The 62,836-nt window shown below is 47.0% G+C and overlaps 1 protein-coding gene across 1 annotated transcript; it reads right to left on the reverse strand.

Moving 5' to 3' along the window:
• Positions 1-20,543: 20,543 nt before the first annotated feature.
• Positions 20,544-45,077, reverse strand: LOC144106228 (isoamyl acetate-hydrolyzing esterase 1 homolog). Its single transcript, XM_077638970.1, has 6 exons — positions 44,861-45,077; positions 41,962-42,017; positions 34,966-35,185; positions 29,483-29,570; positions 22,964-23,079; positions 20,544-20,869 (listed from the first exon to the last, which is right to left on the reverse strand). Exons 1-6 carry the CDS (start codon positions 44,987-44,989, stop codon positions 20,681-20,683), a joined length of 798 nt encoding a protein of 265 aa, XP_077495096.1. The 5' UTR covers positions 44,990-45,077; the 3' UTR covers positions 20,544-20,680.
• Between the last annotated feature and the right edge of the window lie 17,759 nt (positions 45,078-62,836).

Genomic DNA, 62,836 nt, shown 5'->3' on the forward strand with positions numbered 1-62,836 from the left:
CAAATGCTCGGCGAAAAAAAAGATCCTGAAAACGTGCGCGCAACAGGCCGAGTTATCTGCAACGGATGCACAGCGTGCTGAGATATGTGGGCGCGATGCACAACGTAAGGTGCTTGACGTAGTGAACTGCGAAGAATTTTGTGCACCAAAGAAAGGCTGGTAATGCGGCGTCAAAGTAAGAGGCTTTCAAGGCTGTCCTTCAGAGCTGGAACGCTGATGAAATAAGGGTACGGGGCATGATGCACGAAATGGACGGCGTGGCTTTGAATTGATTCGAGCACATTTGGTAGGTGTATCTGAGGTGGGTTCCAGATGGGACTGGCGTACTGTGGTTTTGATCTGATATGTGTTTTATATGCCAGAAATTTCACGCGTTCGAGTTGCTTCTGTTTTAAGCAAGTTGTATATTTGTGTCGTCTGCTTTGTCTCTGCCTGTTCATGTGTTGTTTACTTCAAAAAGATACCAGAAAGGTAAAATTTTACTGTAGCTCTAAACTGTTGTGATGCCTTAAATGTTTCCCCGCGCTGGCTGCTCACGCTCACCGAGCCCGTAACAAAATGGCACCAATGTGCGGCTATGTGATATTGCAAATCGTCGAGGTTAATTTGGAACCCTCCACTGTAGCAGCCCTCATACCTCAAGTCAGTTTTTGACATTAACCCTAGATACCATACCATGCTTGACATATTGCCTCAATTAGCCCTATTCCTGAACAAATTATATTTTATTTTCAGCATCGTTTCTTGGATGCACGTAAATTACCAAAGAGGCACCTTTTTGGCGCCGATGAATACCATCTGTCAACTGGTGAAGGAGAGGAGGAGCTGGCTGAGATCCTCGTCAGAAGCCTGGAAAATGTGTATGGACCAGGCATCCTTGCTCCTTTCTCAAGGGTGCCAACCAGGAACATTATTAATGCGTGCCATCACTGCGGTACAAAGGGCCATGTGAATGGGGACTGCTACGAGTACTGCAGGCCGCAGGACCTGCACTACTATCTGCAGTGCTCATAGCAGTGGGTACTGTAGTGACAGTGAGACCTATTTCTGATGTGCTTCTGAGCTACATCTGCTCCTTGGAATCTGTTGACATTAGCTGGGGTTTTTTGACATGCACTGACACCGCACAGCTTACAGGCTTTCTTGCATTTAATCTTCAAGACTTGCCACAGCTGCTGTTGAAACTAATCTGGAGCTCTCCACTGTTATTTAGTAAGACTTTCTGACGGGCTAGTTGGTACATATTTATTTCTGGAGGCTGTGCGCTAAAAAGGACGTTCACAGGAAAAAAGAGACAACAGGAAAGAAGCGCCTATTGCGTCGTTCATAGTCTGTATGAAGTTTGGGACATTCAACCCCGCCTGACAAGGATTATTCACATCCACTAATATTGTGCTGGCCTGCTTGGCAAGCTGGAAATCTGTGATGGGAAGAACAATTGGGAAAGTGTGGAATTCTACTTCCCCGCAAGCTATTTTCCTGAGAATGGCAAGCCGTTTTATAAACTTGTGGTGCAGCTACGTCTTCGTTTCTTTGGAATAACGGCACCCCACAACTATGTAGTGCTGCACGTTGACACTAGTCGAACACTTTTCATGCAGCCAAAGCACTTGCAGAACTTTGCAGTGCCCCTTCACCAATGTCGTCGCCTGCAGTACCTGGTTCCATATTTCCCACAAATACAAGCGACCATGTATCATGCAGCTTGCCATTGTTCACAAACTGTCACAAGTAAACTGTTCAGCTCTGAATCGAAGTCATTTAATGTATGCTGCATTTTGCTTTGTAGCAGTAAACTTGCCAGCAGTAAACTTCGAGGAACAGCCAACAACCGGTATCAGACGAGGTAGCAGGCACCTGTCTTGGGACCCATGGAGCTGAGCAATCATGAATGCATTCATCAACGACAAACACAATGGCAATACCAGCTCATTACAAGGTACAACCCAATTGTCTGCTGGTGTGCAATTATGTTTTCACCAAGCTGGGAATTACTGACAGATGTCCAACACACGTGTTGGACAATATGAGTATAGCCACACAGTGGCGAGCCCAGGATACAAGAATTTCTCGAGGTTGAAATGAATCAAGTTCACAAGCATTGCCCTCGTGTTCATTCTGCTGTTGTGCCTTGCATGTCGCTGCCTGGGTGGAGAACGAGGCTGGTATTGCACTTCTGTTTTTAAAGAAGGGAAGGAGGGGTCACTTCAATCATTGTGACATGTTGCGATGTGATGTGTACTGAGTGAACTTGTTGAATGACTGCATGTTTCCAACTGTTGTGTGTGTATTGCAACTGTAGAAACTGCTTGATGAGTAGAAGTGTAATAGTGCGCACGAGTTACCTTTTATACAAAAATTTTAGCTCTACACATTTCTTGACCCAGTTCCTCCCCTCATGTTTTTTTTTTGTAGTGCAGGAGAGTACAATACCACGGTACAAGTAATGCTTATGGAATGTCAATATGGTTAGCGTTGGTTGAATGGTCCTACCTGTTCTGTGTACATGGCAATGTTTGTCCATCGAAAAATATGACACTCAGTGTTTATTCTACATGTTGAGTGTATTTCTGTGACTGCAGTTTCTGAGCTGCTCTGGCTTCTTGGAGAGTGGTATCGCAAACTGGTGCTGAGGAAGCATTTTCTCACATCCAACCATACTTTGCCTATTAGTCAGCCCTGTAACATTCCCACTGCTTCTTCTCATGCGTTTTTGAGTGCTATCTGCAGTAGAATGTAATGCAGCCATTTGCTGTGCACTATAGTTTACACTGACCACGTAGCTCAGAGAGGCTCAGAGAGGTGTTCGTAAAAGCCTTGCACCCGGTCACACAAAAGTGTGCTTATGGTGTGGAATGGTAAGCGCTCTGCGTGTGTGCAAGCCTATAAAGCAGAGAGAAGGCTTCAAAGGGGAAACTCGACGCAATTTACGCCTGAGTGAACAACAAACAAAAAACAGCGCACTACACATACACCAAAATAACACAACAGAAAACACCGCATTCCTATCACACTAATGGTCCTCGCGCGTAAACCACAAAGTCGCACTCATACAGTCTTGCTACCAAATGCGGGTGGTTTGTACGCTATCTCGGACGCGGAGTACGGACATAAACCCAGGTGGTACCTTGTTTCAAGAGACGCCGCTGTTCTATGAGAAGAGTGTTGAGGAGGATCAGGTGAAAGTGTAGCAGCAGCGGCGGCCTTATGCAGCAGGAGCAGCACCAACTGCTGAAGACGATGACGCCGAAGTGCAGCCGAATTGAGCTCCCTCCGCGTGCCGGCGTCACGCGTCGTTCGGCTGCACGCCATCATACGTTCTAACGCTTCAGCCAGTAAATCAATCATTTCCTTTATCGTGCCGGCCTCATACTGATTGGCGCAACAACGGGAGTCGGTGCTGCCACGTCGCCTTAGCTGGATGTCGGCGTTGGAGCATCTTCGTACTGATGACGAGGTCTGGCAGATAGCAACAGCCGCAAGCTAAGTCGTCAATCCGGAGGCGTTGACGCAGGGCCCGCATTCCGAAGACGGGGTCAGCGTCGGGACCCACAGGTCCGGAGCATCAGCCGGTGGGGAGCACGCCAGGTCAGCAGGCCTCGCGATCTAACACCTCCTGCTGCAGCTGATGGCCATGCGCCAACGTCCGCACCTAGAACGTTCCTCCTGTCTACATCGCCATCCCTCCTTTTATACGTCCACTACATTTTCCTTTACTTCCACCTTGTTTTCAGTCTCGTCGTCGTCTTCTCCATCTCTTCCAAAAATGCGACTGCACTCACTTCCCTCTTCTCTTTCTTTCAAAGTGCCATGTGCCAATTAACATGCCTTTCCTTACGTCCTGTGTTTTACTCATCCCTCTTTTCTTTTTCGCTCGTGACACACCCTTACATCTGTGGATTTCAAAACTCTATTAGCAATTCAAAAGTCTAGTAAGGTTTTTTTTGTTGACTTTTGTTGTGCTGCTTTTTATCGGAGAGAGTGGAGGAATGGGCAACCGGAAGGTGGCTAGCAGCATAACACGTTGCCGGCCAGCAGTGGCAAGTGGCGTTTGAAGAGCTGCACTCAAATTTCACATTACCCACTATTGAAATCTTATGTCCATATTTTTTTTCAGACTTCTCAAGCTTCACCATAAATGGAGTACACAATACGCAAGTGTGTAGGGAAAGAAGTTACAGAACTACACATGGCACAGAAAACCATATGTAGTGCAATATAAGGCTTTGGAGAATAGTACACAAGACATTATATTTCTGCTGTTTATAGGAACATTTTAAACATGACTAACAAAATACGATACAGCTCATAATAAACCAGGAAAAGCATAGCAGCACTTTAAGACTGCAGGGTCATGAATCGTTGTGATCAGAAATATCATTCCAGCAACTTATGGCTTGCGGGAGGCCAGTCAAATTAACAGGTGTGGTTCGACCGAGTAAGTGCCTAAAGCCGCGGTCTCTTATAAAGACGACGGGATGCACTATGTGGTTCAGCTAGGGGAAGGTTAGTACGATGCATGACAAAGTAGGATGCCGTTTTGCCATGCAAGCAAGACTGCTGCTGTTCCACTCAGGTATGTGATTGTGTGCAGAGAAGTAGAGTTAAGGGATCGGGCCATTGCATCGTTTATACAAAGCTTATCTTCCTCTGTAATGGCAGGTGTTCCTGGTGTTGGAGCTGTGTGGTGCAACCTGCACCTGCAAGAATGTCTCTTACATGTGAATACCATCTACACAATTTGGAATTTTGGAGGAACATATCTTGGCTCTAATATATGCTCAAGAACGTTTGGAAGTAAAATTTTCATGGCTGGTGACCTGAACCTTGCTCGTATAAACTGGAACACACTGAATACCGGAAGTAGAGAAACAAATTGCGTATAAGATTTTATGCTCACCTTTAGCCTCAAACAGCGTAATGAGTTAATTCTCATATATACAGAAGGTCATTCTCTGCATTCATAGATCCCTGGGAGTCGTCATGCCGCTCCTGGCGCAGTGGTGCAGCGATGCGCCACTGCCCTGTGATGGCGGGTTCCCCCAGTGGTGGGCCTTCTGCGGCCCCACTTGCTCTTCCCGAGCGACCAATCATTCATTTAACTGCCACCTGCCACGGTGGGCAGTCTGCTCACTATCCAGTGGGCAGGTTGTGATGACATCGCATGGTCATGTGGCCCACCTGCCTCCTAGGTTGCTATGTAGGGACCACCTGCTAGAGCCATGTCTGTTTTTTTTGCTCACAATGCTGACACCAGATGTTCTGCAGAAGGGGGCCATTAATGCTATCACTTTAATATAAAGGTAGATAGCAGTAGACAGTCATGTTCATTTGAGTGCATTGTTTGCACAAAAGGTACAAAAAAATGAAAGGGTTAAGACTATAGCTATAGGTAACATTTCAGACTGGCTTCAGATTTATCATGATCAATGGCACATGCAATGGTACCAGGCAGCTGATTCCATTGACGAATGGGGTGGAAGAGAGGTGAATGAAAAAAGTAAATAGATTGAGGAAAGGTACATTCCTCTTTCAGTTGATCAATGCAGGTAAAAACATGACAGGTCGGCGTGATATGGCACCTAGCAAAGGAAGAATGACTGCTATTATTTGTGGAAAAAGGACAGAATGGAAAATATTAGCCATCTTTCGAGCAGAAGTAAGCTCAGATATTTGTTTCATTTTTTTACACTGAGTAATTCTTAGATATAAATTGGGCAGGCTCATTCTACAGGCTCCAGTTTTGTTACCAAGTATCTGTGATGTCTGTTCCAAATCAAGGAGGTATATTCCACTTTGAGCACACTAATGAATTGTATGTTAAAAGCATTGTGTCTGGGTTTGCTAAACAAAGGTTGCATGTAAGGAATCCAGATACTTTCGATGGCTTGTTAAAGGGGTCATGGTACCATTTTTCAGAGTGAAATTGTTTATTGCATGTTGTTTGCTAAGCATCTCTAAACAAGTAGGCAATATATGAGCTGATTTGGTGCAGTAAGTAATTTGTAATTTATTTTTTTAAGTGATCCTGAATCATGCAGGAGTCGGGTAACACTGTCGTACCCTCGATTTGTGATGACATAATCCAATGGTCGCCTGAACTGCGCATAGTGAGGGTAGGGCAGTGGGTTGCATATTTTTCAGGCTAGGGGTGTGGAGTGGGGATGCTGGCGAGAGAATGAGGAGCCCACACCCCACAACAGGGGACAAGGGCAACAAAGGCCTGTGTCCTTCTGTTTTATGCCTAGCTTCTGCCGGATCTTGGAGACTTCACCACAGTGTGCCACGGCGGGACTTGAGTAGGTGCGTGTTGTGCTCCACACCGACCGTGCGCGGCAGTTTTGGAGTTGATAGTGCTATCGATTTATGACAACACTCAGGCTGCATCAATATGGCCGTCACTGCCAGAGGGGAGGGGCTTAGAGCCGATAACTTCTAATTGCAATTTCTAGCTGAAATGTGCGCGTAGGACCGTACGCCTTTTTTTACGTATAATCATTAATTCCGCGGCTAGTGGCTCAAACGTAAAATCATTTGTTGGTAGAACATGTCACGACCCTTTTAATAACCGCGTCTTTTTGACTGTTCCAAGAAAGGTCTGATGTTATGTGAACCCATAAATACTTGATGGTGGTTACAGATTCTATGGGAACATTGCTCAGAGTGTAATGGCACGGCACAGGGCTATAGGGGCTATATTGCAAAATCGACGGGCGTCAAAATCAGACGCAAGCACAGATTTTAAATTTCAGAACCTGCGTCAGGCCTCGAGATATTAAACATGAGAATAGGTTCCGAGAACTCAATTGGCTTTTCCCACTTTGTATATTGAAAATGGGCGGCTTTAGAACATAAGTGATGTAGGCGGAATTCCTGTAACGATGTCACGTGCAATGCCCTTTTATGAACATGTAGTGCGGGAAAGGCAATTTTTACGAAATGGATGTTTTCTATGGTCTATATCACAAATTACGACACTGTTTTAGAAGTGTCTTAAACTGAATTTGCCTGCCATGTTGAAGGTCTTAAATTTGTCAGTATAATCGTGTGCTCTGAAAACAAAAAGTTAAGAAGTTCAGTTTATATCCGTTAATCATTTCGTTGTTTTAATACGTACGTAATATCCGCCTTGCTGTATAATCAACCTGCATAGATGTACGTACCTTTCGTAGCTTCTCAAATAAAAATCTGTTTTCAATAATTTGAAACAACATGTTGTGTGTATGCATATATAATTAGTGCATGTGTGTAGGAAAAGTTTCTACAAAAATACCTGGTGCAGTCATTTCATCCGTTTGCACGATGAGGTGTTCCTGTTTCTTCAAACACTTCTGTCGCCATTTAGGCCTCAAAATAAAAATAAGGTGGCCACTAACTCACTACAACATGGCAGAGTTTCTCTTCTGTGTGTTGCAACAAAGAGTTCAAATAAAGGTAAAAGAATAACTGCAGAGCTGCTTGCTGGTCATCAAAATGACAGCTCAATAGTATATCTGCAAGAAAAACACCTGTGCATATGTGCTCCATTCACACCTGTAATGCAGGCTTACAGTGGTTGCAGTGTGCACAAGTATTCTGGTGAAGTGACCATGTATTTGCGAAGCACGATTCTGTTCTCACAATAATCCCACCCAGTTGTAACGGGAGCAACTTTATGAAAACCGACGACCGAATAATTTATGCTGTTGGTTCTGCGGGACGGCATGTTTGCTGTCTACATGAATTACCGGCTCGCAATTCTCCCTGGGCTTGTGTTTTCATTAAGTTTAAACTCACACTTCTCAGCCGAAATCGGTGAAAAGCGCAGCCGAACTGAAAATTGGGGTACTGTGCTGCTAAGGAAACAGAATTGTGCTCCTGTCTTCTTTGTCCTATTGTGGACATCCAAACCTGGATTTGTGCAAATAAATAATACAACAAAAATACGTGGTCATGTCTTCCTTTATTTGATACTACCAAAAACAGGTTCCTGACAGGGAAATCCTGGCAAGGCAGTCATGTTGTAAGCACTCTGCAAAGAAGCGACTATCATGTATTTGGCACAGATAACTGCACAATGAAACCACAGTTGGGTTAAAATAAAACAGTGTATCCAAAAATGTATAATATATCCAAAGAAAGGGAAAAGCATGAAGCAGTAATATCACATAGCTGCTACAAAACACCATGCAGGACCAAGTATGCAGCCACAAAATTATCATAGCCAAAAGGAGAAAAGAATACAAAGGTAAAACACGATAAAACGGCAGGAAGAAGTTTTGGAATCCTCTGAAACAAGACGGAAACCAACATTCAAAGAAAACACAAGGCTGTAAAAAGTTTTAATCGGTACCAAGACAATTAAAAAACACGAACTGGTTTGACTGAGGCATTCGTTCGTGCCAGAGCCATACCTTGCTGGCCTACAGGGTACCCCTGAATATGCAAATGGAAGAAAAATGTGCTTATAAAAAGGAACAACTTTAAGAGAAAAAAGCTTGGAGATGAAGAAAAAAACAATATGTGATGGCAGGCATTACACATCTGGTTATTACGCAGTTACCGCAAGCTACAGAATTATCCAAAACTGTTCTGCACTAAGATGAAGCAAAAGAAACGAAGCATACATTTAGGGCATTTGCAAAAGTAGTGAGAAATTCTCTCAGTCCGACTTCCACTCAGGCAAAAAGGGAAAGCACGGTTTGTTTTAGTGTTAGGTGTGACGGACCCACCACCACCCGCCGACATGAGAAATGTCTGCGTCGTCACATCATATTACACCTGTTCACACCATGCAAGTGGCAACAGGACTAGCAGCACCTCTCTCGCATCACATCCTGGCCTGTTTGTGCCACTTCCCTAGACTATGAATACATTAGGACCTTTTTGATATGTTGCCAGTTGATACGTTCAAAATCGAACAGCAGAAATGTCTCCTCCTAGAATTACAAATACAACACCATGCGACACGTTTCCCCAGATGCCAAAGTTACAATTCTGACGAATTCTGGTTCATATAATGTTTAATAACTAACCGTAGGTGCGCAAACATTTAAATGAGCCAAACATGGCGGCACGCAACATGAAAAACTAGGATGCAGCAGCAGTCACTTTCTGCGGTGTGGTGTGCGCGATGTTGGCACATGCTATAAAAACCGCGGGCGGTCTAAACTAATCCGAAGCCCTCCAATACGGCGTCCCTCGCAACCCATCGGTAAATTCACGACTTTAAACTGCTTTGATTCAATTACTACTACGATGCGCTTACATACGAGCCGCCGAAGTGCGGAGAAGGCAGCATGAAAAGCAAGGCACTCACTAAGACAGTCAGTTGCCACATCGCTTCCTTGCACTGCACAAGTGCAAGGGGTGCGAAGCATTTGAAGGTGACCAGGAAGAGATTTTGGCTGCTTTTACTACTGACAGACCGAATGCCTAGCGAATTTCGTTCCACACTTGAAACAATGCACATGTGGACTGATTTCTGCGAGCTCGAGAAGCCATTGAAAGCTTATGCAAAGAAACGCCAGTTGACATTTGAGCTGTCAGCTGCCAGAGCGCTTTTTCGCACTGCAAATGTGCAAGGGGCTGAAGCATCTGAGGCATACCGGAAAGAGATTCCTTGGCCGGTGTTACTATCGACAGACCGGATGTCATCAAATATTCGCCTCGATAATGTGGATAACCACCCACAGACATGAGAAATGTCTGCGTCGTCACAGCATATTACACCTATTCACACCCTGCAAGTGGCACAAGCACTAGTAGCACCTCTCGCATCACATCATGGCATTCATTCCACACAAGAGCAACTTGAGCACAAGTGGCGCCAGCACTGGGGGCACCTCTCATTCACGTACCACCCAGGCGAGTTAGTGCCACTTGGCTGCAGACCACAACTGTACACACTGAGCACTGGAAAGCAGGAACACCACTGTAAGCAACTTTTACACTGCAGAGCCCACTAATGCGTTTTCACAAGGCACAGACAGACACGGCGGGGACAGGACAGACTTTTCGTGAACTATACACTCTAAGTTGCAGTCGCCCATTCACACTGCAGCATTCATGGCACACAAAAGCAACTTGAGCACAAGTGGCGCCAGCACTGGGGGCACCTCTCACTGGTGTACCACCCAGGCCAGTTAGTGCCACTGCCTACATAATATCACAGGTCAGCACACTCACTCGCGAGTGCACTCGTATCGCATGCATGTTACACAAGTGTGATAACGTGAGTGTGAGTGGTTGGTCGCGTGTGTGAGCGAGTGACTGTCAGTACGAGTGGTCATGAGTGTGAGTGCAATTGAGTGGATGTGAGTGAGAGCGTGACTGAGCTGCCTTCCATGACGATGAGGTGTGCATAATATAAAGACAGTTACACGCCTAACTTTTTAAAAGGCCCCAGACCAGGTCTGCACACATAATGAACAGCAACGTTTTCAATATGTGGCAGTTTCATGAACTGAGAGTTGAAATGTAAACCTGTACTCAGTTCAAATTCCAGAAACCATACCGAACTCTTAACTGTGTCTAATTATCTGCCGTTTTCTGAACATATCAGTAGGCTCATATTAATGAAAAAACTATTCCATACCTCCAATTACACAAAGCGAATTTAATTTTCAACTGCTGCCTGACTTGACAGCTGTCAAACATATTCCCAGCCTAAGTTTAAATGACGGCTTTGTTTACTGTATTTTTCTTTTCATATATCAGTGCTGGCCACGAAAAGATGATCTACCAAACAAATCCCACACTCCACAAGTGTGCATTTTATAGTGTCCTTCCTCCAATAACGCTTTCCTTATCATGCCCACAGCTTGAAGGTCACTGGTGATCCCCCATAGCTGCTGTGCCCTTCTTTTAGATTTCTATGCATTTGCATACTTGTTACACGAAAACAAATAGTCTAAAATTTAGGGGTGTGTACATAATAGAAAAGATGAATAGTTAGCGAAGCTGCTGCGGTTGCTCATTGGTTATGGCGCTTGGATGCTGACCCAAAAGACATGGATTCAATCCTGGCCGTGGCAGTTGAAATTTGATGGAGACGAAATTCTAGAGGCCTATGTACTGTGCGAAGTCAGTGCATGTTAAAGAACCCCAGGTGGTCTAAATTTCTGGAGCCCTTCACTGCGGCGTCACTCATGGCCCAGGTTGTTTTAGGACACTGAACCCCCATAAACCACAGATAGTGAATATCATTTGCCATTTTATTTGCAAAACACTTTAACTGTTTGAAGGATAAGAACTTCCTAAACGCTCAAACATTACGAACTCACAGCCAAACATTGCAACACATACAAACGACACCTGCCGGTTAGAGTAACTCAAGCTTGACACATCAGTTAGCTTGCTAAATCCTCATAAAAAATCTACAGTCAGCACGTGGTTATTGTTAGCCCTTGTATAAAACAAATATGGGCAAGCAGCAGCTGCACAATAGCCTCAGCATGCAAGGTGGCATTGATTGGAGCTCAGACTGGGGCCACAGGCTCTGAATAACTGACTGGGGCAGCCAGGGGAGCTTCAGGGAGTTTGGTGGTGAGCAGACGAAAGCACGTCAGCCAATTGCTTGTGAATGGTGTGGTTTAACTCTGGGTATAGATTCGTGAGCACACAGTAGCAGCCAGACGTGCCTCGGCAAGCTTCTTCGCCACAGAGCATATATTTCAGTGTAGAAAAGGAAACGACAACAAGCTCTATCACATGAAATAATTGTAACCCTAATTGCTAATTTAAAACTTTCCTTTCATTTTTGTGGCCTCATATCATACAGGGACAGTCTACTATCGGAAAAGAGTATAGATATGTTGGCATATTTTTGCAGATCTCCCCGCTCTGGTGGCTTAGTGGTTAGGGCATTCGATTACCGAGCTGAACGACTCTGGTTTGACCCCAGCCAGAGTGGCTGTATTTCAATAGAGGCAAAACACAATGCACCCGTGTACTCTGCAGTGTGCGTGCATATCAAAGCACTCCAGGTGGTTGAGATTATCCGGAGCCTTCCATTACAGCATCCGTCATAGCCCGACTCGCTATGGGACATTAAATCCATAAACCAAACCGTCGTGTTTCCCTACGAAAACAGCAAGAGGAGAACTTGCAGATTTGGCAGAAATTTGCATTTTAAATGGACAAAGAAACCGTTCCAGAGCGAATGGTTGTGCAGTGCTTCCTTAAAACCTTGTAGCTTTCTAAGCCGTTAAGCAACATCTCGGGTAAATACACTACACTTAACAAACAAGACGGATTGCAAAACAGAATTCTTTTATTTTTGCTTGAAGGTTTAGTTATCTTAACGTTTTTTTCTGTCTTGCAACTATAGTCGGATGCAATTTAAGTCTGCAGTGAAGCTCGCCCCCATTCAGGACCGCCGCACATGACAAAAAGTAGTGACAAAAAAGTAGCCCAGTATTAAACTTTTCTTCCTCCCTAAACAAAAGGCTAATCACAGCTACAAAAAATAGCTCTAGAATTGCGATGCCTGGCTTGCTTATGTAGTCAAGCAATAACAAGCTGATTTCGTCAACCATTGTGACTGGCCAGTGGAGTAATACATTACGCCGTGGACAATGGCCCAGTGTTAGTAACTGCAGTTTTTTAAGTTTTATCCTACTGTAGTAGTTTCTCACATGGTTTAACCATGCTTTCTGAGCATTTCTTTTAATGTATTTAAAAACGTAGACTGCCACTATACTGCTAGTGGCTTGCCTAGCAATGCCAGCACAACAGCCGGCAAAAGTAGTTCCTGGTACCTGCCTTAACGTGATATTTTACTGACAGTACTCTCAAAATCGCCTTAGCATTCTCAACTGTAGTTTTAATAAAAACCTATGGATCTTGGTTAATGTCACACTCAATATTGCTACTGCATGGCACCTAGGCAGTGTGGCAGTGGTTGCATTCATAAAAGGGTTTGCAGACTCCAATCGCTACGAAAAAGTGATGGTTTATGGTTTCTGGGGGTCTAACATGCCAAAGCGACTCAGGCCACGAGGGACGCCGCAGTGGAGGGCTCCAGAAATTTCGACCACCTGGGGTTCTTTAACGTTCACTGACATCGCACAGTACACGAGCCGTCGTGGCGGAGTGGAAGCAGAAGCGTCCCTGTCTCGAACGAGAAAGTGAGACTACTGTATGGAAAAATTAGGTGTTAAATTGTTCTGCTGTGTCCCTGACCTCCGAATCAGATATTTTTGTTTAGTGGAGAAAGTAGCCCTTGATTGCTGCTAAAAAAACGTAATCTGCAAAAGTCAGTACATTGTTCCTTTAAATCAGCTGAACCTCGAGTCATATCAATAAGACGCACACCATAAGATAAAGGGCAAGGGAGAGAGGCAGACCTTGTCTGAAGTGACAAGATCAGCAGTTTAAGGTACAATTTAGGTAGCTTTACATGAGAAAGTAATGCCTTGATAGATATAAATTCCTTACTTCCGGGACAAAGATCAGTGGCTCCGTTACAGCTGGATTAATCTGAGTGTACTAGATACTTAAGGTTTTTTAAGGCTTACTGCATTACAGTAGCAAAATATACTTGTCACAGTAAAGCTTCACTGATGCAATTCCCAGGGGACCACAGGAAAAGCATACACTAGAAACTTAAGGAAAACGTACACCAAAAACACATGATGTAATTGTATTCAGGAGAACTTTACGTAGTCGTGCTTCTCAGAATGTGGATACATGGATCATAATTCGCGATGCGGATAGGTGGACCCTGTTGACATTCAAGCGGTTGTCTCACATGCTCCCCTTGAGAACATGTTCCAGCTGATGTTGAAGCGGTGGCGTTGCTGCGTTTGGGCCAATACCTCGACTGCTTTTCTTGTCGCTTATTGGCAGGAGGTGGTCTAGGCTGAGGTGGTTCCTCCTCTTTGTCGGCACACCCACTGACAACCTGCGCAAGTTTGCCTATGTATTCACGCACCAATGCTCCCACTTTTGGGTCAGTTGTTTTTTTACTGAATTTGCGTGTAAGAGCAGCAAGCTCAATGTCAACACCTGCAAGCACATTTGAGTCTTGTGACTGAATCATGTCACCTTGAATGCTCTCAAATAATGCTGCAGGATCATCCACTGGGAATGAATCATTTGTAGATGTGTCCTCACTGACTGACTCGTGAGCAGGAGGTTCATTCAGTGAGAATGAATGATCATCTACAGATGCCAAAACAGAAGATGGATCTTCAATGATCGAATCATGAACAGTTGCATCCCTTCTCCGCAGCTCCCACTGCACAACTGCATGGATATGGTGGCACATTTTCTTGCACAGATAAAAATATCTACAGCTGCACTGGAACCTGTGGAAACAAGTGTTACATTCAGGGCAGCTAAGCATGCACCCGTGGCACTGTGTGTCCTTCCTGACAACAGTGTTGTTAGGACGTTCTTCAGATTGCGACTGCACAGACCACTTTCCATCAGAAAGTCTGGTCACTCCAGACTTGGAGACCTCCACTCCTGCAGCATGCATCTTGAAGCAGTCTGCTGTGCGATGGTCTGCCCTGCGCTTCACTTGACAGATCAGCTGTTTCATTACCCGGTCAGTGGACAATTTCATCAAAGACACCAGCAGCCTGTCGAACCGCCAGTTCTGAAACCCTCCCAAATAACTTTTCTTGAGCTCGTTATGCATTGACTCAAGATGGTTGTTAGTAGTCAATCCGGTGTCCTGCCTGTAGAAAAGAGCCCACTGTTCTGGGCACTTAGCATATACTCTCTCAAAGTACTGAACAAACTAAATGCACTCAACAAACTCCTTTAAAGTACGGAACTCTGACAGCTCCTTGTGCAAGTCCTCTTCGCTTCTGCTGGTCCACAATGCATTCAACTTCTCCTGCACAACTTCTCGGCTTTGGCTGTCAGTTACCTTGGTCACGTTGCACTTCCAGTTCTGTCTGACGTGCCACACACACAACAGGCGTTTCACAGGGTTCCGCATGACCCTCGCCCATGCATTTGCATATGCTGGTGCATCATCTGACATGAATGCACCCCAGCTAACTCGTCTGCCAAGCCTGTCCCTGATAGCAGCAAAAAATCTTACCATGCCATCCTCAGACACACTACAAGAGAGGAGGAAGGCACATGGAATGCCTGACCCACCATTTCCTATCACCATCAAAGTTGTAAGTTGGTGCTTATAGCGATTTGTGCCATGAGTTGAATCAACACACACTGCTCTTTGACTATGCTTTAGCAGCATGTCTCCCTGGGTAGTGTTCATCACTGCCATCACAAACTCACCAATGCCTTTTTCTGTCAGTTTGTCTGCCTCTGCATACAACAAAGCACCATGATCCTGTAGCTCGACGATCCACTTCTGTGCACTGACATAGTCATCACGATCTTTCTCCACTTCACTGCCAATATTAAACTTCATCTTTATGTTTTCAACCTCTGATGAGGTCAAAAGGTGAAGCCTGTTCAGTGAAGCTCTGGCAGGCGAACGTGCATCTGAAAGAATAACCCTACGAGGGACCTGCAGCTTCAGCTTCCATGCAATGTCTTTCTGGTCAGCAATTTACAAGGGCTCTCACCGTAGCTCTTTCTCATGGCCGTAGTGTTCAGCTTGATAGTCTACTACCACATTTCCATTTTTTGCAATGACATCGATTGTCGCCAAGCAGTTCCTCTCACATTTCACACTACCATGAACCTTTGATTGGCGCTTACCTCTTCCTGTCTTCACATATAACCCTGAGCAATGACAAACCAGATACTTCTTTGTCCCTCCAGATGCCAGATGTTTTGTACCCCCTGACAGAAGAAAGTGGAGAAGCTCAGTCTTTTCCTCATGATCCTTCCAGCTTTCAAAATCTGCGAAAAAGGAACAGGCATCAATATGAGTTAAGCTACAGCAGGCAATCCCTAGAACTGCAAATAAATTACTGCAAATTGATTGCAGCAATGTTACCTCCTGGCACTGAATGATGCTTCATTTTCTTTTCATATGCATGCATTCCTTATTCTGGAAGGCTTATTCTCAGCTGACACATATCCCAAATAATGCAGAAAGGTTTTTCTTGTTGCCGTATTTATTTCCAGCCACCTGAATGTGCTCCCATACCTATCTCGGTTCATTTCGCAACTGTTTAACGATATAAGCCATGTGTATGCACACCTTATAACATGCCACAGCGTAAAACAGAAAGTGCGCGTAAACTGGCCCGAACTGCTACACAAAAAGTCTGAAGTGCTTCAAAAGGCTGTTGTGCGATGAACCAACATTAATTCGATAGAGGCGAAATTCTAGAGGCTCGTGTGCTGCGTAATGTCAGTGCACATGAAAGAATCCCTGGTGGTCGAAATTTCCAGAGCATTTCACTACGGCGTATCTGATAGCCTGAGTCGCTTTGAGACGTTAAACCACATAAACTAAACTAAACACAAAAACAGGCTATTTCATTACGGTAATTTTTCAATTCTGGTTCATTGCAGACAGAAGGCTTGCATGCACTGGCATCAAAAAACGAAATAAGGTGCCTGAAGTTACGGAAAACGGAATGACATGACTGCTGCTACAGTTCTGTTCAAACACAGCACTTCAGCATTGAAGTTCCATCCTTAACAGACCATGCATTCCTTTCTGGAGCAACCCCTGAAATCAAATTTTACCATCATGTTTTAATCGCAATAACACCTGTAGAAACTAGTGAAATTTGAAGGTTATCGCACCTGTTCCACCTAACACGAAGCAATAAATTTTTCCTGTCATGATGGGCACTTGGTGCACAACAAAAGTGATTACAGGATATAGAAAAATTGCAGTGCACACTTAGGCTCCGCCTTAAGAGTGTGACGCAATAGCTGTAATGTGTACCATATGTGCAGAATTCATCGTTCTTGACTTCACATTCATCCGTGGACTTCATACCACACCTGGCACAGTGGTGCAGCAGTTAAGCGATGTGCCACTGACTTGCGATGGCAGGTGCTGTCACAGGTGAGGTGGCGGGCTTTGTGCACCGGTGGGGGTTGCCCTTCCTGAGCAACTTCTCACAATCAATAATATACCCGCCACAGACGCGAGATTTTCTGCTGAACGAGAGCCTTAGCACTGTTGCATTAAACGCTTTGGCTAGCTACGTTCATATCATGGTTGCAACCTTCTTTCGAATAAAAATATCGTGTTAGGTCGGTTAATCCAAGCTGATAAAGCCTAAACAGATCACCTTCAAATCGCAGTAGGCTGTACATATAATATCACAGCCCGTACTGTCGGGGCCAAAATTTGCCCAGGACACGCGATTGTTATCAAAAGCATATAGCTTTGTTATCAGCCAGTTGTTGAAAATCACGCTTGTGGAGATGAAACTACGCCTTGGAATGTATAATGTGTGTTAGTGAAATAAGGCAAACAATAGCACACTTCACACCTATAAGCCGAAATCATCAGTCGTGCGTCCTAGAAAATTTTGCCCTCAGCAGTACAACAGTTTATTGGTGAGTAGTTTGTTTTGAAGCACTTTGCATGTAAAGCAGTTAGGCTTGTTTTAAATAGTTTACGTTAGGTTACAGAACTAAAGTGGCAGTTGTTCTTCCTGGACATAACTCCAAGAGCAGCTAATTCTTTTCAAAATGCCTAGCTCCACCCAGGCGGAACAAAATAGTTCTGCCCATATGTATTAGCGCATAGCATCACAAAACATCCAAATGCAGAGAAAGTTTCCGAGATGCGTTATTTCAACTTGTGTGGCTTCCCTATAGGAGGTATTCACCTGACGTCATCCGTAAGCGGCACTAGCGGCCGGCGCGTCATTTGCCATGTTGGTGGTCGCACGCGCGGCGGCCACAGCATTTACCTCGCTTGTGATGTGTGAAATGTGAGTGTATTTAGCGTCTCGGCGCAGATCATCTCTGTCCGCCCGTAACACTGGGTGACTTAGTGGATACGCCGTTAACTGCGCGAAGCAGAAAAGAGCGCGCACACTGAAAAGGTTACACTTCATGAAAACGTCGACACGTAGGAATGTGCAGGCTCCGGCGTGGTGTGTGACGTACTACAGCACTGCTGTCGTGCGTTGAATTCACCGATAATGAGGCCCGCCTTGTGCGCGGCGTAAGTTTGCCGACATGCCAAGGAATTAAAGCATGCAAATCTATGAGACAGTGAAATTGCTTGACAAGTGGGCGAGCCGATGATCCGTGCTGAGGGTGCCGACGGCCGAAGTGCCATTTTTGGTGAGGTCAGTAGTTAAACATGTTTGTTCGTTTAAATAGTCTAACTTGTCATCTCTGTCTGCTGAAAGTGACATGTTACTACTGAATGTAGCGGAATTGCTGCACATCGCGCTGCTGCGAACCGTCCTATAGATTCCAGGTCTTGTGCACTGGAAGCAATGCTACGTTTCTACAATCAAACCTGCAAAACATTCTTGCTATGTCTGCCATTCGTGCTGCGAGTGCATGACAGTATTTGCTCGACCATTTTGTCGCGTAAATAAAGCAGCTATGACGCAATTCGCCTTTCTGCTGAAGCAATGAGGCTTCGGGAGTTCGTGGACTACAGCCGCTGGCAATACGAGTTTCTGCAGCGTCTGTTTTGGAATATGGGTGATTAATCATGTGCTGTGTTATCCACGATGTGTCCTGCACGAGTAGCTGACTGTTATGAACTGATATTAAAAGCTGCAAGTCGTGTACCTTCTTGCGTGCAATGCACCCGGCCACTTTTGCGGTCGAGTCGCGGCAGGCAGCTCGGTAAAATCACGGTACAGAATTCTGCTGCAAACTTTATGCACAATAAGCGTTCCGCAAAGAAAAGTGGACGTTGACGCATTTAACAACGTGCAAAGATGTTATGGATCACTAACAATTCAGGCCGGATACCTCACGGCGTACCGTGACATTGCGCGAGCTGGCGTGAAACGACCACAAGTATGGCGCGTTTTCCGCGGCGACGCACGCGCCGTCTGGTAGTGCGGCCTCAGTGAATACCTTCTATACTAAAACCCCATGACAAAAAACGGTGCCTGCACAATATGGAGATCTCGTTTATACTTCACCTGTTAAGGAAGAGAACTCAAGCCTGGTGCGCCTCGGCACAAACCCATGGACCTGTTCGCGGTGCCGCAAGTGGCCACCACGGTGTGGAAACGCAACATTACAGCAAACATCACATTCAAACAAAGCACTACAATTGGGAACCAACGAGTCGGCGACATCAGGGTGCTGTTTTCGCACGTGCCGCCTCCGTGCACTTTCAAATGTGAACGCAGCTTTGCACACCGGACACAGATACTTATCTTGTTCAGCGGAGCCCGCAGCAAGGCATTCCGCGCTGCTTGGTTTTCCATCTTGGCGACGGAAACAACAGCCGGGTAAGTGAAAATCTGCTCAGGGAGATCGTTCGGTGACCAGCTAGGATCAATGGCGATGAGCCAAGGCCTTGACAAGGCAATTGAGCATGGTCACGTGGTAAACGCATTTACCACCGCGCCGACGGTAAATGTAATTGAACTATATTCTAAAAAAATACCTTAATGTTGAAATAGGTTGAAATAAGGTTTAAAAGTTTATAATTAGGCACGTTTGTGGAAGCTTATTAGTAAGCAAAACACAACAGGCACAAATTGCAGCGATGGCGTAGAGGTAGAACATCCGCCTCGCGTGCAAGAGGACCGGGGTTCAAATCCTGGTGCCGCGCAATTCTCCACCGGGTAAATAAAAAAAATCCGCGTGTCGATGGAATTGCATAACCAGGCCTGGAGTGCGGCCTGATCTCGGTGACCAGAACCGACAACGCACTCTCTCACCAGAGCAGGATTTGGCCACCCTGGTGTAGTACTTGGCCACAACCTTCTATGATCAAACCAATTAACAGGCACAAAAAAAAACAGGACGGCTAGGGATATCCCCGACCGAGCCGAACCTAGGTATTCTTCAGCAGCCGTGGGGAAAGATGGCTGAGCCTTGCGGGTTCAGCTCGGTTTTTAATACGCCCCGACAGAATCGTATTAAAGCGAGAGCATTACAGTTGTCCTCACACCAAACCACGCCGATGTTCGAGATGAAATTTGCTGATTGGTCAAGAGGGGTCACGTGACCTTGTGACGTCATCACATCTGTCCACTATTACAGGTGGCAACCTGATCACCGGATCCATGGTGAGCAAGCTGCCGACCTTTGCAGGTGGCAATCAATGATTGGTGAAGTCGCGTCACCTTCCGTCATCATTACAACCTGCGCAACGGTTTGGGAGCAGCTTAGTTTCTAGACAGCGACCTACATAGAGAATCGAAATAAAAAGTCTGAAAAGATTATGATATACGCAAATGTCGGCACCGACGCAGTATAGCGGATGCCTGCTACTGCATCTAGAAGTGCTAATATAGCGTTTGATGGAAGGAAAATTGCAAAAAAACGTACCCAAGCACGCATAGAATTTGCAAGAGCAGCAGCGACAAATGTGAAATCGAATGCAGTCGTGTTCCGATGTTCGGTTAACTTAAGCGTCCTCATATCTTTCTTTTTTGTTCCAAAGCAATGGAGTTTGCAGCGTCACTTATTCGCTGGCCACAACATTTCATTCACATGATTCATAGTGAGCCTTTTTCGCTTGTGCCCATCACCGTTTATTACGCATTACTCAAACCGGAGTCCTCGATCCACGTGACCCGATATGACTACGTCCATTCGCAGCAGGCGGCCCTGACGCGGTTTGTCGCCCTGAGAAGTGAAGGCCAGGTCAGCGGCTCGGCTTCCACTCGTTGATGCTCTTGCCGACGTTGCTGCGGTCCAGGTCACGGTAGTCCTTGAAGATGCGCGGCACGTTTCCCACCACCTTTTTGAGCGTGGGAAGCAGCAGCTCCGCGAACTTCTCAGAGCCGGCGCGCGAGAAGTGGACGCCGTCCGAGAGGAGCCTCTTCTTCCAGTTCTGCAGAAACAAGAGAGCACGTGAAACATGCATATCCGAACCCGGAGCGCAGGCAAGCAGCATTTGCGCTACATTTCGCCTTCTCCAAGTACTGATAATGCATTATTCCATGGCGGTGAGGCAAAGGCCGATGTAAGGATTACCTGACTGGGAAGTTGGCGTTACACTTCAGTTGCAACAGGTTTGAAACACAATTTCCCATGCAAAATGCACGAGCGTAAGTTTCGTGCGCAAGTCCACACGTTTATACCTCAACGCAGTATTGCACGGCAGGTCAGCACGGTAACTACATGCGTTTTACCTAAGTCTTTACACGTTTTCTTTTAATAGGCTTTTTTATTTAGAAGAGCACCTCTTTTCTCATAGCATTTCCAGTAGGGTTGTACATCAGAATACAGCAAAGACGTGCTAACTAGCAGGCTGGTAAACTAATACTAAATAGTTAACTTTTAACTATATTACTGCTAAGTTCTTTAATTATTAGTAGGCGTATAGCCCACTGTAATATCCATAACAGCTTTTAGAAATTCTAAACGTGGTTACCCTCGGCTCTGTGGCGCAGCATATTTTGCCTACATCACGCCAAAATACATGCGCTTTCGACAAGCTTGCAGGCAAAGCAACCTCTTTAGTGCACGTAATTCGCAGAAATAGCCAAATTTTGGGGGGCCGCAGCGCCGAGGGTAACAGAGTTTTTGAAATTCTGAAAACTGATATGGATATTTCTTACAATGGGCTTCATGGCTCTCATAGAGCCAAAAGGTTAACCATTCAATATGAGTTAACCAGCCTGCTAGCTAGCACGTCTCAGCTGCATTCTGATGTACTACACCACATACAATGCGATGCCGAAAAAAATGCTCTTCTAATTCAAAAGGCCTAAATTTAAAAACTGTAAAATCTTAGTTTAAACAACCTGCATATTGATCACTGCGAGCAGAAACAATGTTTCTTCACTCTTTCTTAATGCTTGCGTATGCAATTATAGTGAGGAAAGACGCATGCCCCCCCCCCCCAAATAAAATAAGATTGCAAGTGCTGAATAGGATACTAATTCCTAATGAAAACAGATATAGTAACAACTTTCAAGCGTCTGAATTATAGCAAAAATTTTATTATTAATATTCCGAATTCGTGCGCAGTAGAATTCATTTTCGTTTTGCCCTCAAGTTAATTTGTTAAAAGTATTTACTAATAAATAGAGCATGCGACCGATTTTGTAGGTAAGCTACTTTAGCCAGTGGTTGCTTCCACAAAAACTTCAACGCTCAGGATGCAATTATGTGCAGAGTAAGGTAAATCGTAATCATAATTCGAAAGCCAATTAATGAACCAAAGGTCAGTTTCTTGCGTGTTATCATTAATAATTATCCTTCTACTTAGAGCGCAGTGTACCGCGTGGGTCACCTGTCTGAACCACCTTGAAATATAGGCCTGCATTGGCGCAACACAACAATTCTCTTTGTCCGAATCTGTTCCCTTATTATGCTGAGCTCGCTGACTTAGTAGTCCAGATGTGACAACACTTGAGTTGGCAGAGAACTGAACGAAACAGAACTTAAACAGAATCGCGTCATTGTTTCCTGGCTTTTGTATATAATGTTGCACATTACAGTCCAGTGAGCCGTTTACGGAATCACCAGTTAACGCATGCAACGGGGCTACCGTATTACAACGCTAGTGCTACTCGGTCAAAGCGGTTCTGTGAATGCTCGCCTTAGCAATTTTCTTCACTCGTCTTCTGTCTGTTACGCAAGAAGTAAAAGTGGTGCACGGAATGCAAATATAACGTCACGTAGAGATGTGGACCATCTAATAATAATTGCAAATAACCGCGATTACTGCGTCCCTCAAGCCTGATACGCTATTTCGTCTTCCCTTTAGAGTGTGTGACCAACTTGCCCAATCGTGTACGCTTCTTAATCTCATAGCCTGAGTCGCTTTGGGACGTACGTTAAACCCCATAAACCATGAAGCAAATAATCGCTCGAAGGAGACCTAAGTTGTTCTGGTACTCTAGGTGGCACCTTGCCAGATGACTCAAAGTTGTGTAGACAGCTATGGCAGCGCGCGAGAACGCGAAGTGCAGCTCACCCCATTTTGTTGCAGACCGCGGAAGGAGTCGACAACGGCGATGCCACGTCTCTCGCCGAGCTTGACACAGGCTTGGGCGTACTTCTCTATGCTCTTTGCAACGACGGTGGGCCGCCCTGACAAAGAAAAGCGAACGTGTACTCAGCCAGGAGTAAGCACGAAGCACTACCGCTGGGTTAATAAGCATGGGTTTTGTCGGTACCTTAGCCTGAAGCATATCGGATACTTTAAGTCCTGCAAAAACTTAATTTCATTGCTGCTGTTCGAAAACCCAGGGCCTTTGTCCAGGCGTTTTTAGTCTTGGGCATGAAAAATGTGAACGAAGTATTAAATGAAAGAGCACTGGTATGAGCGACGTGAAAGGAAACACCTCCTTTAGAACTCGGAAGCAATAGTTATCATCAAACTTGAAAAGGCGCTGAAGGTGCAGCTTCTCTGGAGATACAATACATGGAACAGAACAAAAGTTCACATGGTGAGTAATCGTTGATCGCATGCTAATAAACTATGCCGTTTCGTCATACTTATTCTTTTATTAATAATATAATATCATCTCGGAAGTTTCTTATTATAAGTACTTAAGACTTTATCCCAGTAATATTCTTGGCTGAACGGAACACACTGATCAGGTAACAATCAGTACACACCGTAAAATTTGCTTAGGCATAAGCTAAAATTCTTATCACCCCCAATTAACTGAAAGAACAAAGATAAAATTAAAAACCACTGAGAACAGCTGTTCGTTTAGGTTACAAGAGCTATGGGCGCACATCAGTAAAATGAGCTGCTGTTAAACAGTCGTGGTTTGAAATCTATAGCCGAAATGAATCCTGTTTATCGATTTAAACTCCTGTGCCGACTAGTGATAGGCCATTTTAATATTCACCTTGATAGAGTAATATTTTTGTCGCGTCAGTTTATGCTACAAGGAAAAGTTTGGAATCACACAATCGCCCGTTTATCATACGTGTTAACTTGTCGAACTATTCGTTTTTTCCAAAGCCAGCGGCGGAGTCTAACAGGCTTTCTAATGCCGAAGTTTAACAGGGGTTTCTCGCATCATTCACCGCAAGCTTCGGTGTTCGTTAATGAGTTCTTTTCGGTTGTATAGCTCTAGTGACTTCAATTTCTTTTTGAAGTCATTACTGATACAGGCTTAGTCCTCTTTATAAATATTCTTACTGAAGATTTGGAATGTGTTCTTGTTTATCTGCCGCAAACCTTCGTGCACCTAGGCTATTCCATCTTTCTTGTGCTGCCTTCCTTGATTCCCTTCTCTTTTTTTTACTTAATCGACCAAACATCACCACACGCAATACCTATTGTCGCATTTCGCGAAACTGAGTGCTATAAATTTTCGTTTTTTCTGTGTATGATATCTGACTGCACCAACTTTTCAACTTGGTCGTAATTTGAGTAGCATAGCTTAATTATTTTTCCGCCACACCTGTTAAAATGTTTTCCTGTGTATGCTTGTTTGGTACATTAACTAAATTGCAACTGTCCTGCTTGTACGGTACCTTGTTGTAGTATTCAGTACAAACTAAACAAAGATAAAAGAACATTGCTGACTTGATTAGGTTTATTTGTTAATTAATATTTTTCGGTCTCTGCTTCATTTTAAAATCTGATTTCTGTTCCGGTCCTGCTTTCTGCGTTCCCAACCATGAAACTTCCTTCGTAGAACTGCATTATCAATAACTGACTAAATAAAATAAAAAAATTCTTTGGTGTCGGTATTTTGCAGCAATAAATATATCACCATTGTCAGTGCTTTCCTGGAATGCCTAGAAGCAGTTTGTTTTTTGCTTGCCTCGACACCTAACGCACCTTTTTTAAACAATTAACGCTTAGGAATTACGATGAAATTCAAGAATAAGTTGTAGGGCGTCAACAGCAATTATCAGGATTGTAATTATTGTAACCTTGATTTATATAAAGGGAGCTGAATATGCGAACATAATAAAGACTTTTCCTTTTCTCTTTCTCCTTTTTCAATGGCATCTTCAACCTCTGCGCAGGAAATCAGGTGTTTCGACCGTTCCATTCCAACTTAAAAATGCCATCGCTGCAAGCACTTATAGTCTCAAAATATTACGAGGCCACGGTAGATTCACTGACCGCTGCTCAGACGTCGCCAAGTCAAACGATTCGACTTCGCTACAAGTGGGTGCGTGCGCCCATATCCTCGGGTGCTTTCCAGCAGTCGCGCACTTGATTAAATGCCTAAAACAGGCGCCCAAGATAAAATTTTTATCAAATTCCGCATTTCATTTCTGCTGCTGTTTGAAGCTCTCAGCGTCTCATAATGGTTTGGGTTTCATTGTTCATAGGAATTAAATTACTGCAAAATATATCTACCCTGGGGAACATTGTTTGTACTTGGTCGTCAGTCTCGCAAAATGAGTCCGCATATTTTTTTTATTTTTTGATGGCAGTGTCTGCCTATCTCCTCGTGGTCGAAACGATAAAACATCCTTCACGATAAAACATCCTTCATAACGAGACCTCCAAAGTCATCGCCATCAGGAGCCTTCTTAAGTGAGATCACCACAAAGACACTGGGTAAACAGTCAAGGGTTTGACAGCATTTCTGTGTTAAGACTCCATGACTAAACCATAAAATGTCGCAGTAGCTCGCCCTGTGAAAAAAGAATTTCAGACATGTTTCAAAGGCGGGCAAGAAAAGATGTGCACTTCAATATCAAATATGTGGCGCTCTCATCGCAAACAAATAAAGACCTGCCAATAGCCAGGGATCATCATCACATTTAGCCTGACAATGCCCCCTGCAGCACAAAAGCCTCTCCCATATCTCTCCAATCTACCTGGCCCTGTGCCAGCTCAGGCCAGTTTATTCCCGCAAACTTCATAACATCTTCCGCCCACCAAAGCGTCTGCCACCTCCTGAAATGCTTGCCTTCTTTTGGAATACAATCCGTTACCTTTAACGGCCATCGAATAGTTTGCCTTCGCATTACATGCCCATGTCCATTTATTTTATTTGATTTCAACTAAGATACCATTAAATTGCATTTGTTCCTTGACCCTCCCTGCTCTCTTCTTGTCTCTTAACACTGCGCCTATTATTTTTCTCCTGCCTCGCTGCGTTGTCCTCAACTTAAGCTGAACTCTTTTCATTATCCTCCATGTCTCTGGTCTGTAGTTGGGTACACGTGAAATACAACGGTTATATCCTTTTCTTCTGAGGGATACTGGTAAACTGCTATTCATTATCTGTGGAACCTGCCCCATGCGCTCCACCCCGTTCTTATTCCACCAGTTCTTTCACTCTCGTGATCCGGATTTGCGGTCACTATCTGTCCTAGTACACGAATTTCCTTCCAACTTCCAGCACCTTGCTGTCAATTGTTAACGGCTGTTTCCTTTCGAGACTGTTGAACATTACTTTGGTTTTCTGCATACTAATTTTTACACGCATTGTTTTGCTCAGCCTGTCTAATTCATTATTCATGCTTTGCAGTTTATCTCCTGAGTCACTCACCAAGGCAATGTCATCACAGAATCGCAGATTACTGACGTACTCAGCATTAGCTCTTACCCCGAACTCTTCCCCGTTCACGTCTCTGAATGCCTCCTGTAAACAAGCGGTGAATAGTACTGGAGAGATCGCATCTCACTGCCTAATACAATTCCTTATTGGGATTTTATTGCTTTATTTTTGTTTGGAGCACTATGGTGGCTCTGCACCCGCTGTAGATACCTTCCAGTATTTTGACGTATAACTCTTCTACGCCCTGATTCCGTAATGCCTGCATGACTACTGAGGATTCGACTGCATCAAACGCTTTCTCGTAATCTATGAAAGCTCTTAAAGGGGTTGGTTCAATAAAACATTTTGCGGGGCGACTTGGTTCATTTTGCTCGAGGGGATGCTTGCAGCGCGACAAAAAACACAAGGGACAGAGACGAACGGGACAAGCGCCCGCACATCCTGCACATTTCTTTATTAGCTGATTAATGGTGTTAATAGGTATTATAGTCGAGCAGCCTTTACAAAAGCTTGCCTGGTCCTTTCGTTGATTTAAGTGCAAGGTTGGCTCGATTATGTTAGCGACTAATTTAGGAAATACCTTGTAGGCAACGGACACTAAGCTGATCGGTTTATAATTTTGAAGTCATTGATGTCCCCTTTTTTGTAGATTAAGATAATATTAGTGTTCTTTCAAGATTCCGGTACGGTCGAGGGCATGAGGCATTGCGTACACAGGGTGGCCAGTTTTTCTGTGACATCCTCCCCACCATCCTAAACAGATCTGCTGTTACTTTGACCCTGACATGGTACTTTCCCACTTCGCATTGCTTTTAATGTTTTCGTCACTGTCTATTTCGTTACCGCCAAAAACGCCAATTGACCATTTGCGGAAAAGCGAACGCCGCCTGTCGTGCAAACAGGGAAGCTCCGGTGGCACTTCTGGTTGGAAAGGGGTTCTCCAGCAAACATGTGCAAGGCAGCGTTCAGCAGTTCACGCGCGCTTGTTTTGTGGTTTTAATGTTGTTTCTTTGCCGGAAACGTGCGTTTGTCAGCGAAAGAGGATGATTGAGGAGGAGAACATCTCATTTCTGTTTTTAGAAAGTGGTTGGAGCGAAGACTTTTCGCGTTGCGGCCTGAAAAACGACCATATGTGGCAATACCTGCACTCTACTGTATACCTCATCGGATTGCCGAATGGCCAAATGAAAATGTGCATGAATGCGCGCCTATGCGCGGGCGACTGTAACGATGCCCTTTCCTAATGCTCACAGACTTTTATGTTCGCGCTTCTTTTACAGGGCAGGAGATTCTGCTAACTCCATGAAGCACCTTTTGCCGCAAGCCACACTTAACAGATTAGTAAACGACTTGTTGTACCATCTCAACCCCGGCTCGTGCTGATACGGCAGAGCGTTGCTTTGCGTGCTAGCGACCCGAATGCGCGGATATACGCGAGGCTGCTCTCTGCCGTGCTCCCGCTGCTCAGATAGCACAGCTTGACATTGTAGCATTTATGGTGAATGATCATACTAGTATTTATATCATTTGGTTTTCACCGAATACGCACGTGCGTCGATGCCAAAACTCTTCTAGAACGACCGAGCTGTGTAGACTCTGCAGCAAGCGCGAAATGTAGCAGGAACACCCATTTCGAAACGTGCTGGATGCGCTCTACTGGCTCCACCAACGGCTTTGTCTTTTGCGTCTTGTATCTCGTCGCTGCTTTTATTACGTCGAAGTCTCGCAGTTGTAAAACGCGTGTTATTTTAGATATGAAAACGTTGCAGTTGCATGGCCGTTGCGTGGCAGTTACAGCTCACATCAGTCGCCGCACTACAGCGCAGGAATGCACGGCCGGCTCATATTTTCCAGCCAAAACCAAATCGCCTACAGAGGGCGCTGGCTGTGCCTTCACCGCGCAGCCAGATTGGGGGCTAAAATCAAGACACGAGTAAACTTTCACAAGTCATGGCTAGGTGGCTTGAACCACCGCCCGATTTAAAGGGTTCAGCCTTATCCATCCATCCATCCATCCATCCATCCATCCATCCATCCATCCGCGCATGCGCTGAAACTTTCCGAAAATGGTCAATTGCTCTCCTCAACTGCCTCTCACACCATTGTCCTAACCACTTCCGCTACTGTATAGATATGTGCAGTACTCCTCGGCTACTGTGACTATCTTATCTACATTGATAATGAGATTGCCATCCTTGTCCGTTAGCGTAAACATTTGATTTTTACGTATGCCTGATTTCCTTTTGGCCGCTTTTAGCCTACATTAGTAGTTTAGAGCATGGTCGATTCTCTCCATATTTTTATCCTTCTGTCGGTTATCTTAAGCTTATTGGTTAACACTGACAGCCCAACCATTTTTTCCTTTCTGTTGAGTTAGAGCCTTTTATCCTTTGGCGTTTCTTAATTGGATCTTTCGTTTCCGAAGAGGGCTCACTGGTGTCTTGTCTACCCATCCTCCCTCCTACTTCTATTAAGCACTCCTTAATGGTATCTGCAAGAGTATGGTTCCTTCTTCAGCCAGACGTATGGCAGCCAAACTGGCAAAGACAACATGCTTTACACAAGACATTTTACTCAGTCATGGCCCTCATCACGACCACAGCTGATGCATTCAACAGCTCACTGTCTGCGCACATACGCTAAGCCATGCACCTGGTATTCTCGCTAATCTTTGCCTTTTCAGTAATATTTCTCGAAGTAAATTCCTTTTAGCATCGTCAGTCCTAACATACGATACTTGAAGATGGCGGATAAGCCTTGTGCGTCTTTTTTTTTCCTGGTTCCCGCTATCACTGACGCTTTTTACTGCCTTTTTTATTTTCCTTGGGACATAAACCACTTATGTCGCCATGGGCAGTCGTAATTTGCCCGTGTCTAGCGTTCTCGAATGATTGAATTACTAAGCCCCGACACTAGTCCTAGCCCTCGAGCGTTCACTGCGGTGTCGTAGCAAACCCCGTATCTTTTCGAAATCGGAGGGGCCATACATGCAAAAACATGATTACCGGAAGGTCCGTGCAGGTGCGCCCACCGACCCTCGTCCACGGGTGGAGGAGTCGCAATGATCACCTTCTTCTCGGGCACGCCGCATGACTGCAAGGAAACGACAGTGGAACACGGTTGTCACATTACATTTACTGTGGTTTCTAATGCGAAAGCATTTGTTGTCTCATGAGTGGCATGTACAGAACCTGTCGGCCGAGCGTGTCCGCACGAACTGTCAATCTTCCATTACAGGGGTAATTATTACAATAGTTGATTAAAGAACTGTGCAGGTTCCATGAGTGGATAATTAAGTCACCAAAATAATTAACGAAATGGGTACTTAATTAACTGATGAAATAGTAATTTACTTGGATTATTCAATTACTTCAGAAATATTTCGGTAATTTATCTGAATGAATTATTTATTTATTAATGGGTTAAATAAAGTAACAACTACATTAAAATCTATTCAAATAATGTCTCCAGATGATAAAATGAGTAATTAATTACATGACCGACTTTATTGATTAGTTCAGTTAGTGTACTGCTTCACACGGTCATCGGTAACTTAATCGAATTGTTGTATTAGTTAATTACTGGATTAAGTAATTAATTAATTAGTGCTGTGGTGCGCTTACTGTACCCTCTAGCAACGGCACCCACGTCTTCCGGTGTGGTAGAGCCGAAATTGAGCGAAAACACGGCTTAGAGGAAAGGTATAAAGAAACGAACACGCAGGAACACATTCGGCAACAGTAAGACAAATGCTTTCACATTAGTGTCCCTAAGCAGACTTATGGGCACCCCTAGAATGTTCCTTTTCTGTTTCAGAACTATACCCGTGTTCTGCGCAGTTTCAAGCACAGGACGAACTAGTGGACAAATTGATTACACATAACCAAATGATTCCCGGCGCACAAGAAAAAGACAAACACTGACCGAAAACACGCCATAAAGCGCAAGCTGCAATGCAGTATAGAAAATTTTGAGGCTCTCCAAATGCGCAGTGATGACGAAAAGCTTGTTAGCACTGCGTCTTTGTAGTTGTCATCCAAAGAGTTGCGTTTGCTAAAGACCAGGATGGAACGCGCACGCACGTGATTCTGCTGCTCTAAAGGTTGTTTTGATCTTTATTGTTACTATTAATGTAAGCGAAGTTATAGGGCAAACGCTCGCGATCTAGCTGTTTCAGGCCTCTTGCTTGTGCGTATGAGTGATACTCCGGTGCAGGCTGTGCTATTGGATTTTACAGCAAGGCGGGCATTATGCGCGTGTTAGAGCTCATTAAGAAGACCAGTTAACTAAACTTAATGAATCAACTTTTCTATTCTTGATTTGAGGGGGAAGATAACACTGTGAAGTTGAAGGCGTCAACATCGAAGGTGAGCCCAGTTTTGAACTTTTCTAATCGGCAATGTAGTTCGAATATTCAATGTTAAAAATGCGCATTTCAAAGCTCGCTGAGCTGGCTTTCCCACGTCCCCCCCCCCCCTCCCCTCCTATATAGGCGTCACAGCGCGTAGCATCGTCGCCAAAATGAGGTTAACTGCTTCTGCGTAATAAAATACACTATAGGCGTCTGTATTCGCTGATTACAAATGCGAGCGATACAATTTTATGAATAAGCAACTCACCCTACTATCTGCTAGTCGTCCCGGTTATCTCAGTTTGGTAAAGCGGCTGGCCCGGTGAGGCGGTGGTCCCGGGTTGGAATCCCATACCAGGACGAATTGTTCTTGAATAGAAGTTTCTGTGGAAGCTGTACAACTTTCCTCTGCAGCCGTATGGCTGCGGCTGGGTGAACGCTAATGAGTCATTACTCCCTTATTACAATTCTATTCCACCTCTAGTGATTCTCCTAAACATTCAGCCACTGTGTATCTACATTTGGCATAACACTCCTATTGTAGGAGCGTTATGCTCACACCGTCTCCCTCCTCCACAGCAAACGATAGCTTCAGTGATGGCGAGACGACGCACTAGCCTCACCATGTGGCAATGGAACTGTCGAGGCTTTGGTTCAAAGCGGGGGCTGCTTCGCCAGTTCCTAGCTCGGGCAGACGGCCCCGACGTGCTCGAGCTGCAAGAAAGCTCCAATCCCCTCACCCTACCAAGCTTCGTGCCCATCGTCCCCTTTTCTCCTACACCCCCTCGGGTTGCATTTCTTGTACGCCGTGCGCTCACTACTATCTCCCACCCCTTAGACGTCCCCGAAATAGATCTCCTCATCTAACTCGTGCCGCAGCGCGCTCGGCATACTAGTCTCTTAATCCTCAACGTATACAGCCACCCGAAGTGCCTGCGGCACGACTTCGACCGACTATTCACGCTTGCCAAGCGAGCCGCACACAAATGTCCCGTCCTGATTGTAGGGGACTTCAACGCCCCGCACACGGCCTGGAGCTACACAGCCGACACCCCCAAGGGGCGCAGGTTATGGCTCGCAGCTCAGCAGGCCAGCTTCTCTCTTCTCACAGACCCCACCACCCCTACTCGCACCGGGAACAGCGTCTGAACGGACACTACTCCTGACCTCACCTTCACCCACCGCCTCCCTCACGCTGCGTGGTGTAACGTGTAACACCCAGGAGAATTTGGCTAGGGATCACTACATTATCGAGATTCTGCTACAAGCAGGCCTAACACGTAGACCCTCTCCTGATGCTACCATCCTGAAGTGGGACTCGTTCCGCACCTCCCGAGCAGCCCGCACTCTACACACCATCTCAGACATAGCTACTTGGTGTGACCAACTCCGGCGTGACGTCCGCGCCGTGACTCGCCAGCCCACAGAGGACTGCCCTGCAGTCGCGATGAATTCCCATCCCCTGCACCTATGGTAGGAGAAGGCGGGTCTCGAACGGAAGTGGCGGCGTCAGCGCTGGAATAGAACACTCAGACGCCGGCTGGCTCGGCTCAACAAGGAGATTGAGACGCATGCTGTAACTCTGTCTCGCCAAAATTGGGAACCCCCCTGTAACAGGCTGGACGGCAACATGAGTCTGCCCCAGACCTAGAACCTATTCCGCCATCTCATTGATTCGACTCAGTCCAAGACACACCAGAAACACAACCACATGAAGTTCATACACACATCCGAGGCTTGCCCGCAGGAGCTTCGTGATCTCTACTTCCCCGCATATTCCTCCGCAGACGACCCTGACTACATAGCCTCCTCCAACGACCTTCTAGACCAATCGATCACCGAGGTGGAAGTGAGTGCAGAACTTCAGCGTCTCAACGCGTCCTCAGCTCCTGGCCCCGACGGAGTGCACAGCAAGGCACTCCGCAACCTCTATTCCCCCTCCGTCAAAGTCTTAACCGACTACTTCAAAGAATGCTGGCTGCGCGGCGCCATCCCACCTCAGTGGAAAGTAGTATTTATTCCCTAATCCGGCAAACCACTTCTCCCCGCTAACCTCCGTCCCATCTCTCTTACGTCGTGTGTGGGCGAGCTCATGAAGCACGATCTCCAGACCCGGCTGAGCCGGTATTTGGAGAACAACCTTATGCCTTCGGTCATGTTTGGTTTCGGACCGGGCTTATCCACCCAGGACGGGATGTCGACATGGAACACAACCTAAAGTCGGCCCTCAACATCATCGACTCACGCTCGCGCGCACGGCCTAGCCTGCTGCCCTTGTAAATCAGAACTTCAGTAGAACACGTTCTTGGGCAAGTTGGTTCATAGCTTGAGTAGCTGAAGAGCACAAAAACACAGCACACAGGAAAGAAAGAAGCGCCTGTCTCGTGTCTTCCTTTCCTGTGTGCTGTGTTTTTGTGCGCTTCAGCTACTCAAATCAGAACTTCTACTGCCCAAGTCCGCACGACCCCGCAAATCCTCCCGTCTCACTAACTCTAGGAAACCTCCCCACTCCCCTGGTCTCCAAGATTCACATCCTGAGTCTCGTCCTTCACTCCCACGGCGCGCATGGCAACGCCATCCAAACTCTCCATACCCAAGCCCAGCAAGCCACCCGTCTCATTCGGTGCGTGGCGAACCGGCGCCTTGGTCTGCGAGAGCGGAACACTCTCCGTCTCACCCAAGCCTACATCACGAGCACGAGCCGTACGGCGTACTCATTCCCCTACCTCTCCCTAAACCAGGAGCGGGACCGCATCAACGCGCTCCTCAGGAGCTGCACGAAGGTCGCCCTCCGCCTACTCCCCGCACCTCTACTACCCGGCTCCTCAACCTCGGTACCCACAACACGTTTGAGGAGCTGGCAGAAGCCACCGTAACAGCACAGTTGACTCGCCTGTCGAGTACCGCGACAGGCCCCACTCTACTCTGTCAGCTAGGCATCATCTCGATCACCCATACTACCGAGGGGGTTCTCATACCTCCAGAGCTACGCTCCCAACTAATCATCCCTCCAATACTTAAGAACATGCACCCAGAGCACGACGGAGAACCCAGAACAGCCCGCGCCAAAGCACTGCACAAGCTCTATGTCAACAGTTTCGAGGTAGCTTACGTTGACGCGGCAGCGTACTCGTCGGGCTCCCGCATGGTTCTCGCCGTCGATAATTTTCAGGCCCGACTAATCGTATCAGGATCCGTCACCACAGACTTATCGGAAATTGCAGAGGAAGCGGCCATTGCACTCGCTCTCATCTCCACCTCTGCCACTAAAATTCTCACCGACACAAAATCCGCCCTATTCAATTTCGCCAAACACCTGATATCACGCTCCGCGGCTCGGCTTCTACGCTTCTGGCACCCTACCCACCCCGTAACCCTTATCTGGACCCCCGCACACGCAGGCCACCCGGGTAACGAGGAGGTCCACTCCCTCGCCCGAGGTCTCACTTTCCGGGCCGGAGTTGGACCTCCTCCACCATCCCAGGAGCGTCTGCTTACGTTGAAAGATATTCTTACCTACTACCGAGATACTCGGTGCGTTTACGCACCGCCGACTCCCTCCCTCCCACTGGCGCCGACTCCAGACCCGAACTGATCCCTACCCTATTCTCCTTCATGCCCGCTACCCCGATCAATTCCTTTCTTCTTGTAAGCTCTGCGGGAAACCGGGAGACTTCCTTCATGTCTTCCTCACATGTCCTACCTTTCCACGCCCTCCATCCCCAACCACGGCGGAGTCATACTGGGAGACTCTCCTGACCAGCTCCGCTGCTGCTGACCAGCACCGGATAATTACCGACTCTCTGAAGCGGATAGCCCTCCAAGGGCTGTCCTTTGCCCTGTAAGGGCAGCCCCGTAAAGGTTCCCTCGTGCCAAGTTAGGGGGTTTGCCCACCTCTGTATTTGGCAATAAATGTTTCCTCCACCACCTCGTAATATTGTAATACTTTATCAACTATTTTTCACTTCTATTTGCACTTCTATTTTGCACATCTATTTTTCACACAGTTCATTAAACGGCTCCCTCTTGCAACGTCTTTGACCAAGTGTTAAGACATTTCTGCGATGATCCCTCCTTGTGTAATACCCTGTGAGGGGTCCTTAAGAGTGCAGTAAACCACGATGGTGACGATGATACCTTGAGGTAGTCCACCATCTCCTCGAGGTTGGCCTCGTACTCGAGAAGGGGCACGTGGGTGCGGCCCCGGTGCTCGGGCTCGAGGCCGTCGTTGGAGCCCAGCATGATGACAAAGGCGGCCACGTGCTCAGCGTCGCGGGGGGCTAGCACTCGGCGCAGCACGTGCTTGCACATGCGCGTGTTGTAGCCGCCATAGCCTCGCACCACTACGTCGCACTTCCTGCGCATGAAACGAAGGCGCGCTCAGCATTACGGAATCCGCAACTTCGTACGGCGCCTACAGCGCGAAAAAAAAGGGCTACACTTTGGTCGTTAGCCGGTAAGAGGCCGAGAAGCGAACGCACACCCATAAACACACACCGATGCTATTTCGCAACTGACGGGTAATGGTACAGGCAGCTCCACTGTGAAAGGGAGCACACTATCAGCATTAAACCAACAATTTCTCCAAAAGTAGAAAAATAAAAGCACGCTTCATCCTTGTAAATAGTCTCCTTCCGAACGAATAGTGCCAATCTCATGCTTTCAACTTGAGTATAAAAGTAACAGCACAATTTCTTCTTGTGGGCAAACTGGCTGTTCGCTTTCATACAGGAGCTGCCTGCGCGTTACTGCTACAGGTGGTAACAACGTGAAAGGGAACACGCAAGCACGTGCCCGCGGCGCCTCGCGAGGCGCAGCCGTCGAGAGCAGACGAAAGTCGGCGGCAAAGGCGCATGCGCAGTAAGCACGGCCGGCTGATCTTTCCGAGCATGCGTCTGGTGCCGCACATTCTCGCCCGGCATCGGCGCCAGGGCTTCGCGAGGCGCGGCGGCCACGTGTTCCCTTTCATACTGCTTCTACCTGCACACAATAAAGCAGGGATGCGGCTAAATGGAATGCGTGACCAGTGCGATGTCCACGAAGAAATCTCAATAAAAACCGGCAAACCCACAAAGCTATTATGTGAAAGGGTTGAAAAAGTAAAATTGTACTACATCGGAATCGTTAAGAGCTAACTCAAAAAAACGCGGCCATCTGGGTGAGTTGATGCTACCTGATTTCAAAACTACAGCTCAACAGAACAGCAGAGAAAGACGGTATAGACAGACGAACTCTCATGTGTAGCCCGTCTTTCAATGCTGTGCTTGTCTTGTATTGTGCCATAGTTCTGAAATAGACCCAACCAGGATGCTACCAAAGAGTAGCTGAATGCCGGCTAACGCATTTATCCCGTTCTTTGCTACATGACAAGCCTCCGACAGCTCATTTGTCAACCCGCCAGGATCTGTACTCTTCGCAAACAGGACGTTGGCTGTAATGAATAAATTTTTTCACTTAGTCCCCCTTTTATTAACTGAACCCCATAATATATTTTTGTTATTAATTTACTTAACTCTTCTCTATATTCTCGCATCCTCAAAATATTGGTACGCAAGGCACACGTGCTGCAATGGGTGGCTGGCACGGTGAGGTTAGTTGAGGTTGAGGTTGAGGTGTTGAATGCTACAGGTGGGGTTAGCCTTGCTTTGTCAGGCGGAAATTTCTCCACCGCAGCGTCCCTTCGATATTAACAATGCCGCATCTACCCCGCTAAGCGCACAGTCTCTTATAATAGCACACATTCTCTCCCGCAGTCACCATCTATGCACACAATCAATACACACAGTTCACATCACAGTCCACTCCAGAAGTTACCATTTATGCACATATTCAGTCACAGTAGAACACAGGCCATTGTAGCGCCACACTCCTACACACATTCACTCACAGTATAAAGTAATCCACTCCGGAAGACACCATCTACGCACACATTCAATCACAGTAGGTCATAGTCCGTTCCTGCTGTCGCCATTTAAAAAGAAGATCCGTGTTCTGCAGAAATGTTAAAAGGCGTGCAGCCTCCCTTCTGCATGTCTGGTTTCCACTCGTGTAGACAATGTCCTGCACTGTGCTGTGACGGGTTCCTGTCTTCTTGAAGGAAGCGAACATCACATGCCTTTCCGCGTTGTACTCTGGGCAGTACATAATATAATGTTCGATATCCCCGCACACACCACTTAAAGAGGAGAGCGGAGACGATGCCATGCCGGTCTTAAGCATCCATGCAGGAGTGCGAGCAGAGGCCGTGCGAATTCGATGTAGAAGGGTCGCCTGAGATCTTCTCAGTCCCTTGGTCACACATGGCATGTGGGACGCACTCCACAGGGTACTGAAGTGATCGAGCACCGTTTTCCTGCAGAGATTTTTCCCATCTTGAGGTACTTTTTTTATGGAATCCTTGAGAGAGCTTTATGGGCGAGACTGTCTGCCACCTCATTACCGTTGACTCCTATGTGAGAGGGCACCCACTGGAAATGTAGAGTAAAGCCTCTGCTGTGCAGATTCTGCACCAAGCGCAGAGAGCTTAGAGACAAGGCGTCTGTTGGGAATCCGCGCTCTAACCTCTGAAGGGCAGATTTTGAATCAGTTAGGATGACAACAGGTTGAGCCGGACAAGACCCTAACTTCCGCAAAGCCGCCTCAATAGCAACACTTTCAGCCGTTGTGGAGGATACGACAGCAGTACAGCGTACGGATCACTTACAGTCCAAAGGAGGAATGTAAAATGCCGCTGTGCTAGTTTGTTTGACCTTGTCCACAGAACCATCCGTGAAAATTTGAAGATGGCAGGCATATTCTGTTTCCAAGTTTTCCAGTACAAGCGAACGCGTTGCTGCCAAAGGAGAGCTGCGCTTTGCGCTCACATGGGGAGTTGTGACCTTACAGTCGAGGGTCGGAAAAGACCAGGGGGGTTTCAATCGTTTCCTTTTCCTTCGGACATTAATGCCTAAAGAACTAAGAGTATTGAGTGCCAAGTAAGCCTTCGACTCATACCTCTTGCAGAGCCGCTGGAGAAGGGATCGCCCAGCTACCGTCTCTCCTAAGCGGTCAAGATGCATTATTAGTCTCTGAGAAGCGATAAGGCTAAGAGGTTTGGATAGGGACTCATGCAGTACTGCCTTATTCGCCGCCGCCTGGGGAACTCCAATGGCTCTTCTTAGGCCCTTTCTGTGGACAGCTTCGAGACGCTCAAGTTGTGATGCCGAGGGAGAAATTAAAGGTAATTGATACATTATTCGGCTGACCACCAGCGCTTCATGAAGTTTGACCATTGAAGAAGGATGGTTTCCCCATTGCTCACGTGCAATTCTACGGATCACATTGAGACGAGAAGATACAGATGAAACAATCGCGTCTACAGCTTTTCGCCACTGTAGACGGGAGTCAATAATGACGCCCAGGAAACGCGCGTGGTTGAATTGACGGATGCAAGAGTGACCGAGGTCTATCTTCAACCGCGCTTGACGTCTTCCTACACCTGGAAACAGAATAAAGCCGGATTTGTCCACAGACCGAGACAACCCCACACCTTGAAGGTAAGCTTGTGCCGAAAGTATAGCCTGTCGAGCTATCAGGGCTAATCGCTTGTGTTGGTAGCCAGTAATCCAAATACAGATGTCGTCAGCATAAAGTGACATACGCACTTGCCTGCAACATTTTTTTCAATGAATCGGGTAGGCCAGCCATTACGGCGTTAAAGAGCGTGGGGGGAAAGAACACTTCCTTGAGGCACACCTCGTGATAGAACACTTTCGGTGCTTAACGTACTTCCTAACCGTACACGAACCGCGCGATCACTTATAAACTTGTAAATGAATCAACATATGGCCCTGTATGCCCATGCCTTGCAAACTGTTTAGAGTTGAGCTCTGAGGCACGCTGTCGTAAGCTTTCGCAACATCAAGAAAAATGACTAAGGTGGAAAGGCCCAAAGCTCTGTGGTGTTCAATGTGACTGATCAAGTCTAAGACGCTATCTTGGGCACTAAGACCTCGGCGGAATCCTGTCATACATGATGGCAGTGCCTTGCTGTCCTCAAACCACCATGATAAGCGTTCATTTACCAGCTTCTCGATCAACTTAGCTACACAGGAGGTCAATGACACTGGGCGATACGAGGCAACGTCTGTCGTGTCTTTGCCAGGCTTCAGTACCAGAACTACATGTGCCACCTTCCATGACGGAGGTACATCGCCAGTCTCCCAAACTCGATTGATGAAGTTGAGGAGCTCCTTTCTGAGTTGCAAGGGCAGATTATTCAGCATTTGATTGGTGATGCCGTCGGGACATGGTGAACACCGGCGCCGCAGGCCACTGAGCGCAGTCTGAAGCTCACGAAGCGTGAACGGGACGTCCATGATAGACCTGGAGGAAGCAGGTGGTGAATATATATCTATTCCAGAATCAGCGCGTACGAGTGCGTCTGCAAATTCCTCTGCCAAGCACGCAATAGGTTTTTCCTTGCGTATTGCAAGAGCTTCAAAAGGCTTCGAAGGGCGAAATTCTCTAGCAAGGCTGTCAATAACTCGCCATATTCTCGTTATCGGTGAGAACACAGTCAAACTAGCACAGAATGAGGCCCATTGCGACCGGTACAGCTTGTTCGTGTGCCGTCTAATAGCAGAATTCAGCCTATTGAAGGTCGTCTTCAGTTGCTTGTCGTCCTTCTTCCGCACGAGTTGGCGCTCCGCCTTTCTTATCGCTGCGCAAAGGTTCCTGAGTTTTAAATCTGGGGCCGGGAAATGATCAGGTAACTTGACCGCCGTAGTTGCTGCTAGCTTACTAGAAATCATTTTGTCAACAACATCACCAGAAACGCGTTCTAGGTGCTTTCTGTACTTGTCCCAGTTGACCACGTTGCTAATATTAGGACCATGCATACGAAAGTCGGCAGCAAACACAAAAATGGGATAGTGATCCCTTCCCATGCGGTCGGGTGCTGTTGACCAACTCACGCGGACGTCAGGTGAATGCAGTGTCAGGTCTATAGCTGTCGCTGAGGCAGGAGGCCGGAAAAAAGTGGGGCTTCCGTCATTGCAACACACAGGTCCAAACTGTTAATAACCTCTACGGGAATCCGTGTTCCGGTCACCCCAAACGGCATGATGGGCATTGAAATCACCACAGATGATTCTAGGTGCTGGGCAGCGGTCGCAGAGCTGCTGTAGAAACAAATCTAATGCTACCTACTTCCGCGGACACACATACACGGATGCAATAGAAAGGGTTCGAGAGCCGAGCTGTATTCTTGCAGCCGCTACCTCAATGTCATCCGTGCAAAGATCGGCAACGCTTAGAGAAACATGTGGAATTTCTCTTCTTATGTAAAGCGCAGCACTTCCTGCAGGAAATGACTTTATGCTGCAGTTTTTATGGGCGACATATCCAGTCAAACATCTCCCGCTTGGCAGGCCAGCTTCTGACAAGGCCAATACTGGAACACAAGTCTCTTTCAAGAATAGTTTGAGTTCTGCTAACCGACCTAAAATCCCAGCGCAGTTCCACTGCAATATAAACGGCACTTTTCGGCGCATATGAGATCCACGAGGTTTAGCCCCATCCATTTTAGTTCGCAAGGAAGTTTGCTGCGAAGATGAAAATTAGGGACTCAAAAGAAAGCACCAGCTGTAGGAAGTTCTTCAGGTTACCAGGCGCCATCGCTGGAACATGTGAACGCAGGGCCCCAAACAAAAAATGAAGAAGGTCAGAGATACCTTGATTTTGGAGCTCCTTATTTTGCGCAACGCACTCACAACATCGATAAAAGATGCCGGCACGGTGACGTTACGAGCACGCTTTTTAGGAATAAAATTTCTGTAATCACTTATTGGCTGAAAATTAAGTAATAACAAAGTAGAAGAAAAAGAAACACGTGCCGCCAGTGGGATCCGAACCTACGACCTCCGTATGTAGTGTACTGTGCTTTGCAAACAACTATGGCGGCGATGGTCCAATCTTCTACTTTTGAGGGTATTTTTGTTACGAGTACCTTGACATAGTTCACCAGCGTAATCCACGTCCATGGGTACGGAAAAAGAATGTTCTGTATTACCACCTCTGTCATATGTGGAACGTGATCGAATGGAGGAGGTGGCAGCTGTGTGAGAGCCCTCAGATCCTCCCTATGGCGTCAAGCGTGTCAGAACCGAGGTCTCGTTAAGTTGTTTATTGGTTCGGTTTATGGGCGCGTAACATCCCAAACCGGCTCAGGCTATGAGGTGCGCCACAGTGTAGGGCTTCGGATAATTTCGACCACCTGGGGCTCTTAAACTTGCGCTGACATCGCACAGTACACGGGTTTCTTGCATTTCGCCTCCATTGAAATGCGACCGCCGCGGCCGGGTTAGAACTCGCGTCTTTCGGGTCAGCAGCCGAGAGCCATAACCACTGCGCCACCACGATCCTGTTAAGCCGTTAAGTAGACAAGGACAGGAAAGTGAGGGACTCGTTATGACATAGATAATAAGGAAGCCAAAAGTCATCGAAGACAAGGAAAGCGGGGGAATGTATTTTTTAGTTGGTTGTTTTAAGGAAAAATTTATAGTGCAATCACTTTATGGCTGAAGAACAATTGATAATAAAGTAGGAGAAAAACTTATGTAATGTAATTTTTTTTCAAATTTGCAAAAGTTTGCAAGCTGTTTAGGTTTTGCTTTATATCTTATTTGAATGTCACACTTAGTCGGTATTCTAAGGGCTGTGTACACTGATTATTTGAAAAGGCTTGGCACTGTATGGTTCATCATAAATGCGATGCCTATATTTTTCCTGCAACAGATGAATGCATTGCAAACTTAAGGGCGCCGGGGTCCTCCGTACTGGTTGGCAGCACCTCCAATGAGAATAAACACGCGAGTTATATAGCAAAAATTTAGTTGGCGTTGATAGCCGATGTCTAATTCGGCCTACCAATCCAGTGATCGGAGCTACCATTGTCATCAGGACATAAGCCTGAGGAAAAAAAATCTACGCCAAGGCATTTAAAACTTCGTACGATATTAATTTTACGGTATTTCAGTGCTCAGAATCAAAGTGTACTCAGAATTTTCGCCATTAATTACCGAGTTGAAGCGGTGGCCAGTTCAGCGTTTTGCGGCACTCCATGAAACCAATGCGTGCAGCTGTGATACGTACCTTGAGAAGGCGTCAGCCACGATGGAACCCCAGTAGCCGTCAGGAGAGAAGCTGTACTGTACGGGAGGGACACGTGCACCCTTATATTCCCGTGCATATAGTACTTCCCGTAAAAAAGAAACATTCATTTGTAGATTAAGGATGGCAAATGTTCAATACAAGAAGTAAGATGATTTCTAATCTTACTACTTTTAAGAAACACGCTCGCCTTATATGAGATTTTAATGCACTGTTGTTTAGTGATGTACTATATTCAAGCACAAGGTTTGTTTATTGAACATTTAAAGCAGTAATGTTGATTTCATGATCTGAGCACTGTTGTAAAACGGTGAGCAAAGTTTTCGGGAAACAGATATAAAATCAAAATCAACCGATGGAGTAGTAGACCTGCTCTAGCAAGCAAATGCTGCAGATAAACTGCAATGAAAATGTCTACTTTAGAGATGTTTCAGTTATATTAAGACGTAAGCGGCACCTGCTGTTCATAAATTGATGATATCCAAATGCTGCCTATGACTGCGTTTTTGTTTTTGTCGCCGCCTGCCTCTTTGGGAGAACTAGCCAGTGCCGCTCAAACTATTTGTTTATTTATTTATTTATTTATTTGTTTATTTATTTATTTATTTATTTATATTTATTTCAAAATACTGCAGCCCCATTCTTGGGGCTATATCAGGAGTGGGTACAGTAAATGTGGTACAATTACATGCATAAAAGCGCACATGACAAGGATTACAAATATAAACGCTGCACACAACATCATGCAATGCCACGGCTCAATAGCCGACGCAAAATCAGAAACTGATAATTCAATAATGTTGCGATTCAATGAGTTCCAACTGTCCACAGTACGTGGAGAAAAGCTGTATTTGAAAACGTTAGTACGGGCAAAAAAAGGTTGGATATTAAGATCGTGATGGCTCCTGGTTGCAGATGGTTTTGAAACGAGATATGCTTACCCTGTGAAAGGCAATTAGCAGAATGCACTATTGAGGGAAGAAGTTTTAAGGACTCAGTTTTCCGGCGGGATGCGAGCGGACGTAAGTATTATGGTGTGCTCCCGGTCACTTTGTTGAAATAAATGGTCGAAAGCAAGCGCTCATCGGACGATTAAAATACCCGATAATGCGGATTTTCACAGTAGAAATTCAGGGATTTTGATTTTGTAATACATTAAAGTTAAGAATTTCAGAGAGACATGCATATATCTACAGTTCTGCAGCACTCATTTTAGTTTTCCAAGCATACTTATTATTTGACGAGCGATCTCCTGTCCGCCGCTTCAAACGCGCGGCGCCACTACCGCTGACATTCACTTCGGTCGGCGAGTCCCGCCTCCGCCAGACGCATCATGTCAGGTTCATTCGCTCTCGTCATATTTTCCTCCTTCCACGGTAACCATGGTAACCACCCCCCTGTGCTCACTTTGCCGGCTACGCCAACAGCGTATGCCCATGACATCGACCGAAGGAACGGGCCCTTAGCGGCTGCGGTGTCAAACACTGCTAATAAACTATCCGGAGAGTACCTGCATGCCCGTGAAGATGCGTTCTATTGAATTCTGACAACCGGTTCGTGCCCAGTGACTGTCACGGTTACACGTGAACACCCACGCGCATGTCCGTATCGCGTGTTTCAGGAGACCCTTGGGGCTATCAAGGGAGAGTACACGTAGCAGTCCGCTCTCCCTGTCGACTTCCTCGTCCTGATGCATGCGAGCGTCTCCAAAATATCCAAAGCTCCTAATGAACGAACGCGTAACTTTTCCATTGTTTTACGCATCGATTATGCAGTTCGTGGTGTAAAACTGTTGTACTCTATTGGGTAATCATGGGTGCAATCGGCTGCAGTGTGCCGGGGTATTCTGCATGCGCTGGAATTTTAATGCTTTTCAGGGGAAAAAGAACTCGCGCCATGCAGTGCATCACGTGGCCTCTACAGACCAGTCTCTGATGCGAGACAGGTCAAAACAAGGGGCGACAGCGCCACCTTGGAGTCGTAGAGTTAACCAGACCGACTCTGAAGCCACCATCACCAGGATGCGGCCACTTGATAACTATGTTCGCGAAATGCATGTCGAAGAATACAAAAGGCTCAGCATCCCATCGGAAGAAACGGAACGATAGCGGTTGCCGTCACACACTCAATACGGTACAACACATGCTTATTGCCCCTTAATTTTTGTATCCTTCGGAAGAAGGATGGCATGAACGGTTCGACTAGAGGGATACTTATTAACCCTGTATTGCCAGCGTGTCACCAAAGATGCTGAGTGCAACAAAGCAATTAGTTTCACTTTCTTCTCATGGAACTACATGGATTGCTAACGTAAGTGCACAAAAAGCCTTTTCCAACATGTTCATTCAAGCAAGGTGGAATGGTCAGTCGCCAAAGTTGCAGGAGGCCTGCTGAAGGATAAACACATGTAAGGACTAACGTTAAATGCACAGAAGCCTAAATATGTTTATGGTCGTAATGCTGCTTTGGCAGGTGACGGAGCAGTTAGTAATTTTGCTCTGGATTTAAACCGCACGCGCTGGCGTATTTTCGCGCAGTTTTACCTTCCTCAGATAATCACAAGTTATGAAATGGAGCTCGTTTTAATAATGCTTTAATAATATCTTTCCCTAATTAATACCCCATTTCTGATATTTCTTTAATGAAGGGTTCGTCACTGATGAAACCCTGAATGTTTGTAACTTTCAAGCGATTTCTCAGTGCCTGGGCATCATCAGGGTTATGCTATGCCTCCGAAGCTTCCACTCAGCCAGCCTTTGACTCAACTATAGCCATAATAGCAATGCCTACATAGTACTTCTCGTGAGTATACCGGATGAGCAGCAGCTTTTTGTCTCCTTTCTTTTTAGCTGGTTGGCCCCTATCACTCCCTCTCACTCACCTGAGTCAGGGAGTCGCCGAAGAGGTAGATTCGCGGCCACGCTAACTTCTCCGGGGCCGTGGCATTGCCGGCGCCATGGGCGACGCCCAGCATCAAGCACGCAACGACGAGGTGTAAGCACCGCGACATAGTCGCACGCGCTCCGACGCCGTACTGCGACTTTTGAGCTTCGCTTCGTATGCGTTGCGTCGGTTATGCGAAGCGACTCAAAAAGAAAAGACAATGCCAAATCGTCTCGAGCAGAAAACAATGAGTGCTTGATAAAGAGATGGTGACCGGATAGACAGCTGTGAAGAGTGGAGCCAGGTAGCCTTGTCTGTAAACACGGTACTCTGCGAATGCAAGAGCTGATAGCTCGATCAGAGCCGTGTGATGCCGGGACTATTGTGATAAGATTGCGTCTGAATTAATGGCGTATTTCGTCACAGGGACCGAAAAAGATAACATTCCTTCATGAGACTGCATTCATTGGGTTGAGCAATTAAGGATAATGACAAGCGTTTAGGCGCTCTTTGATGACGGAGACACAGGTAACAAAAATCGGTGGTGTGACCCCTTTAAAGACTGCAACCTTGCACTATAAAAGCCCAATGTTGTGTCGAGTGGAGAGTATCTAAAAACATTTGCTGATGTGGAATGCCTAATTTGTTGATGCTCGTTTACTGTGTTTGCGCATCTAATTTGGATCATTTCACGTTTAATTTAAAGCTCGACTGAAAAGCTCCAAGTATAAAGTAAAAGGTCGCCAATTTCATAAGACCGAGCAAAAACGGAAAAAAATGACCGTCGATTTGCGTAGTTAGGCCAAATGTGAATTAGATACCCTTGCACTGTGTGGCTGTTGCTTTCCATTGTTTATCCAGGTTACGCTTTGCTATCCATGATACTCCTATGTGATTAAAGCAATATATCAAGTGTATTCTGTGTGTGGTGTGTAAAGCACAGTAGTTACTAGACACAAAGTTTATTATAGTGGTTATATGCATGCATATCAGTCACGGCTTCCGTTCTGCACTAAGTGCGGCGTCGTCGGCGGTGTTGAGAGCGGATGCAGGCGGCCCATCTGCCAACTAGGCCACGTGACCTTGTGACGTCATCACAACCTGCCGGGTATGTGTATCTATTGATAAAGTACAGCGTTTTTTCCCCGTGTTTTTGTTCTTTCAATTATATACCAGGTGCTCCAGGGAAGCCTTTAAGTGGTGGTGGTGGTGGTAGTGGTTTTATTAAAAATAATAGTAAAAAGGAAGGAAAAGATTTTTGCTAGCCCCGGCATCTTGCATCGATACTGAAGCACCTGAGCTGGGGCAGCGGAAATAAAGGATAGCAGGCAGAATGGAGAAATGAAATGAAAGAGGATAGGGGACAGGAAGAGAGGATCCCATTAAGTAATTCTCAAAAAGTAAGTCTCAAAAATCGTTTTTTTAGGTAAAAATATGACGGACACCAGAAAACCGGAGGATCGTTTTAAGTAGTAAGCTCGTTAACTAATTGTTCATAATTAACTTCTAACCGCTACAGTGAGGCGCTTAATTGCAATTCTAGAGCTGTAGCCGGTCATTAGTAATATCCATGTCAGTTTTTAGAATTTACAAACCGAGAAACAAATTTACAAAGCTTTAGCACTGTGGCTCGACAAACTTTGGCTTTTTTTACTAGTTACGTGCACTGGAAAAGTTGCTTTGCCTGCTTGCTTTTCGAAAGTTCATGTATTTTGGCACGATGCAGAGAAATTTTGTCGAACCACAGCGCCGATGACAATCGCGTTTTCGAAATTTTAAAAACTGATAGGACTAATACTAACGACTGGCTACAAACCTCTTTGCAACTATCCGTCTAACTTGAATAGTTTGGTTTGGTTTATATGGGTTTAACGTCCCAAAGCGACTCAGGCTATGAGAGACGCCGTAGTGACGTGCTCCGGAAATTTCGACCACCTGGGGTTCTCTAACGTGCACTGACATCGCACAGTACACAGGCCTGTAGAATTTCGCCTCCATCGAAATTCGACCGCCGCGGCCGGGATCGAACCCGCGTCTTTCGGGCCAGCAGTCGAGCGCCGTAACCACTCAGCGACCGCGGCGGAAACTTGAATAGCTAAAAAAGTAATCATTGAAAATTAGTTAACCAGTTTACAACCTAAAAAGGCTCATCAGTGTCCTGGCGTCCGCCAGGACTAGTAATACTAAGCTGCAAAAGCCATATTTTTGCCCAAAAAAAGTATATTTTTGAAAATTACTTAGCCTTCCCTGAAACACTTGATGCATATAAGTATATCTACGAGTATATACCGGGTGTTTTTTTTTTACTCTTTACAGATCTCTATTTAAAACCCTGCGAGAAATACGTCCGTGAGTGTCACATGTATTAAGGAGCTTAAATTAAATTTGAAAGGAAAAAGGTGTGAAGAAGGCGACGCGAATTAACCGAAGAATAAAGAAGAGGCAGAAGAAGCATTCGTTGAGGTGGAGAGAGATGATTGGCTGAGAAGCATTCGGTGAGATGGAGAGAGATGATGGGTGGAGAAGAGAAGAAGACGACGACAAGGCATACGTGGACTAACACCGAGGCTATAAAAGGGCGAGTGAGAGCGAGACCTGGGGGGGAAAAGCAGAGAAGCGGAGGCTCCGGCGGGTCAGGGACACTTTGGCTGGAAGAGAGCGACGCCGGCTACTGCTCCGGTGAGCTCGCGTTCTACGACATCGCATCGTGGACTCCTGCCGTGCCTGAGCCTGTTCCGGGGAGTCAACAGAGGACGCTACCACCTGCTACGGCCAGGGGTGTATCCAACGCTGTTGCCACCCATTCGGGTGGTGCCCCCAACGCCAACAACACCGGCATCATCTCCACGGGCGCTTGGACCGGGAGCTTGTACGACACAGCCAGCGACGCCAGCCCAAGCACGTCGGACGCCGCCAGCGACGCCAGCCCAAGCACGCCGAACGCCGCCTCGATGCCGGTTACGGGATCCATACAACGCCGCAGCCGCACCGAACCAACTGTGAGCACGAACGCCGACCACGAATAGTAGAACGCTAGTAGTAGACGCTGGTAGCAGTGCGCCCGGGTCGTCTGTGTGTTGTGTCAGTTTTGTGTTCTAGTGCGTGTCACGTAGGGCGTAATAAATGTGCGTTTGTGTGGGTACACCCGTCGCCTAGTCCATTCTTTCAGTCCGAGTGTTCTCCAGAGAGATCCGTGACAAAGATAAGTGGCGAGCCTGCCAGGATATATTTCCTTTTTCTTTTTGCTTTGTCTCGGATTTTTCCGATCTCTCGACGGCAGAAAGAATTTGATTTGGCAAGAACGTTAGAACTGGCGCTCAAGCTAGGGTTAAGCAAGGTGTCGAAGACCCCGATCCCGAGTGGAGGATGCTCGACGATGAAGAACATCCAAAGGAGGAAAGGCCTGCGACAGCTCAGACGGGTGCAGTCAGTTTTTCGTCGGCAGTGGAGACAAGAGCTCAAGCGACAGCCCGAGCAACGCAGCGTCCGCTCTCTGCTCCTGTTACGATGTGCCTGAGCGTAACACCGGGCGAAATTGCAATTAGGCAAAAGGAAGACCCGAGCTTGAAGGCTTGCTTCGAAAGAGCCGGGGAAAAAGTGAAAAGAAAGAAGAGTCGTACATCATTCGAATATCAATTGGTAAATGGTCTTCTGCACAGGGAATGCATATTTAGTTCAGGAAGGCGGGTCCAACAGCTGGTGTTACCAAGAGATATGCGAGAGACCGTGCTACGCTTAGGACATGACGCCATTATGGCCGGACACCAGGGTGTGAAATAAACGATGTCTAGGATCACCGAGGAGTTATTTTGGCCGGGTGTTCAGAGTGACGTTAAGCGCTTTGTTCGCTCATGTGATGTGTGCCAGGGCACAGTTCTGAAAGGGAGAGTTGGTCCCGTACCTCTCGGCAAGATGCCAGCCATCGACCTACCGTTTCAGCAAGTGGCTATTGACATTGTGGGGCCAATCTCTCCAGTATCCGCCAAAGGCAATAGATATGTGCTTACTCTAGTTGACGTGGCCACTCGTCATCCTGACGCTATTACACTGAGAACTATTGAGAGTATCCAAGTGACGGAGGGTCTCGTGGGAATGTTTTCACGTTATGGTTTCCCTAGGGAAGTTTTGAGTGACTGGGGCTCGAACTTCACATCGGAGCTAATGAAGGAGGTTAACCGCCTTTTGTCAGTGAGGAAATTACTGACAACGCCTTACCCTCCCATGTGTAATGGGCTTGTAGAGCGGTTCAATTCAATTCAATTCAATTCTTTTTATTATCATTTCTTCAGTACAGTACATAAGATCACTGCCTGGATCCTTAGCCAAAGGCTAGTTATGGATCCATGCAATAAAAGCAAAGAGATTAGTGAGGACAAATGATTTCTACTGCATGCCAAAATAATACACATAAGAATGGTGGAAAAATGCAAAGCGTACAAGCAAGATGGTTCAAATTACAGAAATACAAGAGGGCTCATGACAGAAAAACATATGAAGACAGGAACAGCATTTTTTATACAAAATAAACGAAGTTGCCTTAGAAGTGATTATTCAATGACATATGAATGGCAAACCCAACATAGACACTACAAAGAATAATAAGAGACAATCACTAAGCGATTTGCATTGTAAATCAGGTAATTATTTGTGACAGAAAAAAGGTTTTTAGTGAAATATAAGGATTGGACGTTGCAAAGACTGCACAGGGGATTTTATTCCAAGTTTTTACCCCTTGATACTCGAAGCGGCGCTGGCCATAGTCATTGCGAGATGTAGGAACCAGAAATCTTCCTTGTGCTGCTGAACGGCTGTTAGTTGGGGCTCTATGGAATGTGTTCAAAGGAAAGGGGGAGGTGCCGGAGAGGACTCTTAGTACGAGTAGTGCAACGCGAAAATCTCGAAGCTGCAATGCCGGCATTATTTGGAGTCTAAAAAACAAAGGGCGAGAAGGCGTATATGGTGTTGTGCAAGTCATTATTCGCAGTGCCCGCTTCTGCAGGCGTAAAACAGGTTCAATGTAAGTGATGTAAGTGAACCCCCATGATTCTATACAGTAAGTTAATTGGGACTGAAAGAAGCTAAGTATATTGTTTTTAGTGTGTGTATTTCGAAATGTCGCCGAGCTTTGGCCAGAACGAAACATGCATAAAATAGTTTGCTACGCAATTTTTCGATATGCGGTTTCCAGTTTAATGCAGCGTCTAAGGTTACACCCAAGTACTGAATAGTCTTAACTTCTTCAATTTCTTTATCTCCTATCGTTATTGCGGAGCAGGTATTCTGGTATTTTTATAAGGGGATGCAAATATAATATATTTAGTCTTGCCTATGTTCAAAGTGAGTCTATTTGTTAAAAACCATTTATTGACTCTCTGAAGTTCTGAGTTTAAAGTATGCTTGGCTGTTTCAACGAAATTAGCGGTCACCAACAATGAGGTGTCGTCGGCGTACATAATGGCACGGGTATTTATTACGCAATCGGGTAAGTTGTTTATGTAAAGTGTAAAAAGTATAGGCCCCAGTACTGAGCCCTGCGGAACACCTACGGAAATAGAACGCGAACTTGACGCGTGTTCGTCAATAATAACACACTGCCGTCGCCCAGTTAAATAGCTTCTAAAGAAATCGAGTGATACACCTCTGAACCCATATCGTTCTAGTTTCTTGCATAAAATATCGAGATCCACAGTGTCGAATGCCTTCTTAATATCCAGGAATACACCAACAGAAATATTGTTATTATTGAGTGCTTCATTGATTGAGTCAGTTATAGAAAGCACAGCCGTGGTGGTCGATCTAAATTTCTGAAAACCATGTTGGGACGTTGACAGAATTGCATTTTTAGTCAGGAATTGCGTAATTCTTTTAGCCAATAGTTTTTCAAACAGAGTGTTGATACAGCTAAGGATTGAGATCGGCCTATAGTTTCCGAGTTCATTAGGATTCCCACTTTTGTAGATAGGGACTACCTTGGCGAGCTTCAAAATATCAGGATAGATGCCGGACAGAAACGCTTTATTAAATAAAGATGCTAAGGTGGCAGCTAGGACGCCACTGTTGTTTTTAATTATGGAAACCGGAATACCATCGAGACCCGTGGCCTTAGTAGCATCCATTGAATTAAGTGCACTCATTACTTCGTCACTGCTTATTTCTATAAAACTGAAGGTCTTTTCAAGATACTCAGGCAGAGAAGGTTCGTCTGTGAGACCCATACTTAAACGTAAATCAGCACCCACTGAGCAGAAATGATCGTTAAACTGATCTGATAGCAGGTGTTTATCTGGGGAAAGGGCCAGGTCAGGAAGTATTCGGTTTGATGGAGTAGGCTGAATTATCGAGTTCACTGTAGCCCAGAGTTTCTTAGAATTGCCGGCGCATGCGTTTATTTGGTTACTAAAATATAGCTTCTTCTGTACACGCATGGTAGCAACAGCTTTATTTCTATGAATCTTATACTGAGCACTATAATATGCGTTCCCTCTGTTTTGTTTCATTTTGGTGTGCCAGTGCTCGCGCGTTTTTATCATATTTAGCACAGCTGCTGTCATCCAAGGGCACACTGGATGTGTATAGTACGTTTTTTTCTGCGTAAAACTACAATCATTTATCACAGCTTTGATTCTATCGACAAGGCTGCAGCAGTGTTCATTGGCATTCATATCGGCGAGGTCTGCAAAGCTCATTTCAGAGAGCCTGAGTGCGCATTTTTGATAGTCAATTTTCTTCCTAAGCTCGCATGTGCTGTCAGAAGTTCTACGGCTATCTCTATCTTCTACGCGGTATAAGAAGGCAATCGCGAAGTGATCTGTCACTGCTGTATCGTATGCCCCAGCCAAATAACAAGGTGGCAGGAAATTGCTTATCACATGGTCGAGGCATGTCGAGCTGGAACCTGCAATTCGGGTCGGAGTAGAGATAAGATTCGTAAATCCATATGAAAATAACAGGTCAGTGTATTCGCTGTGGTTGGCACCTAAAGTATCAATATTAGTATCGCCGACGATGATTGCTTTTTTGTTCTTATCGGTTACGTGTATAAAAACAGATTCAAGATCATTCACAAACTTACTACGATCTGCGTGGGCGGCTCTATAAACAACACCAACCATGACACCCTCAAGTCCAACAAATAGAAATTCCGAACTGCTACTGACGGATGTGTTAAGATACGGATAGTCGCAGTGTACAAGGGTCTTTTTAATGTACAAACCTACCCCTCCTCCTCGATTGTTCGAAATGCGGGGACGGGACAGAAATACATAATTGGGAATGTTATAGCTTTCACCGGGCATCAGCCAGGTTTCTGTAATGGCTATAACATCGTAAAGAAAGCTGTGCTCTGCTAGAAACGTACAAAGGCCGTCAAAATTTCTAGCTATGCTCCTTACATTGCAATGCAGTATGGTGCGTGATTCATTTAACGTGAGAAATTTATGAGTGGTTCGTACAGTCAGCATTTTGAATGAACTAGACTATAAGGCCGAGGTTGGCCTCTGTAGAAATTCGGATCACGTCCGAGTTGTCTGCTTTTCGCGCCATGATCCGGCCACGAGATACCCATGCATACTTCCAGTTGTGAAGTTTCTTCGCCGCTATAGCCCTAGCAAGCAACACTTTATACTCTGGGCAAAGATGTTCGTTTACGAACACAGATTTTGATCCAGAAATGCCAAGGTCCGATGTGATTAAGCGAGTTTTTTTTGCCGATTCGAGCAGTTTATCACGGGCATCACTTGACCTGAACTTAACGATGATATTCGATTTGTTCCTGTCTTTTGTTGGCACTCGATGCACGAGGTCAATATCGTTCACCGTTATTTCCGCTCCCACCTTCGTGGCAAGAGCGGAGACAATGCCTGTCAGTGACTCGCTGTCAGTAGTAGGGATGCCTTTTAACTCAAGGTTATTTCTGCGACTGTACTGCTGAAGTTCAGTTAGCTCTGCTCTAGTACGCTGCAGCTGTTTCGAAATTTCACTGTTTTCATGCTTTAGATACTTCTGCTCTTCCTTAAGCTCGCTTATCTCCCGACGTGCCTCGGCCAGTTCTTTCTTAAATTCTTCAAAACTTTCATTCATAAATTCGACTGATCCCCGCAGGGTGCCAAGCTCATGGTTCAGGTTACTTCCCAAGGCTTCCAACTTGCTGTTAACGGCACCCTCAAAAACATAATCAAGAAAATGTGTCAGGAGAGACCTACTGATTGGGATAGATATCTCCCAGCTCTTTTGTTCGCTTACCGCGAAGTACCGCAAACGACTCTTGGTTTCTCGCCTTTCGTGATGTTATATGGGAGAACCGTTAGAAGTCCACTTGCAATACTCAAGGAGCTGTGGGCTAATAAAGAGATTGCATCAGATCTCAAGACCACATACATATACGTGTTTGAGTTGCGGGATAAGTTGAAGGAAACATGCAGGCTTGCACATCAAAGCCTGGAAAAGGCGCGTGAACGCCACAAGAGATGTTATGAAAAGAAAGCCATTCACAGCAATCTGAATCCGGGAGACAGGGTTCTTGTGTTGCTACCCATGGATCGTGATAAGTTAATGGTGCAATGGAAGGGCCCATACCTTGTGACACAGAAGAAAAAGGATATCGATTATGAGGTATTGATAGATGGCATTAAGAGGGTTTTACATGTAAATATGTTGAAGAAATATGAAGGAAGAGGTCCCGTACGGCGGTACGCCCCCAGGGCAACTTGTTCGGTAGTGGCCGAGGAGACAGGTCACGCTGCCGAGGTGTCCACGTTCAGTGGGAAGGAAAACGCAGGAGGGGATGAGGTACTGAAGAAGCCCAATTTGAATGCAGGCAGAGGATTACAACTCTACTCCAAATCAAGGGGGAGACGTTTTGGGATGGGCCAAGCCAAAATGAGGTCATATGTCACAAATTAGACTTGTATAGAGATAGAGATAACTGGTCAGCTCTGGGTGTCTCTGGGATATATCTTGTTGTTGCTGTGTTCATGCATCTCTGGGATTTACCTTGTTGTTTATATTGTTGATATTATGTGAATATACAAGGGAGTGTGTTGTGGACACGAACGTGTTTATTAAAGACCCTGTACGGACAGCGGGAGTGGTGTGTTAGTGCTCTGAAAACGCAATTTGGTGTGCTGTGTTAGTGGTGTGCGTTTGGTGTGTGCTGGACATCTGCGGTGTGTTATGTGCTGGGTCCAGAATCGCCACAGAAGTTAGTCGGTTGACTGGATGGCTTGAAGATGAGTATGACTGGAGCAGTTTTTCACGGAAAAACTCTTGAGAGAGGGGGCCCTTGCCACATATATTAGGGAGCCTAAATTAAATTTTAAACGTAAAAGGTGTGAAGAAGACGACGCGAATTAACCAAAGAATAAATAAGTGGAAGAAGAAGCATTCGGTGAGGTGGAGGGAGATGATTGGTGGAGAAGCATTCGGTGAGGTGGAGAGAGATGATTGGTGGAGAAGAGAAGAAGACGACGACATGGCTTACGTGGACTAACACCGAGGCTGTAAAAGGGCGAGTGAGAGCGAGGCCCGGGGGGGAACAGCAGAGAAGCGGAGGCTCCGGCGGTTCAGGGACGCTTCGGCTGGAAGAGAGCGACGCCGGCTACTGCTCCGATGAGCTCGCGTTCTACGACATCGCATCGTGGACTCCTGCCGTGCCTGAGCCCGTTCCGGGGAGTCAACAGAGGGCGCTACCACCTGCTACGGCCAGGGGTGTCTCCAGCGCTGCTGCCACCCATCCGGGTGGTGCCCCCAACGCCAACAACACCGGCATCATCTCCACGGGCGCTTGGACCGGGAGCTTGTACGCCACAGCCAGCGACGCCAGCCCAAGCACGTCGGACGCCGCCAGCGACGCCAGCCCAAGCACGGCGAACGCCGCCTCGACACCGCCTACTGGATCCATACAACGCCGCAGCCGCACCGAACCAACTGTGAGCACGAACGCCGACCACGAATAGTAGAACGCTAGTAGTAGACGCTGGTAGTAGTGTGCCCGGGTCTTCTGTGTGTTGTTAGTTTTGTTAGTTTTGTGTTCTAGTGCGTGTCACGTAGGGCGTAATAAATGTGCGTTTGTGTGGGTACACCCGTCGCCTAGTCCATTCTTTCAGCCCGAGTGTTCTCCGGAGAGATCCGTGACAGTGAGGTTTGTGCAAGTGGATTGTAAAGCGAAGCCGACATTACGTACCTGATAGAGCTCAGTGATTACACAATTACTTAGCTACATTAACTAATCAACTTTATTTTTTTATTTTTGGAGCCGAAATTATATAAATTGAATGCCATCAACATAAAATTGAAGGCCAGGTTTTAAATGTCCTTTATCACCAATACAGTTGGAAATATTCAACGTCAAAAATAGGCATTTTTAGCTCGTAAAGTTGGCTTCCCGCGATGCACATTTTTAAGAAAGCGTCGATGGACGTAGTATTGTCGGGGAAATCATGTTAACTACTTCTATGGCATAAAATAGACGAACGGCTTCCGTGTTTGCTGTATTAAAAATGTGAGCGACGCCAGTCTAAAATGTGCACTGCGGGAAGCCAACTTTAAGAGCTAAAAATGTGCATTTTTGACGTCGATTATTTCCAACTGCATTGGCGATAAAGGAAGTTTTAAAACTGCACTCATGTTTTATGTTGATGGCCTTCAATTTCTTAATATAATGTTTCCGTAAAATTAAAAGTAAATAACTTGATTTTTTAACTTTACTTAATTGTTTAATTACTGAGCTCGTTCACGTAATACTGGGGACAAATGTTTTCGGGACGCGAGTTCTGGGAAAACCGTTTATTGCAGCTCCGCCTCGCTGCCCAGTCTCCTGATGTTGTGACTACAGGAAGGATCATTTAGGCTTTTAATGCCTTCATACAATATCAGGCGACTGGGTATAGCGAGGTTGAGCTGCAATAAACGTGTGTTTCCTAGAACTCGCGTCCCGGAAACATTTGTCCCCGGTAGTGTATAATGTCTGCCTTGCTGTACAATCCACCTGCACACTGACCCCACCGACGTATCTCTCGCAGGATTTAAAATAATGATCTGTAAACAGTTTCAAAAATGTGTTCTTTTGACGTCAAATGTTTTGAGCAGCATTGCCGATATATATATAAACGGTGTTGGTGTCAATACAGGCAGCTTGGCAGCATGTCCTTCGGGAGGGGAGATGGCGCACTTGAACGTCCTCAATCCGAGCGCCACCAGCGTCAACGTCTTTTTGCCTGAGCGCCACCGGGCATTCCTCCCGTCTTAAAAAAAACAGCACGCAGAAGAGCGCACGAACACAAGCGCAATCAAGCACACGCAAGCACACAAGAAAGGTTCGAAGAATTTGGGGGGGGGGGGTCACCGTGCAAAATATGGTTTCATGAGTCTAACATGGACGATCTCTGGATGGGGTAGTCGACGCCTTCTCTGCTCTGGAAGTGCCAAGTCCGGTAGTACCTCGTAATTAACGTCGCTGACGCACCGCAGGACTTTATAAGGACCGAAATAGTGACAAATGAGTTTTTCGGACAAGCCTCGCCGTAGAACAGGTATCCACACCCAAACCTGGTCGCCGGGATTGTAGAAGACTTGTCTGTGCCGAAGGTTGTATCGGCGCGAGTTTTCGTCTTGTGGCTATACGATGAGAATTCGTGCTAGCTGACGAGCCTGCTCGGCTTCGTGGACAAACTCCTCAACGTCAGGAGAAAGTTGGTCATCAGTTGCACAAGGGAGCTTTGCGTCGAGCATCGTCTGAACCTCCCTGCCGTAGAGGAGGCGGAACGGTGTGAAACAGGTCGTCTCTTGAAATGCTGTGTAATAGGGGAATGTCACGTACGGTATGATCATGTCCAAAGTCCTGTGTTGCACATCGACGTACATCGCCAGCCTGTCCACCATGGACTTGTTAAGCCGCTCTGTCAGCCCATTTGCCTGCGGGTGGTAAGCAGTAGTTTTACGGTGGATCGTACCGCTTAGATGAAAAATTTCGACCATCAGCTGGGAAGTAAAGGAGGTCCCTCGGCCGGTAATAACGTAGGTCGTTGCGCCGTGCCGAAGTACGATTTGATTCATGAAGAAATCCGCAACCTCGGACGCTGTGCCGCGAGGTAAGGATTTGGCCTCGGCGTATCGAGTGAGGTAGTCTGTGGCAATGATGATGTACCGGTTGCCACCCGAGGACAAAGGGAAAGGGCCGAGAAGGTCCATGCCGACCTGATCGAACGGACACGCGGTGGTGCAATAGGTTGGAGGATCCCCAGAGGCTACGCGGGCGGGGACTTACGGCGCTGACATTGCCGACAGCTCTGCACACAGCGTTTAAAAACAGTGGCACATTTCGGCCAGTATAGAACAGCTGGCGTATTCTGGAAAGCGTGCGAGAGTATCCCAAATGGCCAGAGGTTGGTTCGTCGTGACACGCAGAAAGGATTTCTTCTCGAAGTGTTGTGGGCAGACGAGGAGGTGAGCTCGCGAACTGGAACCGGAGTTCTTCTTATAGAGTGCGCCTTGTTTCAGGGAAAACGACGACAGGTGTCGAGAAAAAAACATTTAGGAATGGTGGCTTGTTGACGTTCTAAATAATCGATGAGGGTCTCAACACTGGATCAGACTGCTGCTGGGTTGACAAATCAGAAGAATCGATAGCCCCAAAGAAACTGATGTCGTCGTCCGTGTCGGGGGTTCCGAGTTCGACAGGCACACTAGAGAGGGTGTCGGCGTCTTCATGCTTCTGTCCGGACTTATAGACAATGGTGAGGTCAAACTCCTGCAGGCGAAGGCTTCATCGCGCCAGGCTGGTCAGTGACCTCTTTGAAAGGGCGACCATAAGGGTAGGGGCGAAATTTCACTACGGCCCCAATAATGGGGAGCTATTCTTTTTCTGTCGTGGAATAGTCAATCTCTGCGCGCGACAGAGTGCGGCTTGCATAAGCGATGACTCGTTCAACGCCATCCTGGCGCTGCACTAGAATCGCACCGAGGCCGATGTTGCTGGCGTCGGTGTCACCCCGCTCATCAAAATGGGCAAGAGCGGGCGGCGTTTGAAGACGCAGGCGTAGTTCGGCGAAGGCCACGTCTTGCTCGTGGGTCCAAACAAAAAGTGTGGCGTCACAGGTGAGGCGAATCAGCGGTTCTGCGAGGTCAGTGAAATTTTCGATCAAACGCCGATAGTAACTGCAGAGCCCTAGAAAGCGCCGAACAGCTTTCTTCCCACGTGGGGGTGGAAATTCCGCAACCGCTGCAAGCTTGTCGGGGTAGGGCTTCACGCCGGCGGCGCATTTTTGGGGCTTCAATGTCAGGTTAGCTGACCGAAGGGCTTCGAGGACCGGCCGCAGGCGTTCAAGATGTTGACTAAACGAGTCGGCGAAAACCACCACGTCATCGAGATAGACTAGGCCCCACTGCCATTTAAGACCGGCGAGGACTGTGTCCATCATCCGCTGAAATGTGGCAGGCGCAGAACAAAGACCTAAAGGTAGAACTTTAAATTAATAAAAGCCGACAGGAGTGACAAAGGCCGTCTTCTCACGGTCCCGTTCATTGACCTCAATTTGCCAGTAGCCAGTTTTTAGGTCGATGGACTAAAAATACCGATCGCGCCGAAGGCGGTCGAGAGAGTCGTCAACAAGAGAGTGGCAACGGTTAAACGTCCTTCTTCGTGACTGCGTCCAGATTCCGGTGATCGACGCGAAAACGCAGACGGCAGTCTTTATTTTTAACGAGGACTACTGGCGAGGACCATGGACTGTTGGAAGGCTGGATAGCGTCATCTGCGAGCATCTCCAGAACTGGCGACTTAATGACTTCGCGCTCTGTAGACGATACGCGATACGGGTGTTGACGGATTGGGTGTACATCATCGAACGTCACGATGTGGTGCTTGGTTACGGTAGTTTGACGCACTTTCGACGAGGAGGCGAAACACTCCCTCTTAATTCGAGCAACAGTGCACACGCCTGTTCCCGTTCGCTGGTTGACAGCGCGTAGTTGACGTCGAGGCTCTCGAGGGAGAAGGGAGGCTGCACTGGTACTGGGGAGAAGCACTCGGAAACAACGGAGATGTGTTCGACAAAGGCTACGGAAGTGCCGCGAAAAAGATGCCGGTGCTTGTGCGTAAAATTGGTAGCAAGTACCTGTGACTGGCCGCTGTTAAGATGGATCATACTTAGGGCCACGCACACGCCTTGCGTCAGCAGTAATGCAAGGTTGGTTTCGGCGATGGCGTCACCGTCCTGAAGTGATTCACACTTGACAGTAATGAAGGCGCTGGTTCGAGGCGGCAGGGTGACAGTGCCCGTAGAAACTCGAAGCATCTGACTTGATCGCGGCAAACTGCTGAGGGCGACAGCATTCTTAGTTGAAGACGTTACCTTGTAATCGCGAAGGTCTATAATCACCCCATATTGACGCTGAAAATTGACGCCGAAGATAAGGTCGCGCCAACAGTTATTCAGAACAAGACAGTTAACCACAAATGTGAACTGCTAGATTTGAACTCGGGCGGTGCACATGCCGACAGGTGCAATCAGATGACCGCCCGCCGTGCGAACGTTTGTGCCGGTCCATGAAGTGAGAACCTTTTTGAGAATGGCGGCGAGCTCGCTGCTTAGAATCGAATAATCAGCACTAGTATCTAGTTACGCTCGAACGTGGCAGCCATCGAGTATCACAGGTATGTCTAAGGATAGACGCTCGCGAGTTGTAGGCTCCGGAGGCGATGATCGGGCACAGGCGTCGTTGTCTGCAGGCTTTGCCACCGGTAATTCGTCGGCGTTGCGTGTGCGATGTAATAGCGTCAGTGCGTTGGAGGGATCTTTATGTCAAGGGAGCGTCAATGTGTCGGAGGGAACGGTACCGCGGGCTTCGGAACCGTCGAGGCGTCGTCATGTCGTGTCCGCGTCGGTGGGCGGTCCCCCGCACAGCGATGTCCAGCGAGCCCACCCTTTAAGGTCGCTGGCTGCAAATTTCCCGCCGTGGGCTGGGCGACCGGCCCTGCGCCGCCCTGGAAATACTCGCGGTAGATGGTGAAGCACGACCTTTGGGCAATGGGGATCGAGCCTGCTGCCAACGAGACTGAAGCCAACGTTGATCTTTAAGGAAATCCGCGACGGTCAGGGGTCGTTCGCCATAGCGGGGTTGAGGAGAATCGGCGGGAAACCCTTCGAGGCCCAGACGGCGGTAGGGGCAGTGCCGATAGAGGTGACTACATTCGCCGCATTTAAAGCATACTCGGCGTCGGTCGGGTGTGCGCCACACGTCGGCTTTTCGCGCGGACGGTCGGGGAGCTTCCACGTACTGCTGCGCGGGTGCAGGCGGCCGCGGCATCTACGCAGGAGCCGGAACGAAAGACGTCGAAGCCGGAGGAGGGCATCGCAGGGCTTCGGCATACTAGAGACGACGGTCAGGCGAGACAGGAAGAGGGGATGGGCGAGGCTCATCGGCAGGTAAGGACCACCAGAACGCTTGCTGCACCTCCTCGCGGACAAAGGTCGTTATGGAGCTGGGAGGCGCGGGAGGGGCTCCGTACAGCTGCCGGAGTTCGTCGCGGACAATCGAACGGATGAGATCGCGTAACAGTGAAGCGTTGGTTCCGTGGAATGGTAACTCGCCAGAAACAGAGGCAGCGGACACGGGTCGATCGTACGCGGACACTCTTTGCTGAAGAACCTTCTCAATCGTGGAAGACTCGGCGAGAAACTCGGTGACAGTCTTCGGAGGGCTGCGGACAAGGCCTGTAAAAAGCTGTTCTTTGACGCCACGCATGAGATGGCGCAGCTTATTGTCCTCGGACATTGCAGGGCCCGCGCGCCTGAGAAGGCGCGTCAGGTCCTCTATATACAAACGCTGCAACGTTCTCATTAACGAGCTTAACGCGAGGTTTCAGAGCGCGTTCTGCCCGTTCGCGACGGTCCGAGCTGCCGTAAGTTTCTTGGAGACGACGTCGGAACTCACTCCACGAAGACAAGTGCTATTCGCGGTTTTCGAACCATGTTTGAGTGCCGTTGTCTAGTCTGAAGTAGACGTTCCTGAGCTATATAGGTGGTGTCATCCCCCTGGCTGAACATGGCAACTCGCTCGTAATGCTGCAACCAGTCTTCCACGTCTTCAAAGATGTCGCCGTGGAAGGTCTTCTGGATGCGGATGTTCTGGAGCGTGTAGTAGGAGGTGGTCGCGGCAGGCATTGGGCTGGCGCCGAGTTGTTCCGTCGAATCGGGTGGCTGGCACTTTGAACGGGCATCTCGTCGGGTAAAGGGCTAGAGCTCCGGCTAAACACTTCTATCTTTTGGAAGCCCACCGCAGCCTCACCAAACGATGGAAGGAAGAGAAACAGATGCCTCAAGAAACGCATCCTTGAACTCACACTGCAAACCGCGGAATTTGCTGCTCTGCTAGCCGACACTAAATGGGTGGACTGCTGCACCACGGCTACGCGCCAGATGTCTGGCCGCAACACTTGGTGCCTGTTCTGTGCTGTCATCGATCTCACACAAACACGCACGGAAACCCAACGCAACTTACTTAAGGCCATGCACAACTTTACAGGGCCGACAGCACAGCTAGCGCACACGCTCAGGGACCGATACCTGTGCACCACCACAGACGGCCGCGTACTCGTATGCAGGCAAAGAGAACACGGAGCTGGACACCTCGTTCCGGTTTCACGTCCTCCGGGCGGCCTAAGCAAAATGAAGCGCGACACTGCCCCCGGTCGCGACAAGGTTACGGTCGAGCTCTTGGCCAATCTTCCCAACGCAGCCTACGCTGCGGTGTTCAATTACACCAATAGCATTTGGAACGTAGAGACTCGATCGTCTCCCTCTCGACTGGAAGTCGGCTTTTGTGATCTTCATCCCGAAGGCCGGCAAACCTTATTTATGTGGAGAACTTAATTTCACCACATCTTCCTCACAACTTGTGTCGGCAAGCTAATGGCGATGATGCTGCGAAACAGTCTCCGAATTTCTCAGCACATTTTCTCGGACACCATGTTCGGCTTCCGCCCTCAGAAGTCAGCACAGGTTATACTTTTGCAGCTCCAGCACGACATCTTAGATCCTGCTGAGTGTTCCCACAACGACATGGTCCTGGCAGTGGATATTAAAGGCGCATTCGACAACGTAAACCACGAAGTAATCTTGGACCACCTGAGTTCCACAACTGTGGCCACAAAACATTCAATTACATAAAACAATTTCTTACAGACCGCCAATCCTACATACGCATACAAGATGCGGAACACGGACCATGCACCATCGGCTCGAGCAGAACACCTCAAAGCGCGGTCCTCTTTCTCCTCCTCTTCAATTTGGCCATGCTTCATCTCCCCTCCAAATTGGCTTCTCTGCCCAGGATATGTCATGCTCTTCACGCGGATGATATTACAAACTGGGCCGCGCAAGGTAACCAGGGCCACACGGAATCCTGCCTGCAAGCATCGGCGACCGTAGTCGACGAATGCGCGACCTACTGCGGACTCCAGTGCACCCCCGCTGAATCTGAATTTGTGCACATACGTCGCTCCTCTCGGGACACAACTCAGCTTCGCATCAGTCTCTCCTCGGGACCGATCCGGGAAGCCAAGAAAATCTGCGTTCTTGGCCTCTTCATACACCACCAACGCAGGGCCGCCGCTACCCTGGACAAACTTCGCATGGTCCGCCGGGTCTCCAGCAAGCGGGGCGGATTTCGAAGCAAGGATGCACTGCGGCTTGCTCATGCTTCCGTAACGAGTAGACTCCTCTACTTGACACCCACTACTCGACCCCCACTTGCACCTACGCGAACACTATGATGGCCAACTGTAGGTCATCCACCGGAAAGTCAGCAAACGGGCTGTCGAGCTCCCGGTCGCCCCATGAAGCAGAGACTTCTGGACCTGGGCGTAGTAAACGCCTTCTAGGAGCTTCGAGAAGCCCACTTAGTCAAACAATATACTCGTCTTGCACAGACCACGTCCGGTCGCCGCCTCTTGGACTGACTGCGCATCAAACACGAC

This window comes from Amblyomma americanum, chromosome 10 (assembly GCF_052857255.1).
Source record: "Amblyomma americanum isolate KBUSLIRL-KWMA chromosome 10, ASM5285725v1, whole genome shotgun sequence".
In the NCBI taxonomy this organism is placed as follows: Eukaryota; Metazoa; Arthropoda; class Arachnida; order Ixodida; family Ixodidae; genus Amblyomma; species Amblyomma americanum.

What these genes read in the sequence shown, in the direction of transcription:
- LOC144106228 (XM_077638970.1), bottom strand. Translation starts at nt 44,989, where the DNA reads ATGTCGCGGTGCTTACACCTCGTCGTTGCGTGCTTGATGCTGGGCGTC. An exon ending in GTGGCTGACGCCTTCTCAAG is followed by an intron (nt 35,186 to 41,961) that starts GTACGTATCACA and finishes TTTCATGCGCAG; the next exon opens with GAAGTGCGACGTAGTGGTGC. An exon ending in GCGGTCTGCAACAAAATGGG is followed by an intron (nt 20,870 to 22,963) that starts GTGAGCTGCACT and finishes TTGTTTCTGCAG; the next exon opens with AACTGGAAGAAGAGGCTCCT.